Source organism: Henckelia pumila, chromosome 4, assembly GCF_033568475.1.
Source record: "Henckelia pumila isolate YLH828 chromosome 4, ASM3356847v2, whole genome shotgun sequence".
Lineage (NCBI taxonomy): Eukaryota > Viridiplantae > Streptophyta > Magnoliopsida > Lamiales > Gesneriaceae > Henckelia > Henckelia pumila.
Genome location: NC_133123.1, coordinates 73,770,428 through 73,842,516, shown reverse-complemented (window position 1 = coordinate 73,842,516; position 72,089 = coordinate 73,770,428). Strand labels below are relative to the sequence as shown.

At 35.4% G+C, this 72,089-nt stretch overlaps 3 protein-coding genes and 2 pseudogenes across 3 annotated transcripts; 2 read left to right on the top strand and 3 right to left on the bottom strand.

The window, feature by feature from the left end:
- Window positions 1-12,641: 12,641 nt before the first annotated feature.
- On the bottom strand, window positions 12,642-13,163 carry LOC140861230 (uncharacterized mitochondrial protein AtMg00820-like). The gene is made up of 2 exons (XM_073264227.1): window positions 12,825-13,163; window positions 12,642-12,686 (listed from the first exon to the last, which is right to left on the bottom strand). The coding sequence occupies exons 1-2, from the start codon at window positions 13,161-13,163 to the stop codon at window positions 12,642-12,644; spliced, it is 384 nt and encodes a 127-aa protein (XP_073120328.1).
- Window positions 13,164-15,437: 2,274 nt separating this feature from the next.
- On the bottom strand, window positions 15,438-27,257 carry LOC140861229 (2-carboxy-1,4-naphthoquinone phytyltransferase, chloroplastic-like; annotated as a pseudogene).
- An 8,672-nt stretch (window positions 27,258-35,929) lies between these two features.
- LOC140861228 (uncharacterized) lies at window positions 35,930-36,949 on the top strand. Its single transcript, XM_073264226.1, has 2 exons — window positions 35,930-36,565; window positions 36,671-36,949. The coding sequence occupies exons 1-2, from the start codon at window positions 35,930-35,932 to the stop codon at window positions 36,947-36,949; spliced, it is 915 nt and encodes a 304-aa protein (XP_073120327.1).
- A 3,157-nt stretch (window positions 36,950-40,106) lies between these two features.
- On the bottom strand, window positions 40,107-41,387 carry LOC140861225 (uncharacterized). The gene has a single exon (XM_073264225.1). It carries the CDS (start codon window positions 41,385-41,387, stop codon window positions 40,107-40,109), a length of 1,281 nt encoding a protein of 426 aa, XP_073120326.1.
- A 5,139-nt stretch (window positions 41,388-46,526) lies between these two features.
- LOC140861224 (uncharacterized) lies at window positions 46,527-55,728 on the top strand (annotated as a pseudogene).
- Window positions 55,729-72,089: the final 16,361 nt, after the last annotated feature.

The window sequence follows — 72,089 nt, the reverse complement described above, 5'->3', positions numbered from 1 at the left end:
ACCATAACGTCAAATTTCTCAGATGTAATTGCATCGAAAGAACCTGCTTTGGCCAGAAGAGATTTGGCCACGATATCGTGCAGAATTCTGAATTCCATCTTCAATTCCTTCTTCTTGCAAGGAATGCGGATTGGCTTGTTGGTCAAGGAGTACATGCTCTTCATCTACCTCTTTGTTTCAGCAGATATTGAAGAAAAATCAGCAATTCCCTGTCTTGGCAGATCAAACGAAGAAGTAAACAGGGTAGAGGTGATCCGGACATATTATCCACCAAGACTTGCAGAGATGGAATCTTCTTCAACTTTGGCTGTCTGGAAAAATTTGGGTAGGGCTTGCTTGTAAAGCAATTTCCCGCCCTTGAGAAATTTTCGCAGCCCAGATGCTTCAACTGTTCTGAACATATCCACCATTCCTTGATCGGTGAGATCGAATATGGTGTGGAAATCGATGAGAAGAACATTTTGGGTTATGGGTGTCATCGTGTTCCTGCAAGATCGAAAGAAGAAAAGTGCGAGGTATCTGTTCTTTGCGAAAGAGAAGCAATTTTAGGGCTCAGAACAATACTAAGTGTAAAAAAAAAATTTAGTCGATAAGTTTTAAAACCTAGCACATGATAGATGACGTAAGCAACGATTCAAATTCAAAAAGTTTCGGCTGATGGGACAAGAACAAACGCGGTTAAAAAATGTTTGGGAATACGGAAAGACAGTAATTAAAATAAAAAAAAACAAAAATAAATCCCTTATAAATAGGTCACTCGGATGTATATGCCGAATATCCTATTTCTAAATCAAAGCACAAGATTTAGATAAAGAATGAGTTCTCATCTGTCTGTCGAGGAATTTAAGGAAGAACTTCAGGAATTCATCCTGAAATGGGTAATGCGTGTCTGGTTCAAAGTGGAGGAGATTCGGATGTATCACCAGGCTCCATTTCCTCCACGCAAGCACGAGGATGTTTGCGAACTTGAAGATCGCAAAGACAAGTATAAGGAGTTGCTGGGTGCCATAAGCGTTGGGGAGATCTGAAAGAGTGGGTGCCCGGTGAGCCAACTTGTGGCTAAGGGCTTTGATGACTCTTTGTATAAACAATCTTTTGTTTAATATAATTTACACTTTTATTAATGGCAATGACTTTATCTTTCTTCATATTGTTATATTGTGATATACTATTGTTGTTTTGATAAAGACCTTGAATATACTATAGTGTATGTAAGATGTGATAGAACATGGGGATGTCTATCATGAAACACATCTTATAGTCACTGTATATTCTAAATCGTTCCTAGTCGATTGAGCCATCCGATAATAAGGATAAGGATCGCTCGAGTTTGAGACTAGCATTTGCGATGCAGAGTACCACGTTTCATTGGTAGGGAACATAGAGATGTTCGAAGCATGCAAATGGATATTCATATGATGAATGATCGAACTACCCTATTCGAACTTTCCAAGTGGTTATCACTTATCGAGTGGATAAAGTCCGCGGTTTTGGTTGTACACCATTAGTCCTTACTACTTGAAACATCATTGAGACTCTATATGCTAGTACTGTGCTTTGACTCGTTTACCGACTCTATTGGGGTCATCAGGTGTCGGGATTGGGTACAGTTACAACACATATAGGAGTCGATGCTTTGTTGTCAAGGATTCACCACATACTTGCGAGTGTGGATATCCTATGCAATCTAAGGAGATATTAGTGTGACGAATCTCTGGCCAGAGTATATGATGTGTTTTAAGAAATGGTTTCTTAGTAACACAGGCGATGTCACTATTTGATCTTCAAGATGTATTGCATAGTTATCAAATCTCGAACGACTCTCGATTTACCAATGGTTGTTGATTCGATCGGGATATATGGATGAAGGGACCGTACTGTATGCTAACCAAAATCTATTGGTTCTTGCAGGCACTATCATTGATACCTAGGGAATCATGGGGCGATGTTGCTAGGCGCTCTTACCATGATTCGATGGGCAAGTCGGAAATCGTTGTTCCGAGTCACAAGGAGTTGTGAGCCCACGGCTAGCTGTATCCCTGAACCATTGAGGGTCACACAGAGTAATGGATTTTTAATCCCCGTTGAGATAGTTAAATTTAAAGAGTTAAATTTAATGAAAAAAGAAGTTGGACTTCTTATTTAAGAGTAGAGGAGTAAGATTTCCTAAAATGACATAGGGATGGGCATTTTTGGAAATTACTGAATTCGGATTCAGAAAAATTTATCTTGACTTTAAAAGGTGCAGAAATGGTTTCTGTGCACATTGGAGAAATCGGTTTATCAATCGGAGTCATGATGAATTTTATATTAATTTCTGAACATGCGGGCTTTGCTTGTCGGGCTTGAACTTATGACTAATGGGCCCTAAGCTGTTAGCGGCCTACATTATAAATAAGTTATTGTAGTACAGAAATTATACACAACATGTCACAATTTTTGAAAAAAACCCTAGTTTTCTCTAAGTGGCCGCCCCCCTCCCTCTCTACTCGGGAAAATCCAGCCTGTGAATTTTGAATTTGCAGTCTGGTTTAACGGATCAAATTCGTTAATTCTCTTCGTAGAAACTTTTGATAGATTTTCTAGTGCAATCTATCAGAGGGATTAAATCTCTGTTCGTGAACCTGATTGAAGAATTGTTCGTCCATCAGTTCCTGGGAGATACAACAAGAGCAGAGCAATCTGTTGGTGTCCATAATCTCGATTCGAGATTGGAGGTAAAAATTTATAATTGTTATTTAATTTTACATGCACAATTTAATCGTAAAGTTTTGATACCCATTATGGAATCGTTCCATATAAAATTTTTAAACTTCCGCTGCATCGGGTATCAATTCTGATTGGTCTGATCGCCACGTTCTCCAACAGTGGTATCAGAGGCAGGTTGCTCAGATCAAGCGATTAAATTAATCGATTGTACAAAAATTTTTAAGCCTCGGTTTTTGAAACAACATAAATATTTTAAAATAATTTTTTTTTTCAGGCAGAACCCGGGCAGCGATGGTCGCTGCCCCGGGCAGCACACGGCGCTGCCCAGGGCAGCGATCGTCGCTGCCCTAAGGGCAGCCGGGCAGCCCGGCCCGAGCCCTTTGGGGCGCGGGCAGCGCGGGAGTGTCCCGGGCGGCCCGCGGAAAAATTAATTTTTTTTTAATTTTAAAATTAAATTTTAATATCTTAAAATTCTATTTTTGGTCCGATCGAAAATTGTTTTTGATTGGTCCACGAGGCGTCGGATCCAATTGTTCGAGTCCGAAAATTTTAAAATTGATTTTTGGATAAATTTGAATTTTTGGAAAATTTAAATATTTTATCCGTTAAATTGAATTTTGAAATTAATTATTTTTGGTACAATTGATGATAAGATATGATCTTATGGATATATTGAGTAAAATATGATTTTATGTATAAAATTGGATTTTATAGATATATGATTTTATTTGATAAAAAGATAAAATATGATTTTGTATGTAAAATAAGATTTTATATATGAAATATGATTTTATCCTTTTAAATTTAAATTGCCATTGCATGTTATCCAATAAATTAATTTTGAATTAAATGTTATTGGATAAGGATGATCGATTGCCATGACCAATTTTGTAGGTGTATGTTAGGAATTTACATTTGTTTTTATTGTTGTTGGATTTATTAATGGGTTTGGGCTATGGCCCAATATGAATTGTCATATGTAATAAAAGTGGGCTTGGTTTATGGCCCGTTCCCACCTCTTAAAAATGTATCCCCTACTTGTCATTGTTATTTATTGTAAATACATTAGATTTAGTGGGAGATGAAGATTTGAAGACGGAGGTGGGCCCAGCAGACAATAAAGACATAAGAAATATAAATTGGAAGCTCAATGTAATAGGATTGCATTGCATACTGCATATTACCTAGGATTGGACTAAGACTCGTGATTGGCAACCACGGGTCGATTAGAAATGAAATCGATCATCCTATATAATATGTGATATTATTGTTGTATGCATGTTTTAGACAAAATTGTGTGAATCCGGCAAGCATACAAAATTTAAAAAAAAAATGATGAGACAAATTTTCAAAATTAAAATCCCTCATTTTAAATATGATTTAAAATTGATATCAAGATAAATAAAGGAAATTTAAATTTGTTTAAATGTTCCTACCTTCCATCAACGATCAATGTATGAGATGCTACCCGCGGATACGGTCCGGCTCATATTATTGGGGGGCCCGTTCGTCGGAAAGCTGTACATTGGATCGACACATGTTGTAAGTTGGGTGGAACTCCCATGGGATCGGCTCATATTATTGGGGGATCCACATGGCGACCGTCCATCACAACTTAATATTGATGGGTCATCTTGACATGTCACAATAAACGGCGTCATATTATTGGGCCCTTATTGGACATGAGGTAAAAACGTGGAGGTTGCTTTGGAAGAAATTGAGCTCTACCTTTTGAAAATTATGGTTGGCTGATATTATTCGGGACCATAGTTTGTCAATTGGACTCCATGTTCTCACTAAGGAAAACAGTTTCCCGTTTTCACTAGAGGGTAGTGAAATCGTTAAAATAGTGGGAGTGAGATTCATAAAATAAATTTCGCCTATTTTATGTCTTAGTAAATTACTTAAACAATCACTGATATTTTTCTGTTTCTTTTCAGTATTTCATAAAGATGAATTCGCGTAATCCACTTTTCTCGATCCTCGAACAAAATAAATTGACTGGCGCAAACTATACGGAATGGTTCCGTAAGTTGAAGATTGTCTTGACTTCGGAGAAGATGCTCTACGTGTTAGAAAAATCTCCTCCGAAGGAAGCACCAGCTGACATAAGTCCGGAAGAGTTAGCCAAACTTGATACATGGTGGGACCATGATATCAAGGCCAAATGCTATATGCAAGCCTCGATGTCTGATGAACTCCAGAGGCGATTTGAGGACACCGTGAATGATGCTGACATTCACGTACAACTCAAGGAACTTTTTGGGGCTCAATCGAGGGCTGAAAGGTTTGCTACTGTAAAGGAGCTAATGACGTGTCGCATGCGTGAAGGGACTTCGGTCCGTGATCATGGGGTAAGAGTGATTTGGCTCATACAGAAGTTGGTAACCCTTGATTTGGTGTTGGAGCATGAACTCGACGTGGACTTACTACTTCTATCTCTTCCTTCTTCGTTTGACGGATTTGTGGTGAATTTCAATATGAACAAGATAGAGGTCTCCCTTGAAGAGATGGTCAATATGCTTGTGACATATGAATCCACTTTAAAGAAGGATAAACCGGCTTTCTTGGTGGGCTCCTCTTCTTCTGCTAAGAAGGGGCCAAGTACAAAGGGTAAGAAACGTTCTGCCCCACCCAAGAAAATCGAACCCGAGAAGAAGTACAAGACAAAGGCTTCAAACATGGAAAAATCCAAGGATGTTTGCCATTACTGCAAGAAGCCCGGTCATTGGAAGCGTAACTGCAAGGAATATCTAGAGCAGTTGCGAACTGCGAAGGGTATGTTCTATATTGAAATAAATGTTTCACTTAATACTACTTCTTGGGTATTGGATACCGGATGTGGATCTCACATTTGCAATAATTTGCAGGTGATGACAAGAAGTCGCAGGCTTAGAATGGGTGAGACCCAGCTGAGGCTCGGAAATGGTTCCAGAGTTGAAGCTAAAGCTGTGGGAGATATTTATTTAATTTTGCAGAACGGTTTTAAGTTACTTTTGAGAGATGTTTTATTTGTTTCGGATTTGATTAAAAACATTATTTCTGTTTCTATGCTTGATAGAGATGGTTATTCTTGCAATTTTGTGAATGGGATTTGCAATATTTACAAGAATGAATGTTTGATTGGAAATGGACAACTTGAAAATGATCTATATAACTTAAAACTAAAACACGTTCCAATAAATTATGTTGATAAACCGGCAACAACAAACAAAAGGAAAATCGATAGCCAAAACCCGGCAAACCTTTGGCACGCTAGGCTAGGTCATATTTCCTCAAGGAGGATGAACAAGCTAGTGGGAGAGGGCATGTTTGATATGTCTGATATTAACTCTCTACCTACTTGTGAATCCTGCCTAAAAGGAAAAATGACTAAATCTCCTTTTAAGGGGAAACCTGAGCGTAGTCAAAATCTGTTGGATTTGATCCATACAGATGTTTGTGGTCCATTTAGAGTTGGTACTCAATATGGCCACACCTACTTCATTACCTTTACTGAGGATTATTCTAGGTATGGGTATTTATATTTAATGAAATATAAGTCTGAAGCATTTGAAAAGTTCAAAGAATTCAAGGCTGAAGTAGAAAACAAGCTAGGTAAAAGTATTAAAGCACTTTGATCGGATCGAGGTCGAGAATACTTAAGTACCAAGTTTTTGGACTATCTGAAAGAGAATGGGATTCTCTCTCAGTGGACTCCTCCAATGACACCACAGCTGAATGGTGTATCGGAGCGTCGTAATCGAACTTTGTTGGACATGGTTCGATCCATGATGAGCTTCACTGAGCTTCCACATTCGTTTTGGGGCTATGCGCTTGAAACGGCAGTATTGTTGTTGAACAACGTCCACACTAAAGCAGTGGACAAAACACCATACAAGTTATGGAATTGAAAAGCTCCTAAGTATTCGTACTTGAGGATTTGGGGATGTCCTGCTTACGTGAAGCAGACAGTGGGAGATAAGTTGGATAGTCGATCCACCTTATGTTATTTTGTAGGGTATCCGAAGAATTCAATCGGATATTATTTTTATTATCCTGCTGAAACAAAGGTGTTTGTTTCAAGGAATGCCACCTTCTTGGAGAAGGAGTTCTTATTGGATAAGAAAGGCGAGATGATGGAACTCGAAGAAATTCGAGAAGAACCCGAAATACAAAATAACGATCCTACACCTCAGGAACCATTGATAGACACGCCTGTACCTAGAAGATCCGAGAGGACTTCTAGACCTCCTATTCGATATGGTCTTCTTCTTGAAGGGGATCAAGATGAACCCGATGTTGGATGTGATCCAAGAAACTTCAAGGAAGCAATTTCTGATGCGGATTCAAATTTATGGCTTGAAGCTATGCAGTCGGAAATAGATTCGATGCATACAAACCAAGTTTGGTCTTTAGTAGATCCTACCGATGGAATTGTTCCAATAGGGTGTAAATGGATCTACAAGAGAAAGCTTGGGCCTGATGGTAAGGTATTGACCTACAAGGCGCGATTGGTGGGGAAAGGTTATACTCAAAGACAAGGAGTTGACTATGATGAAACCTTTTCACCAGTTGCAATGTTCAAGTCCATAAGAATCCTTATTGTCATAGCTGCTTGGTATGACTATGAGATATGGCAAATGGATGTGAAGACTGCTTTTCTTAATGGAGACATTAAAGAAGAAATCTATATGAAGCAGCCTGAGGGGTACACATCCATGGGAAGCGAGCATAAGGTATGCAAGCTTCAGAGATCAATTTATGGTCTAAAACAAGCATCAAGAAGTTGGAACCAGAAATTTGATGAAACAATAAAGGATTTTGGTTTCATCAAGAACCCGGAGGAACCATGCGTGTACAAGAAAGTAGTTAAGGATGCTGTGACATTCTTAGTACTTTATGTTGATGACATCCTACTCATTGGGAATGACGTAGGGATGTTGCAGTCAACAAAGATATGGTTATCAGGTAGATTCTCGATGAAGGATTTGGGTGAGGCATCCTATATTCTAGGGATACAGATCTGTAGAGATAGATCTAAAAGAATGATAGGACTCACTCAATCAACCTACATCGACACCATATTGAAACGGTTTTCAATGGATGGGTCCAAGAGAGGACATCTACCCATGTGTCATGGAGTTTCTCTATCCAAGTCTATGTGTCCCAAGACGGATGAAGAGATAGAAAAAATGACACATGTACCATATGCGTCAGCCATAGGTAGTATCATGTATGGGATGATATCTACCAGACCGGATGTAGCATTTGCTCTGAGTGTCACGAGCAGATATCAAGCTAATCCCGGTCAAATGCATTGGAAATCCGTGAAGGACATTCTTAAGTACTTACGAAGGACTAAGAATATATTCATGGTATATGGAGGAAGAGAACTAAAATTGGAAGGCTATACCGACTCTAGCTTCCAAAGTGACGTGGATGACTCGAAGTCAACCTCTGGATTTGTGTTCATGCTCAATGGCGGTGCTGTCTCTTGGAAGAGTTCCAAGCAGGACACCACAGCGGATTCCACCACTGAGGCAGAATACATTGCAGCATCAGCTGCTGCTAAAGAGACCGTTTGGATGAGGAAAAGAGTTGGGCGTTATACCTGAAGTTGTTGGTCCAGTCCCGGTGTACTGTGACAACACGGGTGCCGTTTCTCAGGCAAAGGAACCAAGGTCTCATCAAAGATCCAAACACGTACTGAGGAAATACCACATCATCCGGGAGATTGTGGAAAAGGAGACATCACGGTCGAAAGAGTGGCCTCTGCAGACAATATAGCTGATCCACTTACTAAGCCCTTGCCAGGACCATTATTTGACAAACATCGCGAAGCAATGGGTCTACGTAGTATGACTAGTTGGCTTTAGGGCAAGTGGGAGATTGAAAGAGTGGGTGCCCGGTGAGCCAACTTGTGGCTAAGGGCTTTGATGACTCTTTGTATAAACAATCTTTTGTTTAATATAATTTACACTTTTATTAATGGCAATGACTTTATCTTTCTTCATATTGTTATATTGTGATATACTATTGTTGTTTTGATAAAGACCTTGAATATACTATAGTGTATGTAAGATGTGGTAGAACATGGGGATGTCTATCATGAAACACATCTTATAGTCACTGTATATTCTAAATCGTTCCTAGTCGATTGAGCCATCCGATAATAAGGATAAGGATCGCTCGAGTTTGAGACTAGCATTTGCGATGCAGAGTACCACGTTTCATTGGTAGGGAACATAGAGATGTTCGAAGCATGCAAATGGATATTCATATGATGAATGATCGAACTACCCTATTCGGACTTTCCAAGTGGTTATCACTTATCGAGTGGATAAAGTCCGCGGTTTTGGTTGTACACCATTAGTCCTTACTACTTGAAACATCATTGAGACTCTATATGCTAGTACTGTGCTTTGACTCGTTTACCGACTCTATTGGGGTCATCAGGTGTCGGGATTGGGTACAGTTACAACACATATAGGAGTCGATGCTTTGTTGTCAAGGATTCACCACATACTTGCGATTGTGGATATCCTATGCAATCTGAGGAGATATTAGTGTGACGAATCTCTGGCCAGAGTACATGATGTGTTTTAAGAAATGGTTTCTTAGTAACACATGCGATGTCACTATTTGATCTTCAAGATGTATTGCATAGTTATCGAATCTTGAACGACTCTCGATTTACCAATGGTTGTTGATTCGATCGGGATATGGATGAAGGGACCGTACTGTATGCTAACCAAAATCTATTGGTTCTTGCAGGCACTATCAGTGATACCTAGGGAATCATGGGGCGATGTTGCTAGGCGCTCTTACCATGATTCGATGGGCAAGTCGGAAATCGTTGTTCCGAGTCACAAGGAGTTGTGAGCCCACAGCTAGCTGTATCCCTAAACCATTGAGGGTCACACAGAGTAATGGATTTTTAATCCCCGTTGAGATAGTTAAATTTAAAGAGTTAAATTTAATGAACAAAGAAGTTGGACTTCTTATTTAAGAGTAGAGGAGTAAGATTTCCTAAAATGACATAGGGATGGGAATTTTTGGAAATCACTGAATTCAGATTCAGAAAAATTTATCTTGACTTTAAAAGGTGCAGAAATGGTTTCTGTGCACATTGGTGAAATCGGTTTATCAATCGGAGTCATGATGAATTTTATATTAATTTCTGAACATGCGGGCTTTGCTTGTCGGGCTTGAACTTATGACTAATGGGCCCTAAGCTGTTAGCGGCCTACATTATAAATAAGTTATTGCAGTACAGAAATTATACACAGCAGGTCACAATTTTCGAAAAAAACCCTAGTTTTCTCTAAGTGGCCGCCCCCCCTCCCTCTCTACTCGGGAAAATCCAGCCTGTGAATTTTGAATTTGCAGTCTGGTTTAACGGATCAAATTCGTTAATTCTCTTCGTAGAAACTTCTGATAGATTTTCTAGTGCAATCTATCAGAGGGATTAAATCTCTGTTCGTGGACCTGATTGAAGAATTGTTCGTCCATCAGTTCCTGGGAGATACAACAAGAGCAGAGCAATCTGTTGGTGTCCATAATCTCGATTCGAGATTGGAGGTAAAAATTTATAATTGTTATTTAATTTTACACGCACAATTTAATCGTAAAGTTTTGATACCCATTATGGAATCGTTCCATATAAAATTTTTAAACTTCCGCTGCACCGGGTATCAATTCTGATTGATCTGATCGTCGCGTTCTCCAACAAGATCCTCTCAAATCAGGGAGTATCTTATCTGATGTACATGAAGGAGGTGAAAGTCCTCACTCATCTGATCAATGCAGGTGAGTTCAAAGGGAGACACTTTGATCCGGTTGTATTGGAGTGGTTGAACAGATGTCGTCTGCATGCTGATGTGAGAAAGAGGGTCTGGGGGCCAATGAGGAGAAATCTAGATGATTAGGTTGGTATGAAAAATGTATTGAAGCACTTTTGAATTATGCAAAGAAATATTTTGTTTATCTTATATGATTTGTGTTTTGTGTGTGCAATTGATACTTGTAGCAAATCACGTAAGAGATCTTTAAACAATATCAGATCAAAAGAACATATTAAGCAGGTAATATTTCGACTAAATGTTTCATCTTTAGTCAGATGAAAGATTAAAAGTCAGATGAAAAGTCACCTAAAGACAGAGATAAAAAAAATAAAAAAATGATGGAGTGTTAAGGGTTACGAAGCAGAATACACAAAAGATAAGATAACTTATGATTAGACATGATGTCTGTGAAATAGTCTGTGACTTATCAACTTTTGCAATAAAGTCAAAAAGGAATAGGAAATGTTTTGAGAATCTCAAGAATTATTATCACGATCTAGGCAGATCAAATTAAAGTCTCGCAATAAATAAGCAGAGGATGATTGGACGTTTTAAACATATTGAAGCTGTCGAAGTCCTTTCATCTATTTATATGTTCCTATAAGAAGCAGAGTTAGAAGACATTTTAGCAAAACATAATTTGAAACAGCAAGAGTAAATGGCGAGAGAGAATGATTACACCGTTGTTGAGCAAGAGTATGAGATCCGGAAGGATCTATACAGAAGAAGAGTGTTTGAGCGAGGAATGAAGATGTGGCATTTCCTTGATTCTCTACGCTCTCCTCACCAAGCTAACCTTCCTTCCTTGTCTCCTGCAATGCGCCGCAGGAATTATGCAAGAATGCGTTGGTGTAAATTTATGCTTGATACACAGAATATTCGAGATGTCTTGAAGTCATCTGGAGTTCGTCTGTGCATTCTCCTTGCAGAGCAAGATGAGATGCAGAACATTTGCTTTGAAGATGATGTCTGCAATGGTCAAGGCTCCCTAAACGCTTGGATGGTCAACTGGAGCCTAGAGATGCGAAGTAGGATAGATCTAGCTCGTGTAAACTATGAAGCAAATTAATGCGTAGTAGATAAATCTGTTAAGATATGTACTGGAACGAGCAGTTAAAAAAAATTAAATATTCCCCCTAAACATGTGCTTAATCTATTCAATATTAATTAAACCAAGAACATTTCGAAAATAAGAAAACTTAGCATCGGGTAGAGGTTTGGTGAAAATATCGGCAACTTGCAGATCGGTTGAGACATGTTCTAGATGAACATCTTTCTTCTGGACATGATCTCGGATGAAATGGTGATGAATGTCAATATGCTTTGTTCTGGAATGTAGAACTGAATTGTATGTTATAGCAATTGCACTTGTATTATCACAAAAGATTGGTGCTTCAGATGAATTAACACTAAAATCTCTGAGTTGTTGTTGGATCTAGAGCAATTGTGCACAAAAACTTCCAGCTGTTAAATATTCTGATTCTGCTGTAGAAGTAGCAATGGAAGTTTGTTTCTTACTAAACCAAGAAATAAGTCTATCACCAAGAAATTGACAAGTCCCACTTGTGATTTTACGATCAATTCTGCAACCTGCGTAATCTGCATCTGAGTAACCAATTAGATTAAAGCTAGAATCTTTTGGATACCATAAACCAACATTCTATGTTCCCTTAAGGTATTTTAGGATTCTCTTTGCAGCAATATAGTGAGATTGCTTCGGACCAGATTGAAATCTTGCACACAGACCAACTGAGAACATAATGTCCGGTCTGCTTGCTGTCAGATAGAGTAAGGAACCTATAATCCCTCTGAATAAAGTTTGATCTACTGAGGGTCCAGCTTCATCTTTATCCAATTTGATTGAAGCACTCATTGGAGTACTAGCTGCAGAGCAATTCTCCATTCCAAACTTCTTTAGAAGTTCTTTTGTATATTTGGCCTGGTTAATGAATATCCCTTTTTCCATCTGTTTGACTTGCAATCCCAGAAAGAATGTTAGTTCTCCCATCATGCTCATTTCGAATTTGTCCTGCATCATCTTAGAAAACTTTTTGCATAATTTGGGGTTAGATGACCCAAATATGATATCATCAACATATATTTATACTAATAACGTATGATCGCCTTGGACAAATTTAAAAAGAGTTTTATCTACAGAACCAATAGTAAAACCATGATCATTGAGAAAAAGTGAAAGAGTATCATACCAAGCTCGTGGAGCTTGTTTTAACCCATAAAGAGCTTTATCCAGTTTGAACACATGATCTGGATAAATTTGGCTTTCGAAACCTGGGGTTGTTCCACAAATACTTCTTCTTGGAGAATACCATTGAGAAACGCACTTTTAACATCCATCTGGAATACCTTAAAGTCCTTGAAAGCAGCATAAGCAAGAAATATTCTAATAGCTTCAAGTCTAGCAACAGGGGCAAATGATTCATCAAAATCAATACCCTCTTCTTGTCTGTAACCCTGTGCTACAAGTCGAGCCTTATTTCTTACTACATTACCACTTTCATTGAGTTTATTTTTAAAAACCCATCTAGTTCCTATTATAGATTTATCTGAAGGTCTAGGAACTAAATGCCAGACAGAGTTTCTTTCGAATTGGTTCAATTCATCTTGCATGGCTTCTATCAACTACTGTCAAGAAGAGCTTCTTCGACTTTCTTAGGTTCTATATGAGAGATAAAAGCAGCATGTATAAATTCATTAATCATCTGACCTCTGGTTCTCAAAGGTGCAGATGGATTACCTATTACCAAGTTTGGTGGATGAGTCTTGGACCATCTGTAATTTGGACCAAGTTGATCTGTATTTCCTTGTTGATCTTGATCATTGTTATGTGCAATATGATCTGTGTTTGTTATGATCTCATTCTCAACTGGTGGTTCGTCTGGTCTTTGTTCTTCAGTTTGATCTGGTTCATATAGAACATTTTGTATAATCTGGATTTCTTCTTCATCATCTGTGACAAGCTTTGAATCTTCTATTCTGTTACTAAGATCATTTAAGCTTGAAGATTCATTAGTAACAGATGTCTCATCAAAAACAATGTGAACTGATTCTTCAACTATCAGAGATTTAGTATTAAATGCTCGATAAGCTTTACTAACAGATGAGTATCCAAGAAACAAACCAGCATCTGATCTGACATCAAGTGCAGTCAAATGAGTCTTACCATTGTTGTGAATGAAGCATTTGCAACCAAATACCTTGAAGTAGGATACCACTGGAACTTTACCATACCAGATCTCATAAGGTGTTTTTCCAATTTTCTTATTAATCATTGATCTGTTCTGAGTATAACACGATGTATTTACAGCTTCTGCCCAAAACTTTTGAGAAATACCTGAATCAGCAATCATTGTTCTAGCAGCTTCCTTTAGAGTTCTATTTCTCCTTTCTGCAACACCATTTTGTTGTGGTGTTCTAGCTGCCGAATACTCATGCTTGATTCCATGATTTTCAAGATACGTAGACAGAGTTTGATTTGTAAACTCGGTTCCTCTGTCACTTCTAATTTTATCAATCGATTGAGATTTCTCATTTTGAAGTCTTAAAAGAAGTTTAATCAATTGAGTGGCAGTTTGATCTTTGGATTTTAAAAATACCACCCAAGTGAATCTCGAGAAATCATCAACAATAACCAAGGTGTATTTCGTTCCCCCTAAGCTTATTACTTGTATAGGACCAAAGAGATCCATGTGCAATAGTTCTAAGCTTTTTGAAGATGATTTATAACCTTTGTTTTTGAAAGTTGATCTGATCTGCTTACCTAGTTGGCAGGCAGAACAAATTTTATCTTTTGAAAACTCGATTTTAGGCAGACCTGTAACCAATTCATGTTTACTCAGATTGGCTAAAGCTTTGAAGTTCAAGTGTTTGAGTCTCTTGTGCCATAACCAATTTTGGTTCATCTTTGATGTTATCAAGCAGACTGAAGTGTTTGGTTGATCCGACCAATTGACTCTATAAGTATTTCCGTTTCTTTCTCCTGTCATAATGATTAGTCCAGATTGATCTTTTACAGTGCAAGTGTGCTTTTGAAATTCTACGAAGTAATCATAGTCACATAATTGACTAATACTAATCAGATTGTATTTCAAATTCTCTATGAGTAATACATCTTTTATGTGAATATTTCCATGGATAAGCTTACCCTTACCCATGGTTATACCTTTAGAGTTATCTCCGAAAGTGATCTTAGGTCCTGATCCTGAAATATATTCAGATAGCATTCTTCTGTCTCCTGTCATATTCCTTGAGCATCCACTATCCAAGTACCATACTGTTTGTTTGATTAATTCGCCTTTGTTTTCCTACAAAAAGAAAATAAAATAACTTTGGTCCCCATTCCTACTTGGGTCCACGCTGGATTAATCCCTTTGGAATCCATACTTGGATTATCCTTACAGACTTTCCATTATGCTGTCCTTTGGGAATGACATATTTATTTGATGACCATTGTGCATTGTGCTGTGTGTGCCAAGTGTTATGATCAGATCGATTATTCCTATTTGACTTCCAATATTTCATATTCGAGCTGTTAGATTGTGGTTTATGTTGATTTGGTGAAGTTCTTTGTCTTTCTGAACCATTTCTAGACCAATTTGATCTAGGTTTAGTCCATCCTAACTTAGATCTATCTCGCTCAACATATCCCAGTCCTCTGTGTATGAGTTTGCTCTGATGAGATATTGAATATGTCATAGGAACCTCAGGTTCATATATCGTGCTGGATCTCACAAACTTTAAATACTTTAAGTTTTTATTCTCCAGACATGATTGAGTGGTTGAAGTAGATGAACTTCCTTCATTTGTGCTGTAGCCTAAGCCAGATTTATCTTCAGCTTGCTTTTGCATTCCGGTAAGTTTATCTAAGGATATCGATGCTTTATTCTAAGAATTTACTAGATCTGTTAATCTCTGATTTTCAGATAAAGTTTCTTGTAACTTACTTCTCATATCATTGTTCTCGGTCATCAACAAATTTATCTGAGCTTTTAGACTGTCAGAGTACTCTTTCGAGTTACTTTGATCTGACTTATCTGTTGTGCTCTTTTCATTTGTTCTTACTTCATCGAACTTTTGAGATAGTGTGCGATATTCAATGACCATCTTATTTAATGCATTAATAAGATCTTCCTTACTAAATTCATCAGAAGTAAATTCAAGTACCTCTCCATCGTCTGGAATGTCAGAGTCATTAGCCATAAGACATTTGACAGCTTCATCTTCACTTTCACTTGACGATGCTTCTGAGTCGGATGAGGTGGAATCTGATTCTGCCCATTTGCTATTGCTTTCATCTGCTAATAGGGCTTTTTGTTCTTTCTTTCTGCTGAATCTTTTCTTTTCTTCTCTCGAATTCTTTTTGTATGAAGTTCTTTTCTCATCCTTCTTGGGTTTGGTACAATCAGCTATGAAGTGTCCTTCTTTTCCACAGTTGTAGCAAGCTCGATTTTCTTCAGCTGGTTCATTTGATTTGAAACTTGATCTGTTAGCTCTTTGGAAACTATTTTGATTCTTCCTCATGAATCTTCCAAATTTCTTTACAAATAGTGACATTGCATCGCTACTGATTTGTTTTGCTATCTTAGTTGCAGGAGTTTCATCTGCTGCAGTGAGAGCTTTGGTGACTTTTGATGTTGATGTGTCTTCCTCAGTTCGAACTCCCAGCTCGAATTCATAGGCTTTAAGGTCTGCAAATAAATCATGTAGTTCGATCTTATTGAGATTTTTGGATTCTCTCATAGCGACTGTCTTTACATCCCATTCTCGTGGCAGAGCTCTCATGACTTTGAGTGCTATTTCACGATTGCTGTAACTCTTTCCAAGTGCATTTAGCTCGATCATAAGCTGCTGAATCTTTCATCAAATTCATTCATTGTTTCTCCTGGTTTCATCTTGATATTGTCAAACTTTTGAATAGCCACCATGAGTTTGTTCTCCTTCGTTTGATCATTTTCTTCACACAACTGAGTGAGCTTTTCCCATATTTCTTTGGCAGTAGTGCAGCTTTTGATCTTGCTAAACATGTTTTTGTCCAGAGTTTTGTATAGAATATCTCTGGCAACATTGTCAAGATTGGCTTTCCTTTTATCTTCAGAAGTCCATTCAGATCGAGGATTTTCTATCATCTGAGGAGCACCTTCAGTAATAGCAACAGCAGTGTTGACTTTCATAATCTTCATTGGTCCATCTGTTACAACGAACCACATATCATCTAGAGCTGATAGATGTGCCTGCATACGAATTTTCCAGTCATCATAATCTTCTTTTGAAAACATAGGAATTTTACTAAACGATGTCATAGCTAAAGATGCCATAGATTAAGAGACGATTCAGGTGATAAGCAAGAACCGCTCTGATACCACTTGTTAGGATCGAAATATGTGTAGAGGGGGGGGGGGTGAATACACAATTAAAAAATTTCAGAGTACTTCGATCTGATTTGTTAGAATCAGATGAAAGTTTTATTTGCTTAAAACTTTTGATCTGCTTGAAAGATTCTGACCAAGTCAGGCGGAAGTAATCTTCCTTGCAGATTGAACACTTATAAGAACTAATGCAGATGAAATGGAATAAAAGCAGTAGAGAGATAGATTTGTTTCTGGATGTTCGGAGATGAATTCTCCTACGTCACCCCTTTTTCTGTTTCCAAAAGGATTCCACTAGAAGACTTTGACTTATACAATCCCTTTGTATAAATGCAATCCAATCAATCTTTTGAAAGGAACTCCTAGCAATATTCTAACTCAAAGCAGAACAACTTTTCTACTTAAAGTTTACAAAATGAAGCAACAGAGTATGCTTCGTTGATTTGATCTGGAAAGCTATATGACTTTGATCTGGATCGAATTGAAATATTTCTTTGAGCTTTGATCGATCTGGGAGATATTATAACTCAGAGTATCGAGACTTTGATATGATAAGTTTCTGGGTTTGAGTGAAGGCTATTTCAAAATTCGATTGCTTTGTAATTTTCACTCCTTGGTCTCGTATCTTCAATCTTCGAAATACTTGTATATATAGTCATCAAAAAGTAATCAGTGAGCCGCCAACACTTTTTGATTTTGAGCCGCCAGCATATCTCATAAGTGGCTCACAAATCTTGACTTAGAGTGAAGGCCGATCAACGTTCAAAATCTCATTAAATGAGTTTGTCGTTTTCTTCAATGATAGCAACGGGTAGATTTCTGACAAGGCTTCGATCTGGTTGTTGACCATTTTAGATCTTGTGTCAATCGCTCCGGTGTAGTTTGATCTGCATCACGTTACTTTGATATGGCAATTTTCATAGAGATCTTTATTCTTTAATATTTGATGGGTCCGATTAATTTATTTACTTGGTTTTGTTTTGACTTTGTAATCACCGAAATTTTAGAGTTTGATTCTCCAACACAAGGATTTAAAGCTTGAATCGTGTCTGTATCTGTCATTTGAGTTGTCTGATCTGGTTCTATAATAAGCTCTGGTTTTGAGCTTGGATTTCTTCTGTTCGTGATAAATAAAAGTGTTGTGTTTCTCTCCCGTGGACGTAGGCAAATTCCTTGCTGAACCACGTAAATACTTGTGTTTTTTATTCGTTTTTGTATGAATTGGTGATTGATCTGCGTGTGTTGGGTTTTATCTGCTTTTTTGGGTTTGTGTTCTTGAGTTGCTGTGTGTTTGTTTGTTTGGTAAATATTCTCGAAATATCAAGTTTGTTCTGATTGATTCCTCACAGAACCAGCTTAGAAGAAGCAGACCAGACCTCCTAAGACTCATCACCCAAATAAGAAAAAAAGATCCAAGCTGATGAAGCATGTGTGATCAGTGATCACTCTAGAAATTCAGCTCGCTCCTATTCCAGCTATTTCAATCTCCACGATACGATATGGAATTGAGATCACGGGAAAGAATGTGGTCAAAACGGATTCTGGATTGGAACAGTTAAAACGAAACGAAAGGAAACTAAAAATGTGGATCCTTTCAGTACCCAAACTTCAATCAACCTGAATCTCCAAGAGGTTGAAAACCAAATCTAGGAACGGATGAAATGTTTTAGTAAGTGAGCGAAGTACAAGAGAGTTATTTGCTTTCAACATTTCAAGATTCACAAGATTCTACAAAGTCTTGCTGCACAAGCAAACCAGTCTGAATAGGCAAATATTGCGTCTAACATTCGATATGATGTATTCAAGGATTGTTAGAAAATACTCTCACTAAAGACAAAAGGATTAAAAGAGCCGTTGATTTTCGTATTTTGCTACAGTCCAAATAGCATCAGTGCTAGCGCTACTGGACTACTTTTGGAATGAAGCAAAGACACGTGTCAAGCTCTACTTTAATGTTAGTGATTTTGGGACAAATTTGCACCGACTATTTTATGAACGTTGTTAGAGCCGTCAAAATGGGTCGGGCCTGTTGTGCCAGCCCGCACCGCCATGGAAAAATGGCGGGTCAGATTAGGGTTTTACTGGTCCATTTGGATGCGGGCCTAAATGGGCTAACCCAAACGGGCAGCGGGTTGAGGCAGGCCAGCCCGCCTGTTTTTTCAAAGAATAGATTTTTTAAATTTTTTGAATTATGGACATAAAAACACTTATTTTTAAATAATGTGATTTTAAAATTTTAAAAAAAGTATTTGATAGATTTTTAATATCTAACATTATTAATTTTTATGGTTAATTATCTATTTATATTATTCATATTATTTTGAAATGTGATTTTTTTTATCAAAAATATAATATTTAACATCAAAATTTTATATGATTTGTTTGATTATGACATTTATTATTTGTTATTGTATAACATTGTTGATATATTTTTTTCAATATCAAATACTAATTTTGTTTTTTTTTTTTTGTTTTTTTATATATTTTTAAATTTTGGCGGGTTGGCCCGCCTAGCCCCTGACCCGCGCCGGGACGGGGCGGGGCGGGTTGGGGTTTTTATGGCCCGTTTGGAGGCGGGCCTAAACGAGATAACCAAAATGGACCGCGGGTTGTGGCAAGGCGGGGTGGGCCGGCCCGTCTGACAGTTCTAAACGTTGTAGACTTTCTTATATGTCAAGTGATTAGAAGTGAATCGAGGTAGGATACCAAGTAAATGGATTTAAAAATTGAAAATTTAGACATAAAAAAGTATATCACATTAATTTTTTTGATAATATATTATTAAGTAGTTTTAAAATCAAAATCATAATAGTTAAAAAAAAATATGATATCGAAAACAAAGCCACGTGATATAGTTGATATTTAATTTTTTTAAATATACAATTTGAACATATAATTTTTTATTTAATGACCACAAGTAGAATAAAAAAATTAAAAAATTAGAAGCTAAGAAAAAAGACATAAATTTTATTTAAACATATAATTTGTGGCTAATTGAGACATATATAATAAAAAAATTAGAAAATCATGAAACCTAAAAAAAATGTGTCATAATAATCTTTTATCACATTTTATTTAAATAATTTATAAATTTAACAAAAAAAAGTTTTGTTGCATTAAATATTTTTTGAAACATATAAGTTTTAGTCAACGCCACAAATAAATGATTATAAATTGAAAAATTAAAATTATAAAAAAGACATAAAAAGGCTATTTTATCATGTTTTATTTAAGTAGTTTATAAATGTAAACCACAAAAAAAATATTAGTTGAATTTGTTTTCAATTTAAGCACACAAGTTCTAGTCATATTTCTAAAATAATCAACATAATACTTAAAGATAAAGTGTGGTGAAAAAATAAATAAAAAACGCACAAACCAATTAATGAGGAAATGAAAAAAATAATTAAGAAAAACATTTAATAAGAACATTCAAATAAATTCACAATGTAAGTCACATATTTATAAATATAATATATATATTTATATATATATATATATATATATATATATATTTATATATATATATTACTATAATCTTATTGTAATTATAATGGAGACCTTCTAATTAACTAACTTTCGATTAATTGATGAAGTTCGATTTGAAATTATCGTTAGATCCTACCTTAATTTTTATTAAAATCAAAATTATTAGACAAATTAGTTATTTTATAAATATGATAAGTGATATGAATTCTATAATAACTTATTTTTAGATGTTGCAAACACTACGTACGTTTGAATTTTCTCCACCGCCATGCGCACGGGCCGGACAAGTAGCGTGTGATTTAACAAAGTCCATAAACGCAAAATAAGAATATATATGTATAAACTCCTTTTGATGCCAATACATTATACATGTCCATAGTATAATTAATAATCATCTTATTATAAACATAGGCTACGTTTACTTATGTTGATAGGATTATGAAGATATAATTTATAAAGTAATTAGTAAATTAATTAGATATGATATAGAGTGTTATGAATAAATAATAATTTATTTAGTATGATTGATTACGACTGTGATTAGAATTGTGATTAAACAAAAATTCACAATTTTGCCCTTTAAATACGATAGAAAAGATTATAAAGAAGGGTGTATTTGGAGTTTTCTAATTTTTTTTTTCCATTTATATAAGTTATAGATTATTTATCCTTAATAAAATTGAGGATTACAAATCATGTTCAAATCTAATTATTAACAGGCCTTGGAGTTTAGGAATTTTTGTTAATTTTTAAGTAAACATGGGATGGATTATTATTATTAATAGTCTTATCACATGATAATCCCCAAGTAAACGCAGTCTTAAGTTACCACATAAATTATTAATTTGATTTTTTAACTTGTTAATTACATTCGAGACAAGCATGTGCTGCGCTACAACTCACGAAATTTATTTAAATTTGTTTCTCAGTTTCCAAACACCTTTGACTTGTTCGATTTCTATGCCAAATGCATTTGTACGTTAAGCTTCTCTTTATTTCATGTATTCAATTTCAACGCATATATATAATATATTTATATTTACTACTTATATATATATACATATATATAACACTCTCTATATATAAGCTAATTTGTAATTTCTTCACACTTAATTACAATTGAATGCATGTGACATGCATTTGGCATTTGACATCAATATAATGGGGGAAGAAACTTTGAATGGGAGAGATCATATGTGCAAAGATTATCATAAAAGGAAAGTCCGATCCGATTGAATATTTGTGTTCAAATTATTTTAAGTTTACTGTATACATAGTATTTGTATGAACGTATGCATGTATTTGTAATTTTTGGATATGATAGCGTTTGAAAAAACTTTTAGGAAGCTCTTTTAAACGCTGAGAAGATGAGAATGCTTATTTTAAACTCTCTCAAATACTACCTGAAACTTATAAAGACGAAGCGGATCAGCAGAAACTAGTAATATTGTCTGCCACGACCCTTCACATGCAAATCTTTTGAACCCCAGTCGGTCGTCACACATACTGTATTTACGTATACATACATACATACATACATACATACATATATTAATGAGCAAGAGTCACTACAAAAATTTTGAGGATTTAGCCACGGCCAAAACCGTGGTTAAACTATTTAGCCACGATTTTTGAAACCGTGGCTAAATTCACCATGGTTAACTTCAGCCACGATTTTAAAAAAATCGTGATTAAAATAACCACGGTTTTTAAAAATTAGCCAAGATTTTAATGATCAAATATATGACTCTAAAAATCGAATTACCAGGATTGTTTCAAAATCTGAAATAACCAAAAATTGCTAAAAAAATCCTGGAATTAATATTGACCAACTTTAACACGTCTAAAGCATCCAAATAATGACTTAAACAACTCTAAAATTGGAAAATCTCAATTCAAATATTCTCGCATAATTCTAAAAAAATATCAAACATGTTCAATCGACTTCAATATAAAAAAATATTTTGCCAGTCTTTCTAAACTCCGTCCTCTTTTTAAATTTTGCTAAACAAAAAAGGGTCCCCAAAAACACAGAAATCAGAATAGCCCATTTTCTATATACTAGACCAACAAAGAAACCTAGAGAATCACTAAACACAGAATCACTAAACACATGCATAAAACTAGAAGGGGAAAAAAGCCAGTGAATATCAAAGAAAAGCACTCTCTTCTTATCTCCATCCTGTTCTTATTATCTACAAAATTACTCAATTCAAGTAGACCTACAAAAAATCAGAGAAAATCCACTTTTCCACCATGAAATCATGAAACCCAACTTTAATAACTCGTAAACCAAAGAACCATCAAGACCAAAAAATTAAACAAAAATATTTCCATGAAGATTCAAGAAATTAATATGCGTATAGTTGCGTAAATACTTGTAGTTATGTGAATAATGAATATGTGTATGCATTTGTGTGGAAGGGATCCAACTTTTATTTAAGCAACAAAACACTTCACACCCACTATTTACATCTCCATGAACAAACTTAAAATTAAAAGAAACCTCATAGTCTATCATATTAAATCTAGTTAATTCTAACATACTAGCTAGCTACTAACCAAAGAAAGATTCGTATATATTTTAATTTCTTTTAACTAAATATATAGATATAAGATATCATACCAAGTCCATCCTTTTGGACTGTGGTGCCAAACTGAAGGCAGAGCCGCAGAACAACATATTAAAACATCATACCATGTGCATCCTTTTGGACTCGTCTTTATCCTTTTGCACTCGTCATTGTTGCCACGTTCTTCATCTTCTTAAACCTTTATGCTGTGGAACATAAACATCAAGTTACAAATAATGACAGTAAAAACTGAGTTTGGGACATGTGAGGCCCGATTACTCTAGTTATGTATAATGATCATACAATTAAGAATTTAATAGTTAAGCAGCGAAAAAAGGATTAAAAATAAATTTTTAATTTATCTTTGGGCCTATAAAAATTTCGGCATGACCTCCCCGTATGTAGGACATCCAAAAATACTCAGACAGCAGTTTATATAAAAAAAAAACTAAAACTAGGACCTCAACAAACTAAAATAGCACACAAACAAGTGTCGCCCAGACATGACAACGACAGAGAACATTCAAACAAGTGTTTGAGACGATAAGGCTTGACAACAACATAATTACTTTAAAACATAGCGACAACTCTCAAATATAATATAGATACATCGGGGCATCTCCTCAGAGGATATAAAAATGTATAAAACGACATAGAACATTCAAACAAGTGTTTAGATTCACATAACTCAAATAAACATGATAATCATGTATAAAACGAGATTTATATTTTATCGTCGTTTGTTACCAACCGTAACATACCTATACCAATTCAACGAAGATCCACACACACACACGTAGTTTCCCATAAATATACCAATATCATTAATTTTAATTTAATCAAATCACAAATTCGAATTTGATAATAAATATATTTATCTACTATCATTTTTGCGACAAGATATTTTATTTAATTTTATCAACAAAGTGAACGTAATAATTAATCATTTTTTCCTGAAAATACGTTTTAGTAAAAATTTTGTAAAGTTTACCTTCTATATCAAAAAAATGTAATAAATGATATATATAGACACATAACAAAATTACAATCTCGGATTTGATTTGTTTACAAAATTCATGAATTCGAATTTTCTAAAAATATTTGTGTTTCAAAAGTAAAGAAAGAGTAATAAACTTATATATAATAACAATGGATCGATTTACACAATTTTTTCCCCAAAAATTTGCTAAAATTTTAAAATAATAATAATATTACAATCTACCAATTTACTTCATTTGGAAAAATAACCAATTCGAATTTATTTTCGAACTATTTTTGTTATAAAAAAAAGGAGAAAAAGAGTGATAAATCAGATGCTATATATAATAATAATGTGTAATAATGTATAAATTTTCGTTGAAGCTATTTATGTCAATCACAATTTTTGTTAATTAACTATTATACCTATTTGCTTCTTTTGAAAAAAATCACAATTTATTTTCTCTATTTTTTAAGATTTACACTACATTTAACATTTAAAGATGTCGTTCTTGACAAAGTGAAATCATTTTTTCAGAGAAAGTCATCTTTTTTTATTATTAAAAACGTAATTATTGTAAAAAAGAATGAAATATGAATCAAAAACTAATAAATACAAAATCAATTTTATAGACAAAACAACGTATATGACACTTTTCCATAAAATTTTTTGAATTTAATAGTTTTCTAGATTTGAAAAGTGTGAATGTCACCGATCAAAGTTGAAACATAACTTTTTGATACGTTTGTCATCTTTTATAGATAGATTATATTTTATATCATTTTTTTGTTCACTTACAAGTTTTTTAATAAATAACATTTGTTGTTTACTAAATTTGTATGTTTTGTAATTGTGTGCTTCATAATTCATTTAGCTCATTGTATTTTAATAATTAGTTGTATAATATAACATCCTGCGCAATGCATGGGTGGGACACTAGTACACTAGTATGCTATTATAATAAAGAAACACAGAAGCAGTGGCATTAATTTAACACGTACAAAGATATGATATTAATAGTAGAAATTTAAAATATTTGCTCGGCAAGCCATTGAGTAGCCACCAGACCACCGGCCAAAGCTGCTCCAAATACAGTATGCAATCTCACACAATGATATTTTGCCTTAAAAATCTTCGTCTCATCCTATCAAATTTTCAAAACTCGACTAAATAAAGTGTGCATGATGTATTAATTTAATTTCCAACAAAGAAATTTTAATGCATTATTAAATATTACCTTGTGTTACTTGTCAAAGAAAAAAAATATTACCTTGTGGTGGTCTTGTACAAAGCTTACTACTGAATTCCCCACGGGTAATGTCATAAGGCAAAGAATCTGCAAACAACATCAACAAAAAAAATTCGAGTTTCTAATCAATTCGGATCGATCGAATTAGGAAAATGCATGAAAGATGGTGAGTATTATATATGGATTTGCAAAGACTTACGACGCAAGCGTAAGGAAGTGTTTGGGCAACTCCAAAGGCAAACACAAGCCAATAGATCCCCAATACGCTCATTTTCACAACCTTTGAACCTGTTTCAGTACCAAGCCTCACCAATGGAGAAAATTTTCCAACAGCTTTATCATCCTTTATCTGATGAATTGATGCATATATACATATACGGATAAGCTAGTACGTTACGTTGTAATTAAGCTAATAAAGACGGAAAGTGTGATCGGAATCGAAGTCGTTAGTAAAAGATAGTTTTGTAATTACAACGTAACGTGTAATTCCTGGCATCCCTGCAGTTTAATTACATATCCATGAGACATGCAGTTTAATTTATAATAGTTTTGTAATTACAAATGCAATTTGTAAACCAACGTCTTGTAATTCAATTTGTACATGTAGCATTATTCATTATTTTTTTCATCTATTTTTAATGCAATATGGGATATAAATATAACCTTTAGGAGTATACCAATATATATATATTACAACCTTGTGGTGCTTTGAAGCAAATAAAAGGCAATGGTGCAAAGAGGGCCATAGGTTGCAAACACCAAAGGTTCTCCCAACCCGTGGTAGCTTAACCGAAACGGCGGACACTGCGGCAGCACATCAATTTCAAAGTTAACCACAGTAAAACAAGTAAATTTAATTAATGATATTAATTTTTTTCCAAAGTACTAATGATAATTATAATTATAATAACAACAACAATAATAATAAAACATTTTTCCTTCTCATAACTTTGACAATTTAATCAATTCTTGATTTCTTTAGGAAGCCAAATGCCACTATACAAAAAGATTATTTTTTTTCAAATTAAAATCTATATGTGTGTGTAGTGTTCAGAAGTATGATAATGAAATTCTGGGCATCTATTGTTGTGCACATAATAATCTTGTGTGATGTCATTAATGATATGATCTAATTGTGGCCCAAATATTTGTTTAAAGCCCATCCCATGTTTTCCCAAGTTCATAAATCCATCGGATTACATGGGGAACATCTATTTGAGAAACACAAAAGATAATTTCTATTCGGTTATAGGAATGTTCTACAGGAATCTCTTTTATTGTTATTTTGTTAGATTTGTTATACAAGTTTTGCTTCATGATTAGTCACAATGATGTATATAAATGAGAGAATTGTATACAAAAGATTTATGATTTTGAGAATGAAACAAATTAATATTTCCACTCCATCGTCTTTAATTTACTTTTCTAATACAATTTAATATCGAGTATCGAGAAACCTGATGCATTAAATGTTTTCACGATATTTAAATGAACATCTACCGATACTCATGAAGTGTCCAACAAGAGATGCCAAGAATATCAAAATTATGTATGTAGACACACACGATGACACTCTTTATAAAAAGGTAAACCGAAGTTACTTATCCGAATTTTTTACCTGATAAATGTAGCCACAAAATATTGCAGCAGCAAGCAACAGCAAGGAACGTGGATTTTGAGCTTCTACGGCCACCCAAATAAGGCCAGTGGCACCAATTGCAAGAACTAACCAAGCAGCTACGTTAATGGCCGTGCAACTTTATTTGTGCCCAGAATTTGCCATGAAAATAAAAAAAACATCATTTTATATACTATTATTATTATTTTTAAAAAATTAAATATTAATTAATTTAGAGGGGAAATGGGCGAATATTTTCCTTAATTAAAAATTTTGTCTAACCTGCCCACAATATTAACAACTGATTCTTTCTTGTTTCTGTCAGCTCCTGTGTCGTAATCGTAAACATCGTTGCTGCAAAACAGATGCAAATATTTTATTTTAATAAAATAAGTAGTGCAGATTAAATTGACATAATTAAACGTTGTCATGATATACCATGAAAGTGGATGAAATAAACAAGAAACAAGTAATATAATGAAATTAAAACGTACCCTTTTAGTACGTGATAAAAAGTTTAAAATATGTATAAAAGATCGGGTAATGCTAATTGTATAATCAGAGTTACACGTTGAGTTTCAAAGTATATTTGAAATTACAAAAGTATCCCAATTAAATACATATATTTTTAAAGAGTTTTTTCGAATAAAATAGAAGAATAATTTTGTAAGTTTATATGCATTTTGTAACCTAATTTGTAACTCTGGTTGCATGTACATATAAAACATGGTGTTTGATTTATGAACAATAATTAGTATTTTAAAATATATAACAGGTGTGTACGTCAGTACTATAACGTCCCAATTTCTCAATCGAAACGTTACTCAAATATACTTACTTAAAGATTTGGTAAAAATAAAACTTTGCGGAAGCATCATCTTATTATTAAAATAGCGTATAAAATGTGCACAAAATAAAATAGCATCTAAAAATATTTGTCAAAACATGGCCATCAGCTAAAAAAAAATTTTAAATTTGTTTGTCTCTCATCAAATAAAAGGTTTAAAACATCTTCTATTCTAAAGCATTCACACTCATGCATTGCCCGTTAGACCGACCCCTGCCTCTTCTTCATGTACGCCCACATAATCATCAATAAAAGCATCCACATCATCATTACCTGCACCATTCAAGTATAGTGAGTCGAAAGACTCAACAAGAGCATGCAGAAAAGGATTTTCTAACTTTAAAAGGAAACATTAACTTAAACTCCCATGCAATAAACATAACTTTAATATAGTCATATCATAAAAATATTTGGGAAGATGAAGTATGAGTAGTGTGGTAATCATCATAACAAGCCATTCATAGTTTTCTGTTGATCAGAAAAGCATATGGAATTAAGCCCGCAAACTTTCATTCTTTGGATAGCCGCTTCGGAGCTCAACCCGCAGTGCATACCCCGTATAACCATCCCGTGAGCCATGTTTGGATAGCCTCTCCAGAGCTCATCTCGAAGTGCATACCCCATATAATCACCACAAGACGCATAAATCATCAAAATATTTTCCATGCATCATATCATTCATCTTATCATGTCATTTTCATAAATCTCGTACATGCTCATAAAGTTTCTCGTGATGCTACATGCTTAAAATCCGTCAAAACATTTCATGAGAAGTTAACTTTCATGAGAAAATCACATATTCATGCAATACATAACCTCACTGATCCATGCAAGGCATTCCATCCGTTTCGGACCTTGAAAACTTTAAAATTCTTCATGAACATTCTTAAAAATAATTAAAATACATTAAAGTATAAAAATCATGATTTTTAGGACTCAAAAACTCATAAAATGGGATAGGAATTTCGAACTTGCGGCGCGGCCGCGCGCTCAACCAACGCGGGCACGCCGTTCGCTCGCAAAGTGGGCGCGGGCGCGGGCGCGCTTCGTAACAGCGCGGGCGCACTGCATAACAGCGCGGGCGCGCCTCCTGCTCGCAGATTTATGCGACACAGGCGCGGGCGCGCTGCATGGCAGCGCGGGCGCGCCGTCGCGTCTCCTTTTCCAAAAACTGATCTTTTCTGCATTTTTTTTCAAAACCCACAATGCTTTGGGACGTTTTTCCATTAAAAATATCATTAGACAACATCATAAACTCAAAATAACTTATACCAATGCATCAAACATTTCAAAGATTTTGAATCAAAACCTTCAAAACTACTTTTACCCAAAAATCTGATTTATTGCCTTCAAATCTTTCAAAACTCGATAAACATGAACCGAACACCTCAGGAATGCTTCACGTATCACAATCAAGCAACATACTCATAGAAATTTTCAAGAAAACATTCATAGATCATCAATCAAATACCTAGGGTTTTACCTTGAAAATAACTATATTCTTGAATGAGTTTAAAAACAGTAAAAACTTGTCTGGATTGATTCGATTGGAAATAACCTGAGCGGTAGGACGATCTAGCCTCGAGCCTCTGAAGAACCCTAGACTTGATGCAGCGTTTGAGAGAGATTTTGAGGAAGAAAAGTGAGCGTTCAAATGAGAGTTCAGAATAAAATTTCTAAACGCTTTTCTTTTGTGACTAATGGGCTCCAACACGGCCAATTAGTTACATTTAAAATCCTTTAAAATTTTACTCCCTCACTCAAAAAAATACACTGCATCCCTTTAATCTTAATTTAACATATTTTTCTTAACTCGATTCAAGGCTAGACTCGTACCTACGACCCAAAATTAATACCAATATGAAAACTTTAAAAAAAAAATAACATAGCAATCACATAATTCCAGGCATCCAATAATTCACATAATTCCACATAACAATTAAATATTTTAAATAACATGCATTAAATCATATAATTAAATCAATTAATCGTGATTAAGCTAATGGACTTTTTGGACCTTACAACTCTACCCTCCTTAAAAGAATTTCGTCCTCGAAATTCGACTTACCAAACAGTTCAGGATAGCGTGCTCGCATATCTTGTTCTGTTTTCCAAGTAGCTTCTTCAACCAACTGGTTGCTCCATAATACTTTCACCATTGGAATCTCTTTGTTTCTCAACCTACGAACTTGTCTGTCCAAGATTTGAACAGGCATCTCCTCGTAGGACAAGTCTGGCGTCCATTTCACTGGCTCATGGCGGATAACATGAGAAGGATTTGCCACATACTTCCTTAGCATAGAGATATGGAAGACATTGTGGACACCCCCCAAGTTGGGTGGTAGTGCTACTCGGTAAGCTCGAGCCCCAATTTTTTCTAGGATCTCAAAAGGTCCTATATATCTTGGACTCAATTTACCCTTTTTTCCAAATCTCATAACACCTTTCCATGGTGACACCTTTAAAAATACATGGTCACCTACTTCAAACTCCAAATCTCTACGTCGCTGGTTGGCGTAACTTTTCTGTCGACTTTGAGCTGTCAACATTCTGTCTCTGATCTTAGCTATTACATCCACCGTTTGAGTCACTATATCTGGTCCCAAAACAGCTCTCTCTCCAACTTCAGCCCAGTGCAAGGGAGTTCTACACCTTCTCCCATACAATTCCTCATAAGGAGCCATGCCAATAGTTGCTTGATAACTATTGTTGTAAGTAAACTCCACTAAAGGTAATTTCGATTCCCAATTCCCTCCAAAGTCGATCATACAAGATCTCAACATGTCTTTGAGTATTTGGATCACTCGTTCTGACTGACCATCTGTCTGAGGGTGGAAAGTTGTACTGAAAGCTAGCTTTGTTCCCAATCCTCTATGTAAACTTCCCCAAAAGTTCGAAGTGAACTTAGGATCCCTGTCAGATACTATCCTCGCTGGAACTCCATGCAATCTGACAATTTCTCGAATGTACAACTGTGCATACTGATCATCGAGAATTTATTCCTGACTGGAATAAAATGAGCTGACTTAGTTAACCTGTCAACTATCACCCAAATCGAGTTCATCCTTCGCGGTGAGACTGGCAATCCTACTACGAAATCCATAGTGACATCTTCCCACTTCCATGTGGGTATTGACAAGGGTTTTAGGAGTCCCGCTGGCCTTTGATGCTCAATTTTTACCTATTGACAAGTCAAACATTCACTCACAAATTCTACGATATCCTTCTTCATACCTGGCCACCAATATAAGGATTGCAGATCCTTATACATTTTCGTACTTCCTGGATGAATGGAATGTGAAACAGTATGGGCTTCAGTCATCACTTCCACTCTCAATGAGTCTACTGCTGGCACCCACATTCTACCTCGGTGATGAACAATTCCATCTTTGACAGTGTACAATGTACCACCCTTGGCTTCATCTCTGTTCCTCCACAACGTCAACTGTTCATCAGAAGCTTGGCCTACTCTGATTCTCTCAAGCAAACTAGGTACTATTGTTAAGGCTGCTAGAGTGCATACCTCCATTGGTTCAAATACCTCCAAACTCATACGTGCAAATTCAGCAATCAACTCCTGCTGCACTGTCAATTGGTTCAATGTTGCAGACTTGCGACTTAAGGCTTCTTCTACAACATTAGCCTTACCAGGATGGTAGCTAATGTCACAGTCGTAGTCCTTCACAAATTCCATCCATCGCCTCTGCCTCATATTCAACTCCTTCTGAGTGAAGAAATATTTTAGGCTTTTGTGATCAGTGAAATTCTGACATCTTTTGCCATACAAGTAGTGTCTCCATAGCTTCAAAGCAAAAACAACTGCCGCCAACTCAAGATCATGAGTCGGGTAATTCCTCTCATGGACCTTTAGCTGTCGAGATGCATACGCTATTACTTTATCATCCTGCATCAACACAGCTCCTAATCCACTCTTAGAAGCATCGGTATAAACCACAAAGCGACCCGTTCCTTCGGGAATTGCTAGCACTGGCGCTGAAATCAGTCTTTCCTTCAATTCTGTAAAGCTCTTCTCAGATTGTTCAGACCACACAAACTTCACACCTTTTCAAGTTAAGGAAGTCAGTGGTAGGGCTATCTTGGAGAAGTCTTGAATAAATCTCTTGTAGTAGCCTGCTAAACCCAAGAAACTTTGTATTTCTGTAGCATTCTTTGGGGCAGCCTAATTACGAACCGCTTCCACCTTCGACGGATCCACCTCAATCCCCTTAGCTGAAACTATATGACCCAAAAATGAAATCTGCTCCAGCCAGAATTCACACTTACTGTACTTAGCATACAGTTTCTTTTCTTTCAAAATTTGCAACACCGTAGCCAAGTGCTGACGATGCTCCTCCCTACTGCGAGAATATATCAATATGTCATCTATGAAGATATGACAAACTGATCCAAGAAAGGTTGAAACACCTTGTTCATCAAATCCATGAACAAAGCTGGTGCATTGGTCAACCCAAACGGCATTACCAAGAACTCATAGTGGCCATAGCGAGTCCTGAATGCTGTCTTCTGCACATCTGCATCCTTTACCTTCAGCTGATGGTAACCTGATCGCAGATCAATTTTTGAGAACACCTCTGCCCCTTGAAATTGGTCGAACAAGTCGTCTATTCTGGGCAAAGGATATCTGTTCTTCACTGTAATTTGGTTCAGTTCTCTGTAGTCAATGCACAATCTCATTGACCCATCTTTCTTCTTGACGAACAACACCGGTGCACCCCAAGGTGATACACTCGGTCTGATGAACCCCTTATCCAGTAATTCCTGCAACTGATCCTTTAATTCTTTCATCTCGGTCAGTGCCAATCTGTACGGTGCCTTAGAAGCTGGCTTAGTTTCAGGCAACAATTCTATCCCAAATTCGACTTCCCTGACTGGAGGCAATCCCGCAACATCATCGGGATAAACTTCTGGAAAGTCCTTCACTACTTCCACTGTAAAGCCCAGAAATTCGTCACGTAAATTCGCATTCATAACTAGGGGATTTTAATAATTTTAAAAATAAAGTGAAAATGTGTTAAATTGTTTTATGAGTTATTATGTGAATTATGTGATTTATTGACATGTTTTAAATATTGTTTCGGCATTTAAATCGGTATGATATGATTTATGAATTTATTTGAGAAAATTTATTTTATGATCGCGTAAGCGAGACCATGGACGGACGAGATGTTTGTTTTCATCCAAAATATTTTATGATATTTTTAGGAGCCTTAAAATATTATTTTAAGGTATAATTGGAAGAAAATTATGGTATTTACATATATATTTATTTATGTGCTAGTTTTTACCCAAAATAAGTTATTTTAATTACTTTTATTAACCTTTAAAAATCTCCTATTTTATTATTTCTAGATTATTAAGTTCTTAGAAAATTATCATGTATATTTTTTAAAGGTTAAATTATAGTAATTATCTATCCAAAGTATTTATTTAAATATTTAACCTAGATTACCCAAAATATTATCCTAAGATTTTCTACCCAAATCCACCTACCCCTTACCCTACGTAAACTCACCTTTGAGCCGCCTCCATCATTCATCAGAAACATCCTCCACTTCACAGCACACACAACACGATTACCTTGAGGAAAATTTAGGATATTTGACGCCTCGATCGTCTCGGTGCGCCGATACGTGTTGTTATCACTTTTTGGATCAATAAATCATCGAGGCACGTTTTGAATCCCTTCTTGCTCTCACCGTTTAAATCGTAGTACACTGATTTTTACATGATTGATCAGTTAATGCATGTATAATGTGGCATGAATGAAAAATCTTACAAGATCATGCATGTGTTTCACGTTTTTCTGCATATATCCAGATTTTTGGTTTTTTTTTTTTATTGTGGACACATCTAAGCTGCTGATCCATATGTTAGGGTCATTCTAGGGTCCTTAGGAGTGTCTTGGGGTGGTGTATCGGCCATGGAAAAGGGCTGCATTCAAGCTGGACGAGGATTTTTTCCGGGACGCGGTAGATTCTCGCATCGGCTTGGGTAGGGGTTCGGGTTATTCTTGCTGGTTCATGGTCGGACCAGGGACTAACCAAGGGCTAGGGGGTTCGAGTTAGGGTCCTTAGGGGCTGGTCTGTAGGGTGGCTCGGTCTTGGTAAGGGCTGGAACCAAGGCTGGTCGTGAGTGGGTGAAGGTGGCGGGTCGCGCAGGTTCATGGGGTAGATGGGATCAGGTTGCTCAGTTAGGGGGCTGGCTGGACCAGGGGCTGGTCTGGTCGATCCGGCAGAACCTTGGGGAGGTCCTGCCAGTGGAGCTCCGGCCAGGGGTGGCCGGAGCTGGGCAAAGGAAGCAAGAAAGGATGGGGCAGCGTGAGGTTCGTGGGCTTGAAAAGCCACGTACAGTGTGGGTTTTTGGGTTTAGGCGGGCCGGGCCCGGGTTTTGGGTTCGGGTCGGTCTAAAATGATGGGTCAAATAACTTTAGTCCAGGTCTAGATTTTTATTATTTGGGCTTGGGTATTTTATTTTAATTAATTAAGAGTCTAAGTAGTTAATAAATGAGTTGGGCTTGTTAATTAATTAATTGAACTAATTTATGGGCTTTAATAATTATTGAAGTGAGCCCACTAATTTTTCATGGGTTGTGTGATCCATGAGAATTATTGGGACAAGTTGAGTCGGGTTTAATAATTTTATCGGTCTAGTTTATAATTAATGGTTAAATAATATTTTTATTAATTTAATTTTAAGTTAATTAGTTAATGGACTTAAATTACGTTTTTAAGTGAGCCCATTAGTTTCTCATGGTTCTGGGGGCCCAAGAAGCTTAATGGGCCAGGTCAGGTTGGGCTTTTGGGTTTTGAGCCAGTCTAGGAATTTTTGAGTTTAAGTCTAGTGGTCAGCAGCTCGAACAAAGGTTTGGAAAAATAAATGTTCGTAAATATATATTTAATTCATGCATGCATTTTTATTAGATATATAAGTATGATTTTTAAGAAAATAAATTAAATATATATTTACGGACAAATTTTCATGAAATAAAGAAATAAATGAGAATTTTAAGTTCATGCATCATTAACAATTTTCATGATAAGTTTAAGAGCATGTTATGAAAAATATTTTTATCAAAGTTGAAGTGAAGGTGGAAATTGATGTGGTTGGAGGCCGGGATACCTGGGCCCGGTGACTTTCCTAATGATGTATAAGTATGATGAGCTTATGGATCCAGCTGAGAGGGCTGGTGAAGTGGCAGCACAGAGGTGGAAACCCCACCGCCGCGTACGTTGGTTTATAGATTGATCAATCGCTTAGTATGATGTCACCGACATGAATACGACCTGTTGAGAACTAAAAAATCATGATAAGTTATTTTATGAGATTTATAAAGTATGATGAATTATGTTATAGCATGATGATTTAGCAGTATGGTTATTTATTTATGTTTATATGCATATAATTTTAAGATCATGCACGTATAATTATTATCCACGTATTTTATATGATGTGTATTTGTGTGTGGTTTCATTTTGTTATGTAAGGATAGAACGTGCTGAGCCTCTAGGCTCACTAGATTTAAATGGTGCAGGTGAGCAAAATGTCAATAAGGATAATGTGTTCCCGACTGGCGGCGAGGGCGTATGAGTTTTCAGGCGGCTAGAACCCGTGACCATTGCTCTAAGATGAATTTTATGTTGAGACTAGAACATTTATTTCCGCATATGATTTATTATTATAGATTTTCAGTATATGCATGGATTTTTAGATTTATGTATTTATTTTCTAAGTTTTCATGAATTTTTGTGAAAGAAATATTATTTAGAAATTTTATTATGGCATTCTTATAAATTATTATTTAGTAATTAATTTAATTGCATGCGTGTACTTTTATTGTATCTTTTATGTATTTGTATTTTAAATTAAGTAAAGTTATTTTTAAGTATGATATATATATGTATGGGCATATATATATATATATATATATATATATATATATATATATATATATATAATTTTATATTTTATCGTTAGAGAGTTTAAAAAAAAAATTCAGTAGAAGTTCTAGGACGTTTCATTTGGTATCAGAGCCATGGTCCTTGGAGGGTGACTAGCTTGCTGCTCGGAGCTCAGAAACCGCACTGCCAGTCTGTAAATTTTAAGTGTTTTAAATTATGATTTATGCACGGGACACAAGAGTTATGTTTTTAATGATTTGTGAAAATGAGAATTTAGAGTTACGACAGTCTTAAAGTCAAAAATATTAGCTATGCATTGCGATTTACGTGGGGAAATATGTGGTGGTGCATTATGCCTCCTAGACAGATGAACCGACGCGGGAATCCTCCGCAGAACCCGCTCACAGCACTGGAGCAGGCCAATGCTAATATGATGACAGGAATCACTGCATTGCTGGAGCAACAGGCAGCACGACCCCGACTTTCACACGACGAAGACGTTGCGGAACGGTTCCAGAAGAAGGGACCGAAGGAGTTTTCTGGTGCCAATGATCCACTCGTGGCTGAGGGGTGGATCCGTTCCTTGGAGACCATATTTGCTTATATGGGACTCACTGATGCCGATAAAGTAAAGTGCGCGGTGTACATGATGAAAGACGATACAGCCCTTTGGTGGGAGGGCGCAGTTCGAGGTGTGAACCCACAGACTTTGACGTGGGAGGAGTTCAAGTGGATGTTCTTCACCAAATATTTTACTGAGGATGTGCGCAGCCGAATGATTCGGGAGTTCATGAGTCTCCGGCAGGGGGACACGACGGTGGTTGAGTATATCAAGCAGTTCGAGAGGGGGTGTCATTTTGTGTCCCTGATTGCTGATAGTGCGCAGGAGAAGATGAGACAGTTCGTCGATGGACTTAGGGCGGACATCAAGCATGATGTACGCATGATGGACGTCACCACTTATAAGGCAGCGGTGAGTAGGGCACTATGATCCGAGGATGGTAGAAAGGAGATCTTGAGGGAGCAGCAGAGGAAGAGGCAGTTCCAACCATCGTACCACGAGTCGTATCCACAGCAGGATGCAAAGAAGCAGGCCACTGGGCCGTCGAAGGGCCCAAATCCACTGAGACAGCAAGGAGCTATCGTTCCTCGTGCAGAAACACTACCTCTCTGCCATAAATGCCAGAAGCCCCATCCAGGGCCGTGCATGAAGGGATCAGGCATGTGCTACCATTGCAAGGAACCGGGACACATTATGCTGCACTGTCCCAAGAAGAATGATGCGGGACGAGTCTATGTGATGCAGGCGGAGGAAGCAGTATCGGATACTTTGCGCATCACGGGTAATTATATTTAACGCATTAAATTTGTCATATTTGGAGGGCTTGTTTCGGAACTACACGAGGAAACTTGTTCTTTCCTAGAGTTCGTTTCAATTTCGAGGACTAAATTCCATTTAAGGGGGAGAGAATTGTAACGCCCAGAAATTCGTCACGTAAATTCACATGCATAACTAGGGGATTTTAATAATTTTAAAAATAAAGTAAAAATGTGTTAAATTGTTTTATGAGTTATTACGTGAATTATGTGATTTATTGACATATTTAAAATATTGTTTCGGCATTTAAATCGGTATGATATGATTTATGAATTTATTTGAGAAAGTTTATTTTATGATCGCGTAGGCGAGACCGTGGACGGACGAGATGTTTGTTTTCATCCAAAATATTTTATGATATTTTTAGGAGCCTTAAAATATTATTTTAAGGTATAATTGGAAGATATTTACATATATATTTATTTATGTGCTAGTTTTTACCCAAAATAAGTTATTTTAATTACTTTTATTAACCTTTAAAAATCTCCTATTTTATTATTTCGAGATTATTAAGTTCTTAGAAAATTATCATGTATTTTTTTTAAAGGTTAAATTATAGTAATTATCTATCCAAAGTATTTATTTAAATATTTAACCTAGATTACCCAAAATATTATCCTAAGATTTTCTACCCCAATCTACCTACCCCTTACCCTACGTAAACTCACCTTTGAGCCGCCTCCATCATTCATCAGAAACATCCTCCCCTTCACAGCAGACACAACACGATTACCTTGAGGAAAATTTAGGATATTTGACTTCTCGATCGTCCCGGTGCGCCGATACGTGTTGTTATCACTTTTTGGATCAAGAAATCATCGAGGCATGTTTCGAATCCCTTCTTGCTCACCGTTTAAATCGTAGTACACTGATTTTTACATGATTGATCAGTTAATGCATGTATAATGTGGCGTGAATGAAAAATCTTACAAGATCATGCATGTGTTTCACGTTTTTCTGCATATATCCAGATTTTTGGTTGTTTTTTTTTTTTATTGTGGACAGATCTAAGCTGCTGATCCATGTGTTAGGGTCGTTCTAGGGTCCTTAGGAGTGTCTTGGGGTGGTGTCTCGGCCATGGAAAAGGGCTGCATTCAAGCTGGACGTGGCTTTTTTCCGGGACGCGATAGATTCTCGCATCGGCTTGGGTAGGGGTTTGGGTTATTCTTGCTGGTTCATGGTTGGACCAGGGACTAACCAAGGGCTAGGGGGTTCGAGTTAGGGTCCTTAAGGGCTGGTCTGTAGGGTGGCTCGGTCTTGGTAAGGGCTGGAACCAAGGCTGGTCGTGAGTGGGTGAAGGTGGCGGGTCGCGCAGGTTCATGGGGTAGATTGGATCAGGTTGCTCGGTTAGGGGGCTGGCTGGACCAGGGGCTAGTCTGGTCGGTCCGGCAGGACCCTGGGGAGGTCCTGCCGGTGGAGCTCCGGCCAGGGGTGGCCGGAGCTGGGCAAAGGAAGCAAGAAAGGATGGGGCAGCGTGAGGTTCGTGGGCTTGAAAAGCCACGTACAGTGTGGGTTTTTGGGTTTAGGCGGGCCGGGCCCGGGTTTTGGGTTCGAGTTGGGTCTAAAATGATGGGTCAAATAACTTTAGTCCGGGTCTAGATTTTTATTATTTGGGCTTGGGTATTTTATTTTAATTAATTAAGAGTCTAAGTAGTTAATAAATGAGTTGGGCTTGTTAATTAATTAATTGAACTAATTTATGGGCTTTAATAATTATTGAAGTGAGCCCACTAATTTTTCATGGGTCGTGTGATCCATGAGAATTATTGGGCCAAGTTGTGTCGGGTTTAATAATTTTATCGGTCTAGTTTATAATTAATGGTTAAATAATAATTTTATTAATTTAATTTTAAGTTAATTAGTTAATGGACTTAAATTACGTTTTTAAGTGAGCCCATTAGTTTCTCATGGTTCTGGGGGCCCATGAAGTTTAATGGGCCAGGTCAGATTGGGCTTTTGGGTTTTGAGCCAGTCTAGGAATTTTTGAGTTTAAGTCTAGTGGTCAGCAGCTCGAACAAGTCCTTGGAAAAATAAATATCCGTAAATATATATTTAATTCATGCATGCATTTTTATTAGATATATAAGTATGATTTTTAAGAAAATAAATTAAATATATATTTACGGACAAATTTTCATGAAATAAAGAAATAAATGAGAATTTTAAGTTCATGCATCATTAACAATTTTCATGATAAGTTTAAGAGCATGTTATGAAAAATATTTTTATCAAAGTTGAAGTGAAGGTGGAAATTGATGTGGTTGGAGGCCGGGATACCTGGGCCCGGTGACCTTCCTAATGATGTATAAGTATGATGAGCTTATGGATCCAACTGAGAGGGCTAGTGAAGTGGCAGCACAGAGGTGGAAACCCCACCACCGCGTACGTTGGTTTATAGATTGATCAATCGCTTAGTATGATGCCACCGACATGAATACGACTTATTGAGAACTAAGAAATCATGATAAGTTATTTTATGAGATTTATAAAGTATGTTGAATTATGTTATAGCATGATGATTTAGCAGTATGGTTATTTATTTATGTTTATATTCAAATAATTTTAAGATCATGCACGTATAATTATTATCCACGTATTTTATATGATGTGTACTTGTGTATGGTTTTATTTTGTTATTTAAGGATAGAACGTGCTGAGCCTCTAGGTTCACTAGATTTAAATGGTGCAGGTGAGCAAAATGTCAATAAGGATAATGTGTTCCCGACTGGCGGCGAGGGCGTATGAGTTTCCAGGCGGCTAGAACCCGTGACCATTGCTCTAAGATGAATTTTATGTTGAGACTAGAACATTTATTTCCGCATATGATTTAATATTATAGATTTTCAGTATATGCATGGATTTTTAGATTTAAGTATTTATTTTCTAAGTTTTCATGAATTTTTGTGAAAGAAATATTATTTAGAAATTTTATTATGGCATTCTTATAAATTATTATTTAGTAATTAATTTAATTGCATATGTGTACTTTTATTGTATCTTTTATGTATTTGTATTTTAAATTAAGTAAAGTTATTTTTAAGTATGATATATATATGTATGGGCATATATATATATTTATATTTATTATTTTATATTTTATCGTTAGAGAGTTTAAAAAAAAAATCCAGTAGAAGTTCTAGGACGTTTCATCCACTTCCACAAGTTTCGGTCGCTGTACCTCCAGATCACCAATTAGACTCGCAAGAAAGCCTGTACACCCATTACTCAATAATTGCCACGCTGTTCCTGCAGAAATCATACCTGGTGCGCTTTTCTTAGAGGTTGTGCGGAACGCAAACGGTTTCCCGTTCTGATCTTTCAATGAGACAGTTTTTCGTTTGCAGTCAATAATAGCCTCATGCCGAGACAACCAGTCCATCCCAAAAATCGCATCGAAATCCACCATTTTCAAAACAATAAAATCTGCACACAAAACTAGACTCTGCATCTGAACTTTGCAATTTCTTACCACACTACTACTTTCCAGTTCTTCTCCTGAGGGTAACGACACACAAAATTTTGAAATAGATTCATCCGGCAAGATCCCCAATTTCATCATAAAATTAACAGATATAAAAGAGTGCGTAGCTCCTGAATCAAACAACACGAAAGCAGATAAACCAGCGATACGGATCATACCTGTGACAATTGCAGAATCTGGGTCAACCTGATCGTGAGTCATAGCAAACACTCTTCCCCTGATAGGATCCTTTGACTGTGGGCAATCCTTGGCGAAATGCCCTGGCTTCTTGCAAAGAAAGCAAGTATTGGTCCCAAGAATGCATTGACCTGAGTGTGGCTTCCCACACTTTTGACAGATAGGTGCATTCGCCGGCCTTGGAGCATTGGCGTTCGGCTGATTCTGTCCCTGAGGTCGCGCCTGATTGGGGTTTTGGCGCTGCTGCTGCGGTCTCCTCTGAGCTGGGGCTTGGTACGGCCTCTTCTGACTAGACCCTTGTTGTTCTCTCCCTTGGTAACTGGCTCTTTTCGCTTGTGATTCTTTGATAATATCATTCCCATCTTTTTCTGACAACATAGTCTCATCGACTGCTGCTCGGTACGTTTGTGCCCCACTCAACCTGACATCACGACGGATAGTGGCATTCAGTCCCTCCGTGAAATGCTTCAACTCCTCTACAGCATTACCCGAAATCATGGGCACAACATACCTCCCCCTTTCAAACTTCTTCACATACTCAGCAATGGACATGCTCCCTTGGCGGAGCTCCAGGAATTCTCTAGCAAGTCTAGTCCTGGTGCTGATAGTGAAATATTTTCCATAGAACACATCTTTGAACCCATTCCAAGTCAACGTAGTCATATCCACAGCAGAACGGGCTCCCTGCCACCAAACCCTTGCATCATCCCGAAACATAAATATGGCACACCTCACACGGTCTGCAACAGTGAGCTGCATGTAGTCAAAAATGGTCTCCACTGACTGCACCCATTCCTCGGCTACAAGGGGATCAGCCCCTCCTCTGAACTCCTGCGGCTAGATCCTTAAACTGTTTAAAGATCGGATTAGTCAGTAGTGGCTGATTGTTGTTCCGTCCTCCCGCTTGTGCTTGGATTAACTGTTGAATCTGCTCCCCTTGGGCTCTACTCTGCTCTTGCAACAGAGTCGCCAACCCATCCAAAAACTGGTTATTCTGATTGTCCTCATTGTTCGGATTCCTACGGTTAGCCATGATCCTGATGTCCATATAGTTCACATGCTTAATTACGTTATTTAAACATAACATCCTTATTAACATGCATAAATATTAATCGCAAAAGCTATCATGCTTCTTAAACAATCCATACCATAGAACTTACAGGCATGAAGACGAAGCACAGGGTCGTGGCGAGAATGCATGCGTGCAAACAAACCCAGAGCGAACTGCTCTGATACCAAGCTGTAACGTCCCAATTTCTCAATCGAAACGTTACTCAAACATACTTACTTAAAGATTTGGTAAAAATAAAATTTTGCGGAAGCATCATCTTATTATTAAAATAGCGTATAAAATGTGCACAAAATAAAATAGCATCTAAAAATATTTGCCAAAACATGGTCATCAACTAAAAAAAAAATTTAAACTTGTTTGGCTCTCATCAAATAAAAGGTTTAAAACATCTTCTATTCTAAAGCATTCACACTCATGCATTGCCCGTTGGACCGACCCCTATCTCTTCTTCATGTCCGCCCACATAATCATCAATAAAAGCATCAATATCATCATTACCTGCACCATTCAAGTATAGTGAGTCGAAAGACTCAACAAGAGCATGAAGAAAAGGATTTTCTAACTTTAAAAGGAAACATTAACTTAAACTCCCATGCAATAAACATAACTTTAATATAGCCATATCATAAAAATATTTGGGGAGATGAAGTATGAGTAGTGTGGTAATCGTCATAACGAGTCATTCATAGTTTCCTGTTGATCAGACAAGCATATGGCATTAAGCCCGCAAACTTTCATTCTTTGGATAGCCGCTTCGAAGCTCAACCCGAAGTGCATACCCCGTATAACCATCCCGTGAGCCATGTTTGGATAGCCGCTCCGGAGCTCATCCCAAAGTGCATACCCCATATAATCACCACAAGACGCATAAATCATCAAAATATTTTCCATGCATCATATCATTCATCTTATCATGTCATTTTCATAAATCTCGTACATGCTCATAAAGTTTCTCGTGATGCTACATGCTTAAAATCCGTCAAAACATTTGATGAGAAGTTAACTTTCATGAGAAAATCACATATTCATGCAATTCATAACCTGACTGATCCACGCGAGGCATTCCATCCATTTCGGACCTTGAAAACTTTAAAATTCTTCATGAACATTCTTAAAAATAATTAAAATACATTAAAGTATAAAAATCATGATTTTTAGGACTCAAAAACTCATAAAATGGGATGGGAATTTCGAGCTTGCGGCGCGGGCGCGCCGTCCGCTCGCAAAGTGGGCGCGGGCGCGCTGCATAACAGCGCGGGCGTGCCTCCTGCTCGCAGATTTACGCGACACAGGCGCGGGCGCACTGCATGGCAGCGCGGGCGCGCCGTCGCGTCTCCTTTTCCGAAAACTTATCTTTTCTACATTTTTTTTCAAAACCCACAATGCTTTGGGACTTTTTTCCATTAAAAATATCATTCTACAACATCATAAACTCAAAATATCTTATACCAATGCATCAAACATTTCAAAGATTTTGAATCAAAACCTTCAAAACTACTTTTACCCAAAAATCTGATTTATTGCCTTCAAATCTTTCAAAACTCGATAAACATGAACCGAACACCTCAGGAATGCTTCACGTATCACAATCAAGCAACATACTCATAGAAAGTTTCAAGAAAACATTCATAGATCATCAATCAAATACCTAGGGTTTTACCTTGAAAATAACTATATTCTTGAATGGGTTTAAAAACAGTAAAAACTTGCCTGGATTGATTCGATTGGAAATAACCTGAGCGGTAGGACGATCTAGCCTCGAGCCTCTGAAGAACCCTAGCCTTGATGCAGCGTTTGAGAGAGATTTTGAGGAAGAAAAGTGAGCGTTCAAATGAGAGTTCAGAATAAAATTTCTGAACGCTTTTCTTTTGTGACTAATGGGCTCCAACACGGCCCATTAGTTACATTTAAAATCCTTTAAAATTTTACTCCCTCACTCAAAAAAATACACTACATCCCTTTAATCTTAATTTAACATATTTTTCTTAACTCGATTCATGGCTAGACTCGTACCTACGACCCAAAATTAATACCAATCTGAAAAATTTAAAAAAAATAACATAGCAATCACATAATTCCCGGCATCCAATAATTCACATAATTCCACATAACAATTAAATATTCTAAATAACATGCATTAAATCATATAATTAAATCAATTAATCGTGATTAAGCTAGTGAACTTTTTGGACCTTACAAGTACTCCGTCCCAAAAACAAAACAAAGTAAACAAAACAAAAATTCATTTGTTCCCGATTACCGATGATCAGGCCGAAGATTAACAAATTAACCGTGGTTAAATAGCCACGGTTTTAATAAAACCGTGGCTATAATTAGCCACGGTTTAGGAAAACCGTGGTTATTCAACCACGGTTTTATAAAACCGTGGCTAAAACCGTGGTTATTTAACCACGGTTTTTGCAAACCGTGGCTAAAGTAACCACGGTTATTTTAAACCGTGGCTATTTAACCACGGTTAATTTGTTAATCTTCGTCCTGATCATCGGTAATCGGTAACAAATGAATTTTTGTTTTGTTTACTTTGTTTTGTTTTTGGGACGGAGTACTTGTAAGGTCCAAAAAGTTCACTAGCTTAATCACGATTAATTGATTTAATTATATGATTTAATGCATGTTATTTAGAATATTTAATTGTTATGTGGAATTATGTGAATTATTGGATGCCTGGAATTATGTGATCGTTATGTTATTTTTTTTTAAAGTTTTCAGATTGGTATTAATTTTGGGTCGTAGGTACGAGTCTAGCCTTGAATCGAGTTAAGAAAAATATGTTAAATTAAGATTAAAGGGATGCAGTGTATTTTTTTGAGTGAGGGAGTAAAATTTTAAAGGATTTTAAATGTAACTAATGGGCCGTGTTGGAGCCCATTAGTCACAAAAGAAAAGCGTTCAGAAATTTTATTCTGAACTCTCATTTGAACGCTCACTTTTCTTCCTAAAAATCTCTCTCAAACGCTGCATCAAGGCTAGGGTTCTTCAGAGGCTCGAGGCTAGATCGTCCTACCGCTCAGGTTATTTCCAATCGAATCAATCCAGGCAAGTTTTTACTGTTTTTAAACCCATTCAAGAATATAGTTATTTTCAAGGTAAAACCCTAGGTATTTGATTGATGATCTATGAATGTTTTCTTGAAACTTTCTATGAGTATGTTGCTTGATTGTGATACGTGAAGCATTCCTGAGGTGTTCGGTTCATGTTTATCAAGTTTTGAAAGATTTGAAGGCAATAAATCAGATTTTTGGGTAAAAATAGTTTTGGAGGTTTTGATTCAAAATCTTTGAAATTTTTGATGCATTGGTATAAGTTATTTTGAGTTTATGATGTTGTAGAATGATATTTTTAATGGAAAAACGTCCCAAAGCATTGTGGGTTTTGAAAAAAAATGCAGAAAAGATAAGTTTTCAAAAAAGGAGACGCAACGGCGCGCCCGCGCTGCCATGCAGCGCGCCCGCGCCTGTGTCGCATAAATCTGCGAGCAGGAGCCGCGCCCGCGCTGTTAAGCAGCGCGCCCGCGCCCACTTTGCGAGCAGACGGCACGCCCGCGCTGGTTGAGCGCACGGCCGCGCCGCAAGTTCAAAATTCCCATCCCATTTTATGAGTTTTTGAGTCCTAAAAATCATGATTTTTATACTTTAATGTATTTTAATTATTTTTAAGAATGTTCATGAAGAATTTTAAAGTTTTCAAGGTCCGAAACGGATGGAATGCCTTGCGTGGATCAGTCAGGTTATGTATTGCATGAATATGTGATTTTCTCATGAAAGTTAACTTCTCATCAAATGTTTTGACGGATTTTAAGCATGTAGCATCACGAGAAACTTTATGAGCATGTACGAGATTTATGAAAATGACATGATAAGATGAATGATATGATGCATGGAAAATATTTTGATGTTTTATGCGTCTTGTGGTGATTATATGGGTTATGCACTTCGGGATGAGCTCCGGAGCGGCTATCCAAACATGGCTCACGGGATGGTTATACGGGGTATGCACTTCGGGTTGAGCTCCGAAGCGGCTATCCAAAGAATGAAAGTTTGCGAGCTTAATGTCATATGCTTGTCTGATCAACAGGAAACTATGAATGGCTCGTTATGACGATTACCACACTACTCATACTTCATCTCCCCAAATATTTTTATGATATGGCTATATTAAAGTTATGTTTATTGCATGGGAGTTTAAGTTAATGTTTTCTTTTTAAGTTAGAAAATCCTTTTCTTCATGCTCTTGTTGAGTCTTTCGACTCACTATACTTGAATGGTGCAGGTAATGATGATGTGGATGCTTTTAATGATGATTATGTGGGCGGACATGAAGAAGAGACAGGGGTCGATCCAACGGACAATGCATGAGTGTGAATGCTTTAGAATAGAAGATGTTTTAAACCTTTTATTTGATGAGAGGCAAACAAGTTTAAATTTTTTTTTAGTTGATGGCCATGTTTTGGCAAATATTTTTAGATGCTATTTTATTTTATGCACATTTTATACGCTATATTAATAATAAGATGATGCTTCCGCAAAGTTTTATTTTTACCAAATCTTTAAGTAAGTATGTTTGAGTAACGTTTCGATTGAGAAATTGGGACGTTACAGCTTGGTATCAGAGCAGTTCGCTCTGGATTTGTTTGCACGCATGCATTCTCGCCACGACCCTGTGCTTCGTCTTCATGCCTGTAAGTTCTATGGTATGGATTGTTTAAGAAGCATGATAGCTTTTGCGATTAATATTTATGCATGTTAATAAGGATGTTATGTTTAAATAACGTAATTAAGCATGTGAACTATATGGACATCAGGATCATGGCTAACCGTAGGAATCCGAACAATGAGGACAATCAGAATAACCAGTTTTTGGCTGCGTTGGCGACTCTGTTGCAAGAGCAGAGTAGAGCCCAAGGGGAGCAGATTCAACAGTTAATCCAAGCACAAGCGGGAGGACGGAACAACAATCAGCAACTACTGACTAATCCGATCTTTAAATAGTTTAAGGATCTAGGGCCGCAGGAGTTCAGAGGAGGGGCTGATCCCCTTGTAGCCGAGGAATGGGTGCAGTCAGTGGAGACCATTTTTGACTACGTGCAGCTCACTGATGCAGATCGTGTGAGGTGTGCCATATTTATGTTTCGGGATGATGCAAGGGTTTGGTGGCAGGGAGCCCGTTCTGCTGTGGATATGACTACGTTGACTTGGAATGGGTTCAAAGATGTGTTCTATGGAAAATATTTCACTATCAGCACCAGGACTAGACTTGCTAGAGAATTCCTGGAGCTCCGCCAAGGGAGCATGTCCATTGATGATTATGTGAAGAAGTTTGAAAGGGGGAGGTATTTTGTGCCCATGATTTCGGGTAATGCTGTAGTGGAGTTGAAGCATTTCACGGAGGGACTGAATGCCACTATCCTTCATGATGTCAGGTTGAGTGGGGCACAAACGTACCGAGCAGCAGTCGATGAGGCTATGTTGTCAGAAAAAGATGGGAATGATAATATCAAAGAATCACAAGCGAAAAGAGCCAGTTACCAAGGGAGAGAACAACAAGGGTCTAGTCAAAAGAGGCCGTACCAAGCCCCAGCTCAGAGGAGACCGCAGCAGCAGCAGCGCCAAAACTCCAATCAGGCGCGACCTCAGGGACAGAATCAGCCGAACGCCAATGCTCCAAGGCCGGCTAATGCACCTATCTGTCAAAAGTGTGGGAATCCACACTCAGGTCAATGCATGCTTGGGACCAATACTTGCTTTCTTTGCAAGAAGCCAGGGCATTTCGCCAAGGATTGCCCGCAGTCAAAGGATCCTATCAGGGGAAGAATGTTTGCTATGACTCACGATCATGTTGACCCAGATTCTGCAATTGTCACAGGTATGATCCGTATCGCTGGTTTACCTGCTTTCGTGTTGATTGATTCAGGAGCTACGCACTCTTTTATATCTGTTAATTTTATGATGAAATTGGGGGTCTTGCCGGATGAATCTCTTTCGAAATTTTGTGTGTCGTTACCCTCAGGAGAAGAACTGGAAAGTAGTAGTGTGGTAAGAAATTGCAAATTTCAGATGCAGAGTCTAGTTTTGTGTGCAGATTTTATTGTTTTGAAAATGGTGGATTTCGATGCGATTTTTGGGATGGACTGGTTGTCTCGGCATGAGGCTATTATTGACTGCAAACAAAAAACTGTCTCATTGAAAGATCAGAACGGGAAACCATTTGCGTTCCGCACAACCTCTAAGAAGAGCGCACCAGGTATGATTTCTGCAGGAACAGCCTGGCAATTATTGAGTAATGGGTGTACAGGCTTTCTTGCGAGTCTAATTGGTGATCTGGAGGTACAGCGATCGAAACTTATGGAAGTGGAAGTAGTGAAGGACTTTCCAGAAGTTTTTCCCGATGATTTTGCGGGATTGCCTCCAGTCAGGGAAGTCGAATTTGGGATAGAATTGTTGCCTGAAACTAAGCCAGCTTCTAAGGCACCGTACAGATTGGCACCGACCGAGATGAAAGAATTAAAGGATCAGTTGCAGGAATTACTGGATAAGGGGTTCATCAGACCGAGTGTATCACCTTGGGGTGCACCGGTGTTGTTCGTCAAGAAGAAAGATGGGTCAATGAGATTGTGCATTGACTACAGAGAACTGAACCAAATTACAGTGAAGAACAGATATCCTTTGCCCAGAATAGACGACTTGTTCGACCAATTTCAAGGGGCAGAGGTGTTCTCAAAAATTTATCTGCGATCAGGTTACCATCAGCTGAAGGTAAAGGATGCAGATGTGCAGAAGACAGCATTCAGGACTCGCTATGGCCACTATGAGTTCTTGGTAATGCCGTTTGGGTTGACCAATGCACCAGCTTTGTTCATGGATTTGATGAACAAGGTGTTTCAACCTTTCTTGGATCAGTTTGTCATAGTCTTCATAGATGACATATTGATATATTCTCGCAGTAGGGAGGAGCATCGTCAGCACTTGGCTACGGTGTTGCAAATTTTGAAGTAAAAGCAACTGTATGCTAAGTACAGTAAGTGTGAATTCTGGCTGGAGCAGATTTCATTTTTGGGTCATATAGTTTCAGCTAAGGGGATTGAGGTGGATCCGTCGAAGGTGGAAGCGGTTCATAATTGGGCTGCCCCAAAAAATGCTACAGAAATACGAAGTTTCTTGGGTTTAGCAGGCTACTACAGGAGATTTATTCAAGACTTCTCCAAGATAGCCCTACCACTGACTTCCTTAACTTGAAAAGGTGCGAAGTTTGTGTGGTCAGAACAATGTGAGAAGAGCTTTACAGAATTGAAGGAAAGACTGATTTCAGTGCCAGTGCTAGCAATTCCCAAAGGCACGGGTCGCTTTGTGGTTTATACCGATGCTTCTAAGAGTGGATTAGGAGCTGTGTTGATGCAGGATGATAAAGTAATAGCGTATGCATCTCGACAGCTGAAGGTCCATGAGAGGAATTACCCGACTCATGATCTTGAGTTGGCGGAAGTTGTTTTTGCTTTGAAGCTATGGAGACACTACTTGTACGGCGAAAGGTGTCAGATTTTCACTGATCACAAAAGCCTAAAATATTTCTTCACTCAGAAGGAGTTGAATATGAGGCAGAGGCGATGACTGGAATTAGTGAAGGACTACGACTGTGACATTAGCTACCATCCTGGTAAGGCTAATGTTGTAGCAGATGCCTTGAGTCGCAAGTCTGCAGCATTGAACCAATTGACAGTGCAGCAGGAGTTGATTGCTGAATTTGCACGTATGAGTTTGGAGGTATTTGAACCAATGGAGGTATTCACTCTAGCAGCCTTAACAGTAGTACCTAGTTTGCTTGAGAGAATCAGAGTAGGCCAAGCTTCTGATGAACAGTTGACGTTGTGGAGGAACAGAGATGAAGCCAAGGGTGGTACATTGTACACTGTCAAAGATGGAATTGTTCATCACCGAGGTAGAATGTGGGTGCCAGCAGTAGACTCATTGAGAGTGGAAGTGATTACTGAAACCCATACTGTTCCATATTCCATTCATCCAGGAAGTACGAAAATGTATAAGGATCTGCAATCCTTATATTGGTGGCCAGGTATGAAGAAGGATATCGTAGAATTTGTGAGTGAATGTTTGACTTGTCAACAGGTAAAAATTGAGCATCAAAGGCCAGCGGGACTCCTAAAACCCTTGTCAATACCCACATGGAAGTGGGAAGATGACACTATGGATTTCGTAGTAGGATTGCCAGTCTCACCGCGAAGGATGAACTCGATTTGGGTGATAGTTGACAGGTTAACTAAGTCAGCTCATTTTATTCCAGTTAGGAATAACTTCTCGATGAATCAGTATGCAGAGCTGTACATTCGAGAAATTGTCAGATTTCATGGAGTTCCAGCGAGGATAGTATCTGACAGGGATCCTAAGTTCACTTCGAACTTTTGGGGAAGTTTACATAGAGGATTGGAAACAAAGCTAGCTTTCAGTAAAGCTTTCCACTCTCAGACAGATGGTCAGTCAGAACGAGTGATACAAATACTCGAAGACATGTTGAGAGCTTGTATGATCGACTTTGGAGGGAATTGGGAATCGAAATTACCTTTAGTGGAGTTTACTTACAACAATAGTTATCAAGCAACTATTGGCATGGCTCCTTATGAGGCATTGTATGGGATAAGTTGTAGAACTCCCTTGCACTAGGATGAAGTTGGAGAGAGAGCTGTTTTGGGACAAGATATAGTGACTCAAACGGTGGATGTAATAGCTAAGATCAGAGACAGAATGTTGACAGCTCAAAGTCGACAGAAAAGTTACGCCGACCAGCGACGTAGAGATTTGGAGTTTGAAGTAGGTGACCATGTATTTTTAAAGGTGTCACCATGGAAAGGTGTTATGAGATTTGAAAAAAAAATGTAAATTGAGTCCAAGATATTTAGGACCTTTTGAGATCCTAGAAAAAATTGGGGCTCGAGCTTACCGAGTAGCACTACCACCCAACTTGGGGGGTGTCCACAATGTCTTCCATATCTCTATGCTAAGGAAGTATGTGGCAAATCCTTCTCATGTTATCCGCCATGAGCCAGTGAAATGGACGCCAGACTTGTCCTAAGAGGAGATGCCTGTTCAAATCTTGGACAGACAAGTTCGTAGGTTGAGAAACAGAGAGATTCCAATGGTGAAAGTATTATGGAGCAACCAGTTGGTTGAAGAAGCTACTTGGGAAACAGAACAAGTAATGCGAGCATGCTATCCTGAACTGTTTGGTAAGTCGAATTTCGAGGACGAAATTCTTTTAAGGAGGGTAGAGTTGTAAGGTCCAAAAAGTCCACTAACTTAATCACGATTAATTGATTTAATTATATGATTTAATGCATGTTATTTAGAATATTTAATTGTTATGTGGAATTATGTGAATTATTGGATGCCTGGAATTATGTGATTGCTATGTTATTTTTTTTTAAAGTTTTCAGATTGGTATTAATTTTGGGTCGTAGGTACGAGTCTAGCCTTGAATCGAGTTAAGAAAAATATGTTAAATTAAGATTAAATGGATGCAGTGTACTTTTTTGAGTGAGGGAGTAAAATTTTAAAGGATTTTAAATGTAACTAATTGGCCGTGTTGGAGCCCATTAGTCACAAAAGAAAAGCGTTCAGAAATTTTATTCTGAACTCTCATTTGAACGCTCACTTTTCTTCCTCAAAATCTCTCTCAAACGCTGCATCAAGGCTAGGGTTCTTCAGAGGCTCGAGGCTAGATCGTCCTACCGCTCAGGTTATTTCCAATCGAATCAATCCAGGCAAGTTTTTACTGTTTTTAAACCCATTCAAGAATATAGTTATTTTCAAGGTAAAACCTTAGGTATTTGATTGATGATCTATGAATGTTTTCTTGAAAATTTCTATGAGTATGTTGCTTGATTGTGATACGTGAAGCATTCCTGAGGTGTTCGGTTCATGTTTATCGAGTTTTGAAAGATTTGAAGGCAATAAATCAGATTTTTAGGTAAAAGTAGTTTTGAAGGTTTTGATTCAAAATCTTTGAAATGTTTGATGCATTGGTATACGTTATTTTGAGTTTATGAAGTTTTAGAATGATATTTTTAATGGAAAAACGTCCCAAAGCATTGTGGGTTTTGAAAAAAAATGCAAAAAAGATCAGTTTTCGAAAAAAGAGACGCGACGGCGCGCCCGCGCTGCCATGCTGCGCGCCCGGGCCTGTGTCGTGTAAATCTGCGAGCAGGAGGCGCGCCCGCGCTGTTACGCAGCGCGCCCGCGCCCACTTTGCGAGCAGACGGCACGCCCGCGCTGGTTGAGCGCGCAGCCACGCCGCAAGTTCGAAATTCCCATCCCATTTTATGAGTTTTTGAGTCCTAAAAATCATGATTTTTATACTTTAATGTATTTTAATTATTTTTAAGAATGTTCATGAAGAATTTTAAAGTTTTTAAGGTCCGAAACGGATGGAATGCCTCGCGTGGATCAGTCAGGTTATGTATTGCATGAATATGTGATTTTCTCATGAAAGTTAACTTCTCATGAAATGTTTTGACGGATTTTAAGCATGTAGCTCACGAGAAACTTTATGAGCATGTACGAGATTTATGAAAATGACATGATAAGATGAATGATATGATGCATGGAAAATATTTTGATGATTTATGCGTCTTGTGGTGATTATATGGGGTATGCACTTCGGGATGAGCTCCGGAGCGGCTATCCAAACATGGCTCACGGGATGGTTATACGGGGTATGCACTTCGGGTTGAGCTCCGAAGCGGCTATCCAAAGAATGAAAGTTTGCGGGCTTAATGCCATATGCTTGTCTGATCAACAAAAAACTATGAATGGCTCGTTATGACGATTACCACACTAGTCATACTTCATCTCCCCAAATATTTTTATGATATGGCTATATTAAAGTTATGTTTATTGCATGGGAGTTTAAGTTAATGTTTCCTTTTAAAGTTAGAAAATCCTTTTCTGCATGCTCTTGTTGAGTCTTTCGACTCACTATACTTGAATGGTACAGGTAATGATGATGTGGATGCTTTTATTGATGATTATGTGGGCGGACATGAAGAAGAGACAGGGGTCGGTCCAACCGGCAATGCATGAGTGTGAATGCTTTCGAATAGAAGATGTTTTAAACCTTTTATTTGATGAGAGACAAACAAGTTTAAATTTTTTTTTTAGTTGATGGCCATGTTTTGGAAAATATTTTTAGATGCTATTTTATTTTGTGCACATTTTATACGCTATTTTAATAATAAGATGATGCTTCCGCAAAGTTTTATTTTTACCAAATCTTTAAGTAAGTATGTTTGAGTAACGTTTCGATTGAGAAAATGGGACGTTACAGTACTGACGTACACACCTGTTATATATTTTAAAATACTAATTATTGTTCATAAATCAAACACCATGTTTTATATGTACATGCAACCAGAGTTACAAATTAGGATACAAAATACATATAAACTTATAAAATTATTCCTCTATTTTATTCGAAAAAACTCTTTAAAAATATGTGTATTTAATTGGGACTTTGCAACTCAACGTGTAACTCTTATTGTACAATTAGCATTACCCGATCTTTTATACATATTTTAAACTTTTTATCACGTACTAAAAGGGTACGTTTTAATTTCATTATATTACTTGTTTCTTGTTTATTTCATCCACTTTCATGGTATATCATGACAACGTTTAATTATGTCAATTTAATCTGCACTACTTATTTTATTAAAATAAAATATTTGCATCTGTTTTGCAGCAACGATGTTTACGATTATGACACAGGAGCTGACAGAAACAAGAAAGAATCAGTTGTTAATATTGTGGGCAGGTTAGACAAAATTTTTAATTAAAGAAAATATTCGCCCATTTCCCCTCTAAATTAATTAATATTTAATTTTTTAAAAATAATAATAATAGTATATAAAATGATGTTTTTTATTTTCATGGCAAATTCTGGGCACAAATAAAGTCGCACGGCCATTAACGTAGCTGCTTGGTTAGTTCTTGCAATTGGTGCCACTGGCCTTATTTCGGTGGCCGTAGAAGCTCAAAATCCACGTTCCTTGCTGTTGCTTGCTGCTGCAATATTTTGTGGCTACATTTATCAGGTAAAAATTCGGATAAGTAACTTCGGTTTACCTTTTTATAAAGAGTGTCATCGTGTGTGTCTACATACATAATTTTGATATTCTTGGCATCTCTTGTTGGACACTTCATGAGTATCGGTAGATGTTCATTTGAATATCGTGAAAACATTTACTGCATCAGGTTTCTCGATACTCGATATTAAATTGTATTAGAAAAGTAAATTAAAGACGATGGAGTGGAAATATTAATTTGTTTCATTCTCAAAATCATAAATCTTTTGTATACAATTCTCTCATTTATATACATCATTGTGACTAATCATGAAGCAAAACTTGTATAACAAATCTAACAAAATAACAATAAAAGAGATTCCTGTAGAACATTCCTATAACCGAATAGAAATTATCTTTTGTGTTTCTCAAATAGATGTTCCCCATGTAATCCGATGGATTTGTGAACTTGGGAAAACATGGGATGGGCTTTAAACAAATATTTGGGCCACAATTAGATCATATCATTAATGACATCATACAAGATTATTATGTGCACAACAATAGATTCCCAGAATTTCATTATCATACTTCTGAACACTACACACACATATAGATTTTAATTTGAAAAAAAATTAATCTTTTTGTATAGTGGCATTTGGCTACCTAAAGAAATCAAGAATTGATTAAATTTTCAAAGTTATGAGAAGGAAAAATGTTTTATTATTATTGTTGTTGTTATTATAATTATAATTATCATTATTACTTTGGAACAAAATTAATATCATTAATTAAATTTACTTGTTTTACTGTGGTTAACTTTGAAATTGATGTGCTGCCGCAGTGTCCGCCGTTTCGGTTAAGCTACCATGGGTTGGGAGAACCTTTGGTGTTTGCAACCTATGGCCCTCTTTGCACCATTGCCTTTTATTTGCTTCAAAGCACCACAAGGTTGTAATATATATATATATTGGTATACTCCTAAAGGTTATATTTATATCCCATATTGCATTAAAAATAGATGAAAAAAATAATGAATAATGCTACATGTACAAATTGAATTACAAGACGTTGGTTTACAAATTTCATTTGTAATTACAAAACTATCATAAATTAAACTGCATGTCTCATGGATATGTAATTAAACTGCAGGGATGCCAGGGAACTTCCAGTATCGAGCACGTACGATTCTTTCGATATCGATTCTTTTTGGCTCGACTTCGGCCTTGATCCTCTTCTGCAGTCACTTCCATCAGGTGGTTACTCTTTTACTAACGACTTCGATTCCGATCACACTTTCCGTCTTTATTAGCTTAATTACAACGTAACGTACTAGCTTATCTGTATATGTATATATGCATCAATTCATCAGATAAAGGATGATAAAGCTGTTGGAAAATTTTCTCCATTGGTGAGGCTTGGTACTGAAACAGGTTCAAAGGTTGTGAAAATGAGCGTATTGGGGATCTATTGGCTTGTGTTTGCCTTTGGAGTTGCCCAAACACTTCCTTACGCTTGTGTCGTAAGTCTTTGCAAATCCATATATAATACTCACCATCTTTCATGCATTTTCCTAATTCGATCGATCCGAATTGATTAGAAACTCGAATTTTTTTTGTTGATGTTGTTTGCAGATTCTTTGCCTTATGACATTACCCGTGGGGAATTCAGTAGTAAGCTTTGTACAAGACCACCACAAGGTAATATTTTTTTTCTTTGACAAGTAACACAAGGTAATATTTAATAATGCATTAAAATTTCTTTGTTGGAAATTAAATTAATACATCATGCACACTTTATTTAGTCGAGTTTTGAAAATTTGATAGGATGAGACGAAGATTTTTAAGGCAAAATATCATTGTGTGAGATTGCATACTGTATTTGGAGCAGCTTTGGCCGGTGGTCTGGTGGCTACTCAATGGCTTGCCGAGCAAATATTTTAAATTTCTACTATTAATATCATATCTTTGTACGTGTTAAATTAATGCCACTGCTTCTGTGTTTCTTTATTATAATAGTATACTAGTGTACTAGTGTTCCACCCGTGCGTTGCGCAGGATGTTATATTATACAACTAATTATTAAAATACAATGAGCTAAATGAATTATGAAGCACACAATTACAAAACATACAATTAAATTTAGTAAACAACAAATGTTATTTATTCAAAAACTTGTAAGTGAACAAAAAAATGATATAAAATATAATCTATCTATAAAAGATGACAAACATATCAAAAAGTTATGTTTCAACTTTGATCGGTGACATTCACACTTTTCAAATCTAGAAAACTATTAAATTCAAAAAAATTTATGGAAAAGTGTCATATACGTTGTTTTGTCTATAAAATTGATTTTGTATTTATTAGTTTTTGATTCATATTTCATTATTTTTTACAATAATTATGTTTTTAATAATAAAAAAAGATGACTTTTTCTGAAAAAATGATTTCACTTTGTCAAGAACGACATCTTTAAATGCTAAATGTAGTGTAAATCTTAAAAAATAGAGAAAATAAATTGTGATTTTTTTCAAAAGAAGCAAATAGGTATAATAGTTAATTAACAAAAATTGTGATTGACATAAATAGCTTCAACGAAAATTTATACATTATTACACATTATTATTATATATAGCATCTGATTTATCACTCTTTTGTCTCCTTTTTTTTATAACAAAAATAGTTCGAAAATAAATTCGAATTGGTTATTTTTCCAAATGAAGTAAATTGGTAGATTGTAATATTATTATTATTTTAAAATTTTAGCAAATTTTTGGGGAAAAAATTGTGTAAATCGATCCATTGTTATTATATATAAGTTTATTACTCTTTCTTTACTTTTGTAACACAAATATTTTTAGAAAATTCGAATTCATGAATTTTGTAAACAAATCAAATCCGAGATTGTAATTTTGTTATGTGTCTATATATATCATTTATTACATTTTTTTGATATAGAAGGTAAACTTTACAAAATTTTTACTAAAACGTATTTTCAGGAAAAAATTATTAATTATTACGTTCACTTTGTTGATAAAATTAAATAAAATATCTTGTTGCAAAAATGATAGTAGATAAATATATTTATTATCAAATTCGAATTTGTGATTTGATTAAATTAAAATTAATGATATTGGTATATTTATATATATATATATGTAGAGTTTTGATCATATGAGCAATCATCATGGGCAACTACGTGTATGTGTGTGCGTGTATATATATTATGAAGATTTTCAAATATATATTGACCTTAAGAACTAATAATAATTAAACAAAGTGCTGACAAAAAAGTAAATTTTGAACTAAAAATTGATATATTATTAAAATTGACTTCGAAATTGTGGTTTTTTCAAACGAAGCAAATTGATCACTGACATAAATTAAGGTGACATAAATATTTTTGAAAATAAATTCGAATTTGCAAAAAAAAATTCAAATGAAGCAAATTGGTATATTGCAATATTATTATTATTTTTGAATTTACAAAATATTCGACGAAAAATAGCGTAAATTGATCTATTGACATTATATATAGGGTTATTACTTTTCTTTACTTTATTAACACAAATATTTTTAGAAATGAATTGTGCTTTTGGTAAAAAAATATATAATTATATATATATATATGTATATATTACATATATGTGTGTATCATTTATTATATCTTGATATATAAGGTAAATTTAACCAAATTTTTACAGCGCATTTTTAGGAAATTGATCATGAATTTTACATGCACTTTCCTAATAAAATAAAATAAAATGTATTGTCATAAAAAAATAATATTAGATACATATTATCAAATTCGAATTTTTGATATGAATAAATTTAAAACTGATGATATTTATATATATATATATATATATATATATATATATATATATATATATGAGCAAATAACTCAGGGAAGTGGAGAAAATCAGAAGCCATGAATGGTAGCCGGTCATCACCGAATCTCTCATCCATTTATTCTTCAGCGCGTTTTTGTTTGGAGCGGTGGCTCTTGGATCTGTAAGACGCGTGTATTTTTTATATACCGGTTACGGAACAAAAACTTGCCGATACTCAATTATTCATATAATTACATATATGTGTGTATCATTTATTATATCTTGATATATAAGGTAAATTTAACCAAATTTTTACAGCGCATTTTTAGGAAATTGATCATGAATTTTACATGCACTTTCCTAATAAAATAAAATAAAATATATTGTCATAAAAAAATAATATTAGATATATATTATCAAATTCGAATTTTTGATATGAATAAATTTAAAACTGATGATATTAGTACATTGATATATATATATATATATATATATATATATATATATATATATATGAGCAAATAACTTAGGGAAGTGGAGAAAATCAGAAGCCATGAATGGTAGCCGGTCATCACCAAATCCCTCATCCATTTATTCTTCAGCGCGTTTTTTTTTTTTGGAGCGGTGGCTCTTGGATCTGTAAGACGCGTGTATTTTTTATATACCGGTTACGAAACAAAAATCTTTAAAGTATGTAGATATATATATATATATATATATTATGTACAAAGAGTTCTATATAATATTTTCAAATGTATATGGACTTTGACAATTAATTGTAATTAAATAAAGTGATGACAAAGAATCAAATTTTGAACTAAAAATTAATATATTATTATTATATATGTGAAATTAATTATTATCTATTTTTATTAGCATACATTTTTATCAAATTATGAAAATCTTATTCAATAACGTTTCAAAATTTGAAATTTTTTTTAGTGTACAAATTACATGTGTTATGTATATATATAGTAAATTAAAAATTACATATGTTCAGTATACATTTAATCAAATTACGTAAATAAAAATTATTACCATTTTTAAACTAAGGTTTTTGGCGGGATTTTACTATACATATATAACAAAAACTCCATTTTGTATATAAATATAGATATAATAAATGTTGTAGAACACGTACAATTGTTGAATTGCAATTTTATTAAGGGTTAATTGTCAATCACTCCCAAAACCACTTTATAACTTATTTATAAATCCCTACATAAATAAAACTTACTTTCAACTCCCTGGAGAGAGAAACTTTTATTTTTAAATACCAATTTTACTCTTATCTCTTAAAAAAAATGAGAGAATGGATAATAAAAACAAAACTAATCCAAATAGTATATATATAAAAATTCAAATTAAAATCAAAGAACATAAACCATATCATATACATGCTTATGTTGATACATGAGCAAGTATATGTTTAGGAAGCAAGCATATACTTCCAAATCAATATTGGAAGAAATATGATAAAGGATTAAAAGTTCGAATAGGAGATGGATCAATAATCATGCTTAATACAGTAGCAGAAAAATTAAAAATAAAAATAGAAGAAACAAAATTTGTAATACCCATTATATATCAAATAAAATCAGGAATTGACATTATAATAGGAAATAACTTTTTAAGAGAATATCTTTCCTTTACACAATTTGAAGATCACATAACTTTAAACAAAGGATCATCAATGATTTACATTCCCAAAATACGAACAGCATTTCGCGTAGGAAATGAAGGATTTACAAAAAATTTTCATAAACGAAATACAAATCCAATAGAACTAAAAATAGAAAATATTTTAACGATTAATCCTGAAAAAGAAATCATGAGGAAATTTCATGATATATGTTCTGAAAATCCTCAGGACAAAATTAAGAAAAGAAAACAATTCATTGCTTCAATAAAACTCAAAGACCCTAATATCACAATCCGTGAAGCACCAAGAAGATGTAACATGGATGATGTAAAACTATTTGAAAAATAAGTTCAAGAATTATTAAAACTTAAGATAATCATCTCTAGTAAAAGTCCACACTCTTCACCAGCCTTTTTTGTCAGTATGAAAGATACTGATAAGAAAAGAATTGTAATTGATTATCGAAAGATGAATAAAGCAACAATTATGGATGGATATTATATCCCAAATAAGAATGATTTACTATCTTATATAGGAGAAATGAAATATTTTTCCATTTTAGATTGTAAATCAGGATTCTGAAAAATTCAACTAGAACCACAAACACAATTACTTACAGCATTCAGTTGTCCAAAAGGACAGTATCAATGGACTGTATTACCTTTCGGACTTAAACAAGCACCAGGTATCTTTCAAAGATATATGGATGAATCTTTTAAATCATATATAGATTTTTGTTGTGTTTATATAGATGACATATTAATTTATTCAAAAACACTAGATCAACATTATAAAGATCTCATGACAGTTTTAGATATTTGTCATAAAGATGGAATTATACTTTCTGAAAAGAAAGCACAATTATTCAAAACAAAAATAAATTATTTAGGATTACAAATAGAAGATGGAAAACATTGTTTACAACCGCATATACTTAAGAAAATTCATGATTTTCCGAGTGAAATCAAGGATAAAGATCAATTAAAAAGATTTTTAGGATTATTAACTTATTCTGGAAATTACATTAAAAAACTTGCAGAAATCAGAAAACCTCTTCAGGTAAAACTTAAACAGGACTATAAGTGAAAATGGTCAAAAGAAGATACTAATTACATAGACACTATTAAAAATAAAATAATTAGTAATCTTCGTGAATTATATTTTCCTTCAAATAAAGATATAATAATAATTAAAACAGACGCTTCAGATGAATACTGGGGAGCATGTTTAAAAGTTTATACTGGAGAAAGAAATTTAGAAATACTTACTAAAACAGCTACTAGAAATAATGAAGAATTATGCAACTATACATCAGGAACTTTTCAAGGTGCACAATTAAATTATCATTTAAATGAAAAAGAATTATTAGCTTTAATATTCACAATTAGAACTTATAAAATTTATCTTATTTCTAAACCATTTTTAGTAAGAACAGATAATATGAATTTAACATATTTCAAGACAAGAAAAATATCAAGAAATGCAGGGAGAAATGCAGCAAGACTAATTAGATGGCAATTGGAATTGAACCATTATCAGTTCGAGATCCAACATATCAAAGGAACGGATAATTCATTACCCGACGCATTAACCAGAGAACTTCATTCAAACTATACTATCCGTAGTAACGAAATAACAAAGGAGATCCTAAGTGATACAAAAAATGACTGTGAGTCATCCGAACATGCCTCAGAAAGCATGGGGAATATAAATTGATGAAATGAGATTTATATTCAGAAACATGAATTATTTTATGACTTTCAGTCATCCGAACATGCCCCAGAAAGCATGAGGAATATAAATTAATGAAATGAGATTTATATTCAAAAACATAAATTACTCTTTGAGTAAAATAATCAATTTAAGATTGATTCAATTCTTGCAAAAAAATTTATAAATGCAATGATACGCATAATAAAACTATCCGAATTACTCACGAAAAGAGTTATTTTACTAACCATTATATATATAAATATGTTTTCTTGTGCAGAGTATAATCAAGATGGAGCAACTAAGTCAATTAATTGATTGAATTGCAGGAAGAAATTCAAATTCTTCAACTAAAAGAAAGGAATTTGAGTAGAAAAATTCAAAGGACAGAAGAAAAGATGATAACTTCATCATCATCATCCTCACCAAGAACACCAATCAAAATGGCAACTCCATTTGACAAAATAATGGAGATAAAAGAGAAACAGTCAGTGGTCACAGCCAACACTAACAAAGAAAAGGAAAAGAAAAAAGAACCGGTGGACACAGCCAGCACCGAGAAAAATAAAAAAGAAGAAAGGACGTTTAAAAGTGCCCTTGAAAAGAAAGAAAGAAAGATGGTCAATCTGCGACCACAAAAACCAATTTTTGAAAAAACAAATTTTTCAGAAAAACTTAAGACTGAATTCTTTGAAACACTAAACTATTTGAGAATAGCCAAACCATCTGCAGAATCTTGGCTACAAACTTGTGACACACAGAGCATATCAAGAGCAAGAACACTGCAAGGTGCTCCAGCGCATGAAGTCGCAAGATTCTTTTCAAATGGATTATTAAGTGGATTGGAAGTCAGTCCCAACAATCAAGAAATAGAACTATTTCCATATCAGTTGAGAAATAGTATCATCCAGTTCAAGAAAGCAGTCTTTAAGGACGATCCAGTATTAACATTGAGTATTCACTCAACCCTTCCAGATTGGGATGATAACAAATTCTATCAACCAATGGTATATATTCAATGTCGAAAACAAAAAGACAAGTTCTTATTCGAAGGATCAAATGAAGAGAAACCAGTATTGGATATCTCAACACTTCCTGAGATAAGAATAAAGAAATTGATTGATATGATCTCAAAGACAGGAAAGATTGATGAAAACTCAAAGGTTAAAATAAATTTTGCAACCAGTAAAATTTTATTAACCACTGAACACAAGGAGACAATCCAAAAGAAAGAACAAGTCATGTTAGCTCAATTCGAAGCTCCAATCTATGAATCAAGAGTTGACATGACCCGAGAAACCCAACAAATGTTATGTTAAAGACTAAGAACAATGATTTTCACTCACAAATGTGGACATTGCCAACCCATTCAGACAGAAGAAGCAGATGTCAAAGAGGACAAACCAGCTATCAAAGAAGACAAACCAATAAAGAAATGGTCCGAATGCACCAGTGATTCAGAGAGTGACACAATATAAAAACAAATGAAATCGTGGAACACACCACATGTTAAAGGCATCCACTCAGATGTAAAATGAGCTGTTTCCATTATGTAGTGTCGGGTGGTCCCCCTCTTTTCTTTTATTTTTAATTATGTATGCGTTTCTCCACGCCTATAAAAGGAGATGTTTTGTGCTGTAAAAGAGGAAGTGAAGTTTGAGTATCTCTCTCTTCTAAAAGTTTCTTACAATCTGGTTCATACAAGACGTATGAAAACTATCAGAAACTAAGAAAAATAAAATCAGAAACAAAATAAGTCTTATGGCTAATAACTAAACAAGCAGGGCGTAAGGAGGATAATGTTGGAAACCAATCATTGAATATTCATGGTTAAGAGTAAACCTGGAGATCCATAGAGCAAATACCAGTTGATCAAGTGATCGTTAAGGGAAAGCAAGGATTTGGCCTCTGCTCAAAACCAAAATTCATTCAAACAAGGTAACCTTCCTAAACCTCCTGCAGCCCTTAATTCAAAGAAATAGTAAAAATACATTAATCATGTCATCATCCTTTATAAGAAATGGAAGATTAATAATAAAAAAAACTGGTTCGAAATAGAAGATGATCATGAATATGATACATTTCGTGAATATCGTTTAAATACTTCTGATTTAACCATATTTGAATTAATTTATCAACTAAAATTTGTATTAATAACCCATGAATGGAACCAAACTAATATGAAAACATTTATCTGTTATAAATGAATCAGATCTATAAATCCATGAATCAGATCTGTAAATCCATGAATAAGAAAATTCATAAGAATTTGAAAATTCCGCAACCTGGTATCAAAGCTTAAATAAAGCAGATTATAAATGCCTGGATTAACTTTAGATATTGAGATTAAAAATTTATTTGATAAAATAATCTTACTAAAATATGGAATAAAATAAAAGATCTCCAAACCTTTTATTTCAAAAATCATAAAAAAAAACATTTTTCAAGCAACTGGAAAATGATAATTCAAATTTCTGAAAACAATGAAATTGAAGACATAACAATATGTTATGAATAAGAACAAACTTTGTTATCGAAATCCGATCAACAAAAACAAAATAATAAAAGTAACAATTTTTACTAAATGGAAAATGTATGAAAATACAAAAATGAATATCTTTAATTTATATTCTCAAAATATAAATTTTGATATAAAAAATTGTGAAAACAATTTGAAACATCTTAAAAATTATCAATCTTCAATTGATAGTTTCGAAGATTTTCATAATTTATTAGAACAGATAGATTCAACAAAAAGGCTTTTAATAACCTTAAGAAAATTAAGAAGTTCTATCATCTGTTAAAATGACAGAAGTAACAATTCCAAATCAAAACAACCTGGTCGATGAATCTGAAAAATCTGAAGAAAACCAAGAGTATAATTTGAATATTATATTCAATCAAAGTAAGTTTGCTGAAATACAGAAAACAGGGTTTTCTAATTCAAAAACAAATCTAATAGACCAACCAGGAATACTAAGTAAGATTTCAAATTTTATTAATCCCATAAAAAATTTAATTTATTATTCGATTCGTACAAAAGAACGATCTTGTAAAATAAATAACGAATCAAGGTCTAATACTCTGAAGTTATTAACAACTCAAGATATTAATACCATCATGAAAAAAGCCAGTGAAAAAGAACGATTTGAACTAAAATATGTTCATATCGGAGGAATTGAAATAATAATATCAGCTCACTACCGAGAAGGAATAGATACACCAATTGAAATAACAGTTCGTGACAAAAGAATACGTAATTTCGAGGATTCTATCCTTGGAAAAATTGAAGGAAATTTATGTTACAAAAAGATGAAATTTTGTATTTATCCACAATATAATATATCTTTTTTTGATAAAAACATAAATGACGTTTTAACATTAGATTATTACTTTTATAGAAATAATCTTATGTTAACAGGAAACCATCCGATCAATATAAACTATGTTGTCGGTTTAGCAATAAGTAATAATTCTCAAACAGGAATAATTTCAACAAAACCAACTATTTCTGTTGAAAGAATGTTTGAAAATTACAAGAATTGAACACCCTCGAAAAGCATTTATTGAAGAAATAAATCCCTATAAAAGATGGAGTTCAGATGACCTCCAAATCACAAAACAGTCTATACCAAGAAGATCATTATCATTTGCTAGAAATGATGAAGATATTCTTGATAAGATTGGAACCATAAATCAAAATATTCTTAAAATTAAACAAGCTATTGTTAATGAGTCAACCTCATCGCAATGACGTCCTTAATAAAATTAGAAAAAGATCTAGGAGATTTAGAAAATAATATTAATAAGATCAATCTATCAATACAAGAATTAGAGAAGAATTTCAAAGAATATATTGATTTAGCAACGACTAGATTAATAATTGAACAAGAAAGACATAGTAATGAAATATTAAACTATCTTAAGGAAGTTCTTCCAATAGATAAAGGAAAAAGAAAAATGGAAGAAGAACCACCATTCAAAATTGAATCATGGTATAGAAATCCCCTTAGTTATGGCAAACATAAGTATGGAGATGTTTAGTGAAACCGTCTCATCTGATTTTGAACAAATAGAAGTAAATACAGAAGAATTATATCATTCACATCAGGATTCAAAACAATACAGAGATATGGATATTTCAGAATCAGAATCTGAAGATGATTCTAGACCACAATTAAATCTACGAACGAATGTAGAAGGTAGTGGTGGAAGAGATGATGAAGAATTTAAATATAACAGAGACCAATACTCTGGATCTTATAAAGATGTTAGAGATATTCTTAGAGAATTAAAAACATCAGGATTTGTGAAACAGAATATCTTAGATTTAGGTTGTTCAACAACCAAAGAAAGAAAATCAAAGATAGATCATTGGGCAAATGAACTATCAGTACAAATTCAATTGACACCATTATTAGACAAAAGTGAGAATATTCAAGTTTTAACTCATGGGATGATAAAAATGACACTGGTAGAAGCAGTAAGAACTTGGGCTGAAAACCTAGTAATTACTAATCTACCACAAGAAATGACAGGACATCGATATTTCGAACTATTTGTTGATGCCTTGTACCAAAATTTTTAGGAGTTTAATAATGATGCTAATTTGGTAGCTAAGAATATAGAACAAAATAGAGCAATCTTTATATTAGATAATATTAAATTATGCAATTTATGTTACTTAGAAGAATTTATTTGTAATTATGAAACAAACTATTATCAATTAATAGATGCTGATAAAAAGGAACATTATAAACTAAGTATCTTTAATAAGATACCTAATATACCTATACACAGTAAAGATGAATTCTTAACAAGTTCTTATGCTAAAACTTTAGGAGGAGCTATTAAATTCATCAAAGACATAATAACAAAGAAATGTCATAAAGTAACACTAAATAAAATAATCTCTAAATCCTACAAACAAAACAATAAACTTTGTTGTGACAAAATGAAATTCACAGTAAAAGAATACGGTTGCAAAACAAACATGTCACACAAATATTTAAAACGACAGAAACAGAATAAATTTAATAAACCTTATAAATATTTTAATAAGAAATTTATTCCCTATAAGAAAAATAAATTTAAAAAGAATTTCTTCAGAAAACCTTATAAAAGAAAATTTTATAAAAAGTTTGATAACAAAAAACCACCTTGCCCAAAGGGTAAAGGAAAGAATTGTACATGTTGGTTGTGCAACGAAGAAGGACATTATGCGAATGAATGTCCAAAACAAAACGAAAAGAAAAATAAAATTAAACTTCTTGAAGAAATATATACTATTGGATTCTATCCCGTAGAAACAATTGAATTTTCATCCGACGATGAAAATATTTATTATCTTGATGAATCAAGTGAATCAGATTTTGAATCCAATTCCACATTTGATAATTCAAGAAATAATAATGATTAAAATAACGACAAGGGCATTTTTGGAAAGACAAATATAGGGAGTAAATTGAAAGTTATGTTTGATTTAGGGAGTTATCTACAAGATGCCCTTTTATTAACTAGTCGCCGGTTGAAACATGATATATATTTGTATATATTTTAACTTGAAAGCAGCTTCATCCTTGGATTTTAACAAGTTCAAACTCTTTTTGTATGATCATCAATGATGGACATGAAGTATCAACAACCTCCATGTGTGAGAGTCTTCGAAGGGCTCCATAAATCAGAGTGTATGTATTCCAATGACCTCGTGGATGTGTGTTTTGCTTATCAGACTTTACTCTCTTAGCCAAACGAGTTCGGAAGGACTGAAGCAGTTTGAGTAGGGATCGTTCCCACGAGGAAAGGGAAATTTAATGTGTTCTAAAATAAAAGAAAAGGGGGTTTTGAGTTTGAAATTAGCTACTAAAAATTCAAAAGCAATTTATAATAAAATTCTATTAACTATCATGCAAGATTAAATTATAACAAAGAAATCAATGAGAAACAAGCCTTGGTATCGGTCAAATACACCCTTGATATTTATTCATTCAATCATCGATTCCCTAAAAATAATTAATTCCATAAAATATTCATCATTGAAAATCAAATTCCTGTTTTACCTTAATCTTAGTTAATTAGACACCAGCGTTCTAGATTAACCCTTACTAATAAACCAACCCGGATACCAGCGATCTAGATTTAAGTTTAAGGTAGCATTCAAACGAGTAAAACTGATGAATCTAGACAATACAAATACCAGCGATTGTATTTAATCTAGTCAAGAGTTGTTCCTACGTTTTAATAAACTCAACAGCAGAAAATATTAAACGCAGTTGCTTCGCAAATTAGTTGATTCAAACAATTACGGATTTGAATACTAATTTAGCATTAGATTGTATAGCAAAATCCTAAGATGGCCAATCCGAAAATTCCATATACAAGCATGAAATAAAACAGAACAACTTTTGATACTCAATAAGAATTAAAGCATGAAAATCGAATCTCATGAATTAAAAATTATGCAGTAGTGTGAGTAGGGATCGTTCCCACGAGGAAAGGGAAATTTAATGTGTTCAAAAATAAAATAAAAGGGGAGAATGAGGGTGGAAAAGGGGAGTTTGTGATTTAAATTGTGTATAAGAGGGGTCTCGCCCGATCGGTAGACTTGAACCGATCGAGCGAGACAAAATAGCCCAACTTTTTGTTTCACGTAAAAAGACACCCGCTCGATCGGTAAAGATTAACTGATCGAGCGGACAAAAAGATCCAACTTACTGTTTTTGAAAAGAATGCTCTCGCTCGATCGGTAAGATGTGACCGATCGAGCGAGCCCAAAATAATATTTTTGGTTTTTTCAAATTTTCCAAAAAAACAAAATTAAAACAAGAGAATAAACAAAAAAATTCTAAAATAAAACAAGGGGAAGGAAATGAGAACACTGGGTTGCCTCCCAGTCAGCGTTAAATTTACAGTCAGTCTATAGCTCGACTGCATGCCGCGATTTACTTGACATTTGGCGGAGCATCTAGAGTGAGATCATGCTCGTCCTCACCTACATTTTCTTGGAATCCTTCATAGTAGTGTTTAAGTCGGTGACATTCACCTTGAATGTTTTGGATGTGTCCAAGCTCTGGATTTTGACTGCACCATGGGGAAAGACATTAGTGATAACAAACGGTCCATTCCAACGTGAACGCAACTTACCTAGAAATAACCGAAGTCGTGAGTGATAGAGCAAAACTTTCTGACCGACTTTGAATTCCCGTCTAGAAATCATCTTGTCGTGGAAGGCCTTTGTCTTGTCCTTGTAAATCTTTGAACTGACATAAGCATCATTGTGTATCTCCTCTAATTCTTACAACTGCAACTTTCGATGCTCGCCACTCTCATCCATCTGCATGTTAAAGTTTTTGATAGCCCAGTAGGCTCTATGCTCCAATTCAACGGGCAGATGACATGGTTTCCCAAATATCAGCCGATATGGGGACATTCCAATTGGCGTCTTGAACGCGGTTCTATAAGCCACAAAGCGTCATCCAAGCGCAAGATCCAGTCCTTTCTTGTAAGATTCACGGTCTTTTCTAAAAAGGACTTTATCTCTCTGTTCAAAATCTCGGCTTGACCATTGGATTGTGGATGATATGCAGTGGAGATCTTGTGCGTTACATGGTACTTTTTCAGCAAACTGGCTACAGTTCGGTTGCAGAAGTGCGTTCCTCTATCACTGATGATGGCTCGTGGAATTCCAAACCTAGAGAAAAGATTGTTCTTGATAAACTCTGCAACAACTTTAGAATCATCAGTTCGGGTGGCCTTTGCTTCCACCCATTTCGAGAAATAGTCCACAGAAAGTAATATATATATATATATATATATATATATATATATATATATATATATATATATATATATATATATATCCATACGAACTAGGGAACATCCCCATGAAGTCTATGCCCCAAACATCAAAGATTTCACAAACTAAAATAGGTTGCTGGGGCATCTCCTTATGCTGAGATATATTACCTGTTTTTTGGCATTGAGCGCAAGACTTACAGAAAACGTAAGCATCTCAAAAGATGGATGGTCAGAAAAATTCGTAGTCCAACACCTTTCTCGCTGTCCTTTTTGCTCGAAAGTGACCCCCACAAGCATAAGAATGACAAAATGTGAGAATAGAGATTACCTCGCTTGCAGGTACACATCGTCGTATGACTTGATCAGCGCAGTGTTTCCACAAGTATGGATCATCCCATACATAATACTTAGCATCGCTTCTCACTTTGTCCTTTTGTGCCTTGGAAAATCTAGAGGGGAACCCTTTAGTAACTAAATAATTTACAATATTTTCTTACCAGGGTAATTCTGTGCTTACTGAAAACAGTTGCTCATCAGGAAATTCTTCACGCAAGCTCAAATCCTCATCGATATGCACTAGACGGCTTAAGTGGTCTGCGACTCGATTCTCTGTCCCTCTTTTGTCCTTGATATCCACGTCAAATTCATTCAAGAATAGTATCCATCTTATTAGCCTTGGTTTTGTCTCCTTCTTTGCCATCAGAAAGCAAAGAGCTACATGATCAGAATAAACAATAACTTTAGCACCAAGTAAATAAGAACAAAATTTTTCTAAAGCAAAAACTACAGCTAAAAGATCCTTTTCAGTGGTAGAATAATTTTGTTGGGCATCGTTCAGAACACGCAAAGCGTAGTTGATAAGTGCAATTTATGCACTTAATTTATATATGATTTTACTTGGCTTTTGTCGTGTATCGAGTAGATTTTATGCATATTTGTTGTTGTTTTTATGAGATGCAAGGATTAGAAGAAAATTATCAAAAAGAAGGGGGAATGATGAATTATGGAGCAGCAACTTCAGAAACTTACCGGGAATATTTTAGACATCCAAATCTGATCTCAACCATTCATAATTAAGTTTAGGATGTTTTGAAGCGGCTGTCAAAATTTCAGCTCGATCCGACGGTTAGAACTCTGGATATGATTTTTTCAAGAATGATGCGCGCTGAACACAAGCTGCAGCGCCCCAGCGCCCGACGTTTCATTTCCGAAAATTTTTTATGCCGAGCAGCGCCCCAGCGCCCAAAATGGGCGCTCCAGCACTGCTGCTGCGAGATAGAAAGTGCAGAATTTCGGAAATTTAAAAGACTCGATTGTCGGGCTTTATTTGACGGGCTTCGAGGAGCAATAAAAGGGGAGCCGTACGATCAGAAACATAACATAGACGCACAGTTTGGAAAGAATTTAGAGGAGAAGAAGCGGCACCCAAACAACAGAACAACACAACTACGCATTCAAGTAGGTTTGGGACACAAATTTGAGACGTGAGAGCGAAAGACAAGGGATAATCGAATCACCATACAGAGAAAATTCATCTGGGGACGGATAATCAACTCTACTCTTTGATTTTTATTATCTGCCTTGATTTATGATGAGATTTTTGGATATGTCTATGTGTTTGATTATTTCATTATAAACTTATTAGTTGTTTCTAGACATTGATGGATCTTGATTGGAGTTTCATGTTTTGACTATTATTTTGCCTACTATTATTTGTTCTTAACAATCTATTTGTGTATTCCTGTTTTGATTGTCTTTCAATTACTTGATCACTAATTGAATTGTTATATTTATTTGAAATCTGGCACTCGGGAGAGGATATTTTGAATAGGATCATAGGAAAACACAACCTAGGATTTTTGTAGAGGTCGGGAGACTTACAAGTTCCTTTGAGGTCACTGAAAGAGAACCATAGAACTTGATTAAATTGTTTTGTTGTTTGATTTCTGATAGGGATATCAAAATTAGCATTAGAATAATAACATTTGCTTGGCACTCGGGAGAGGCAGTAAATAAAAATTAAGGGTTCTTGGCCTATAAATTGGAATAGATGATATAATCAATTGATATGATTTGCATGAATGAAAATCAAGTGATATCTTGTATCTAGAACCCGTCTCAGATCGTGTACCCAAAGCCATCCCTGAAATTCTAGATTCTTTATTTTATTTTAGTTTATTGAAATTTAAAACTTTGATTTTCTAAACAAAGTTGAGATTATTCTAATTACAGGACTTGGTGTGAATATAAATTTTCAATCCTCGTGGGAACGATACTCTACTCACTCTATATTAAAACTTGACACTCGTACGCTTGCGAGTATTTTTCACAACAGTAGTAGATAGTATGCGATGCTTTTCCAACTTTTTGGCCCAAAACCGCGCCAACAGCATAGTCGCTGGCATCACACATTATCTCAAATGGTTTGCTCCAGTCCGGTGGTTGGATTATTGGTGCAGATTTCAATGAGTCTTTGAGTTTGTCAAAAGACTTTTTGCATGGTTCATCAAACTCAAACGAAACATCTTTTTGCAACAGTTTGCACATGGGGGATGCAATCTTTGCAAAGTCCTGAATATATCTCATGTAGAAACCTGCATGGCCAAGAAAAGAACGCACTTCCCGCACACATATGGGATAAGGGAGAGACTGAATAATATCAATTTTAGCTTTGTCTACCTCTATTCCCTTAGATGAGACGACATGACCCAACACAACACCTTTCCCAACCATAAAGTGACACTTTTCAGAATTCAACACTAGGTTGGTTTTGACACACCTCTTAAGGACAAGAGCAAGATTAGACATACATTTTTTTGAATGAATCACCATAGACAGTAAAATCATCCATAAAAACCTCTAAGATATGCTCAATGAAATCAGAAAAAATACTAACCATATACCGTTGGAATGTGGCCAGTGCATTGCAGAGTCAAAAGGGCATCCGTCGATATGCAAAGGTGCCAAACGGGAAAATGAATGTCGTCTTATCTTGATATTCTGGCGCAATAGCAATCTGAAAATAACCAGAAAACCCATCAAGAAAACAATAAAAGGATGATATGCTAAACGTTAAATCATTTGATCAATAAAAGGTAAAGGGAAGTGGTCCTTTCGGGTTCCAGCATTTAATTTTCTATAATCTATACAAACTCTCCACCCATTTTGAATTCGGGTGAGAACCAATTCGTCATCCTTGTTTTTCACCACAGTAATTTCGGTTTTCTTGGGTAGCACTTGGACTGGACTGACCCATTGACTGTCATAAATCGGGTAGATGACTCCAACTTCAAGAAGTTTCAGAATTTCAGCCTTCACCA

Coding starts and splice junctions, on each gene's coding strand:
- LOC140861230 (XM_073264227.1), bottom strand. CDS start 13,163: ATGCAAGATGAATTGAACCAATTCGAAAGAAACTCTGTCTGGCATTTA. Junction 12,687..12,824: donor TATTTGTGGAACAACCCCAG/GTTTCGAAAGCC, acceptor TTGGTTCTGTAG/ATAAAACTCTTTTTAAATTT.
- LOC140861228 (XM_073264226.1), top strand. CDS start 35,930: ATGTGGTGGTGCATTATGCCTCCTAGACAGATGAACCGACGCGGGAAT. Junction 36,566..36,670: donor TCACCACTTATAAGGCAGCG/GTGAGTAGGGCA, acceptor TATCCACAGCAG/GATGCAAAGAAGCAGGCCAC.
- LOC140861225 (XM_073264225.1), bottom strand. CDS start 41,387: ATGCAGCTCACTGTTGCAGACCGTGTGAGGTGTGCCATATTTATGTTT.